At 48.3% G+C, this 70688-nt stretch overlaps 2 protein-coding genes across 8 annotated transcripts; one reads left to right on the plus strand and one right to left on the minus strand.

Moving 5' to 3' along the window:
- Positions 1-2341: 2341 nt before the first annotated feature.
- On the minus strand, positions 2342-41575 carry NOD2 (nucleotide binding oligomerization domain containing 2). 4 transcript variants are annotated; one of them, XM_017882972.1, is made up of 12 exons: positions 41496-41575; positions 34882-35348; positions 26818-26923; positions 22426-24241; positions 18722-18805; positions 18415-18498; positions 15385-15468; positions 12739-12822; positions 12019-12102; positions 9827-9910; positions 5508-5591; positions 2342-3675 (listed from the first exon to the last, which is right to left on the minus strand). In XM_017882972.1, exons 2-12 carry the CDS (start codon positions 35338-35340, stop codon positions 3603-3605), a joined length of 3042 nt encoding a protein of 1013 aa, XP_017738461.1. In that variant the 5' UTR covers positions 35341-35348; positions 41496-41575; the 3' UTR covers positions 2342-3602. The 4 variants fall into 4 exon arrangements, 2 of the variants coding, with proteins under 2 accessions (XP_017738461.1, XP_017738462.1); XM_017882973.1 differs by lacking the exon at positions 41496-41575 and adding an exon at positions 37515-37618; XR_001887485.1 differs by lacking the exon at positions 2342-3675 and adding an exon at positions 7093-7315 and having other exon boundaries at positions 5509-5591.
- A 12322-nt stretch (positions 41576-53897) lies between these two features.
- SNX20 (sorting nexin 20) lies at positions 53898-68896 on the plus strand. 4 transcript variants are annotated; one of them, XR_001887488.1, is made up of 5 exons: positions 53898-54061; positions 57736-57874; positions 59344-59495; positions 66050-67293; positions 68284-68630. XR_001887488.1 is itself a non-coding variant. In XM_017882976.1 (4 exons), the coding sequence occupies exons 2-4, from the start codon at positions 57745-57747 to the stop codon at positions 66155-66157; spliced, it is 390 nt and encodes a 129-aa protein (XP_017738465.1). In that variant the 5' UTR covers positions 53898-54061; positions 57736-57744; the 3' UTR covers positions 66158-68896. The 4 variants fall into 4 exon arrangements, 3 of the variants coding, with proteins under 3 accessions (XP_017738465.1, XP_017738466.1, XP_017738464.1); XM_017882976.1 differs by having other exon boundaries at positions 66050-68896; XM_017882977.1 differs by having other exon boundaries at positions 67155-68625.
- The last annotated feature ends 1792 nt before the right edge of the window (positions 68897-70688 follow it).

A 70688-nucleotide genomic window follows, 5' to 3' on the forward strand; every position in this document is an offset into this window, starting at 1 on the left:
ATGGCTGCTGCAGGAAATGACACAAATTATTCCCTTATAGTCCTGGAGGCCAGAAGTCCAAAATGGGCTGGAGCCAAGGCAGGCAGGGCTATGCTCCTTGCAGAGGTTCTAGGGGATAATCTATTTCCTGGTCTTCTTCAGCTTCTAGAGTTGCAATCCTTGGCTCATGGCACCTTCCTCCACCTTCAAAGCCAGGAGTGCAGCATCTTACTTGGTGATCACATTGCTTTCTTCTCTGCTTTACATTGTCCTTTAAATTTCTCTTATAAGGAAACTGCGATTGCATTTAAGGCCCATCCAGGTAACCCAGGATAATCTTCCCATCTCAAGACCCTTAACTGAATCCCACCTCCAAAGTCCCTTTTGCCATGTAAGGCAACATTCCCAGGGGCCCGGGAATTAGAATCTACGTATCTTCGGGAGTGACTATTAAGCCTACCATGCATACCAGGCTCCTTCACCCGCCAGGGTCTTTGTACTGCTTGTCCCCCCATGACTAGAATGCTCCCTTCTTCCCTCTCACTCTTTGCTTGGCCATATCTTTCTCATTCTTGGGGACACAGCTTACCTGGCACCTCCTCAGACAACCTGTCTCGGACCAGCCCCTCAACAGCCTGAAGACTTTTTTTTTTTTTTTGATACAGAGTCTTGCTCTGTTGCCCAGGCTAGAGTGCAGTAGTATGATCTCAGCTCACTGCAACCTCTGCCTCCCGGGGTCAAGCAGTTATCCTACTTCAGCCTCCCAAGTACCTGGATTACAGGCACCTGCTACCATGTCCGGCTAATTTTTGTATTTTTAGTAGAGATGGGTTTTCACCATGTTGGCCAGGCTGGTCTCGAACTTCCAACTTCAAGTGATCTGCCCGCCTCGGCTTCCCAAAGTGCTGAGATTACAGGCATGAGCCACAGTGCCTGGCTGAAGACTTTTTCATGTCTTTTTCAACTGACTTGTTTTCTGCCTGCCTCTCCCTCTACCCTCACCTAAGCACCTTGAGGACCATGTCTGTTTTGTCCATCCACTGGTCGTCCTTATATAACTGGTTAATAAATCATTGCTGAATTAATGAATTAATTAATTTATGACAGTCTCACTCTGTCGCCCAGGCTGGAGTGCAGTGGCATGATCTCAGCTCACTGCAACCTTCTCCTCCAAGATTCAAGTGATTCTCCTGCCTCAGATTCCCAAGTAGCTGGGATTACAGGCATGCGCTGCCACACCCAGCTAACTTATTTTTTTCTTCTTCTATTTTTAGTAGAGACAGGGTTTCGCCATGTTGGCCAGGCTGGTCTTGAACTCCTGACCTCAAGTGATCCACTTGCCTCAGCCTCCCAAAGTGCTGAGATTACAGGGTTGAGCCACCATGCCTGGCCTCATTGCTGAATGAATTTATAGATGACAAATTGACAACCCAATATAGTGCTATGCAAATGGGCTGCTGTGGGTTCACCTCAGTGAAAGGAGACTCATCGCTACCTTCCTCCTGATCTGCTATATTAGAAACAATGGTCTGGGCAGAACACGGCACCAATCACAAAGAAAACCCACCGACACGTTCCCACGCAGGGTCCAGGGTCCCACGCAGGGAGATGCCGCAACACCGAGCGAGCCAGACACGCACAAATGCAATCGCAGTTTCCTTATAAGAGAAATTTCAAGGAAGTAGCATTTCACCTTGCTGGGCGACCACCTGATCCCTTGCTCATTAAACGCAGCTAAGCATTATTTTAACACAAGGCCTGCTTGAGAGGCTGCTCACTGTGGAGAGCCAGCCGTAGGTAAACCTTCTCCATCTTTCTCCTGTTAAAGACTCCTGGTGCCACTTTGAGGGAATGCAGGGCAGCCAAGGGGCCTTTTCACATGTGTTGCAGCCTTTTAGGCTGGGTACGGGGAGGCTCCTGCACAGCTGAAAACTCCACGGGGTTAAATTTTTCTAAACTGAAGCCAAAAGTGTTTTGATTGCCTGGCTATTTTCTGAGAATTGCTTTTGCCTTAAGCTATACACGATTGGGTTGAAAATATCATTTTTCCCCCCCTCAAGTAGAAAATTGTGCTTGAAAATTTGATAAGCTTTAGGAATATTTTTATTTTGTATTTTATTTATTTATTCGAGACGGAGTTCCACTCTTGTTGCCTAGGCTGGAGGGCAGTGGTGTGATCTCGGCTCACTGCAACCTCTGCTATTTTTAGTAGAGACGGGGTTTCTCCATGTTGGTCAGGCTGGTCTCAAACCCCCGACCTCAGGTGATCCGCCCACCTCCGCCTCCCAAAGTGATAGGATTACAGTAGTGAGACCCTGTGCCTGGCCAGAATATTTTTAAATGTTTGGTCACAAGGAAGATGGCTGTTTTGACTCAATACTTTATTCCCCTCTGATTATTTACAGCATAAAGTTCACGGCCATGTTGTCTATAAAAGTATAAACTTAAGACAATAAAACAAAGTGATTTATAAATATTAACCAGTTTTCACACATCTTAATGTTTAAAATAATAACATTTGCACAGCATCTGACAATTTACAAAGGCTTCGACATGTATCATTTTGAATAATCCAGGAAGACCTTTGCTTAGAAGGAAGGGCCTAATTTTTTTCCTGTAAGCTTTCAATCCATAGCTGTACCTCCTAAAGCATTCTAGCACAAATGAAATGGAACTGCCTCTTGTGAGTCTATTTCAGAAGTCTGTTGTCAGAGTTCAGTTCACAGGCATCAACCAGAAACCTAGTGAGGCCGTTTGAAATTCTGGCCCAGATTAATTTTTTAAAGCTGCATTTGGAGCTTTTTAAAGTGGAGCTGTTTCCAAAGGCTTAACTGAAGAGTAATTGATTTCACTGGAAATAAAAGTCCACGTGTGATCCCAGCTGGAGTGTGGTCATATTTTTCTTGCAAACCTAGAATGTCTTGGGGGAACAAACGGCTGTCATGTGTCCCCTTCCAAAAATGTCTTAAACACCGGAAAGGAGGGCAGGCTAAGGTGTAGCCCTTCCCACCCTGGGTGCCAGGGTTGGGGGTGCTGTAGGTGAAATATCAACGCTGAGGTCACTAATATTCTCAATCTCAGCCTCAGAGGAAGAAGCGTGTGCAGGAGTCCAGGAGGAGGGAAGGAACCAGAGATGGGGAATGGCCTGGATGGATGAGTTGAGACATGGAGAAAGTTGCTTCCTGAACTGTGTTCTGTGTACTCCTCTTCATCAGAGCAGTGGCAAGGGGTCTTTTGTGATAGTCCAGGCCTCTCCACCAACAGGCACTCAGTTAACAAGCACATCCATGGGCCCCACTGACCCATGTGGAAGCCTGGGAGGATCAGTAGAGGCCAGCCCCATACCATGGAGGAGGGGCTGTCCCTCTTGTACATCCTGGGATTGAATCTTGGGAAGAAGTCGATGGCAAAAGTAGCCTTGGGAAAAGTCTATCCTGGGAGGCATTGATGCTCCCTCCTCTGCCAGAATAAAGGTGACCTATGGTGTTCCCAGAAAACAAGCTCAGCCTTAGGCAGGACAGGGCTCATTTTGAAGAGGCTGCCAACAGATGTCACCCAGCCTCTGGGGCCCAAACTCACAGCTTGCTCACAAACAAACTGAGATGAACATCCTCCCGGAGACTTCAAAGCAAGAGTCTGGTGTCCCTGCAGCCAAGCTTGTCAGCCTCCTCCAGAGAGAAAGTGTTCCCTCGGAGCCTAAAGGAGATCAAGTGAACAGAGGTTTGAGTGAGGACAAAATTAAAGCAGGGCTTTCAAACAAAAGCCTCCACTTTTTAAACCCATGCCTGGGATGGGCTGACCCTCTGGCCCAGCTGCAGTGCTTCTTGCAGGGAAGTCAGGGCCGTTTTTACCCTCGGTCAACCAGGGCAGCTCATGAAGCATTCTGAACAAGGCTCCATGACTCTGCAGAGAGAGAGAGAGTCCACAACACTGCACCCAGCCAGCCACAGACTCCCCAAGGCCAGTGATTCTTTTTAAGGCAACAAGGGAATCTGTCAAGAATGCAATGAGCAAACCCTGGTGCCCTCCCAAGTTCCATTAACAGGCAGCAAATAGCATCAGATCCCTTAAAATATCAACCTGATGTTGGCTGGTGCCCAGGACACAGAATGTAATGTTTCTTAGGACTGTGCAATGGTTTCAAAAACAAAGAAACAGAAAACCTACACTCTCCCCAGAACCTGATGATGTCATAGGCCACAGAAATGTCACAATCCTACAGCAGGAAAAATCTCTCCATCACAGCATAGATTTTTGAAGTCACTTTTAAATTTTTTATTATCTTAAGAGACGGGATCTAATTCTGTCGCCTGTGCGGTGACGCAATCATGGCCCACTGCAGCTTTGAACTCCTGGGTTCAAGGGATCCTTCCATCCCAACCTCCCGAGTAGCTACGAACTACACCGCACCCAGCTGAATTTTTTATTTTTTAAGAGAAGAGGTCTGATGTCGAACTTCTGGCCTCAAGTGATCCTCCTGCCTCTGCCACCCAAAGGGCTGGGATTACAGGTGTGAGCTGCCACGCCCAGCAAAGCTTTTGTTTTTAACTTCATCATTTGATATCTGCATTTGCTGCAGCCTTGTATGCTTTTTGAAAGAAGACAAGGCCTGCATATTTAAAGCAGGGGTGACACGCTTACGGGAATGAGTTGCCAAAGGGTCCTGGTCTAAGGCAATAGGCTTGGTGGATCTGTAGTCAGCCAGAGTGGGTTTGCCCATCTGAGAAGACTTAGCCCTTCTTGTACTCTGGTTAACTACTGGAATCATGAATGGGCATCCAGAGTTCCCAGCTCTTTTGAGAAAACCCTGAGATACAGATTTTTTATAGGAAATGTCCTGGCTTTTAAACATTAGTCTCTAGCCCAGTGCCTGGAACATACATAGTAACATTCACTGATAGCACATTAGGCCAGGGAAAACCTTTACTTATTGTCTGAGAAATAGATCCCTGGAAATAAGAACAAATCTTTGAAGCTGTGGCTCAGCAGAGAGAAAGTCCACAACACTGGACCCAGCTGCCCAGACTCCCAAGGCCATTCTTTTTAAGGCAACGAAAGAATCTGTCAAGAATGCAATTCTTGCTTTTTTCAAATACATGAAGGACTATGGCTTTCTTATAGAGAATTGGATACACTGTGCAACCTGCTCCTAACCTGTGTAACCTCCATTCAGAACCGCAGAAGGTCTGATCCAATATCTTTGACCTGTGAAGGCAGATGCAGTTCCCAGCAGGGCAGGAGCTGACTTTTCTTTTCATTCTTCAACCACATCCCCATTCCTACACTATCTCATAGAACAAAGAAGTTGCTGAATAAATAGTCAAGGTTTAAAAATGAAATCATTGCTTCCTACTTAAAGATGTAAAGACTTCTTAGACAGAGAACCAGATCCCTCACATGCAGAATCATTCTCCCTGAATGTGATAATCAGAAGGATCCTCGAAATTTTCCTCTCTCCCACCACCCCATTTTACAGATAGAAAAACTGAGGCTCGGAGAGCTAAAGCAGGCCTGCCCAGGGGCCTTACCAGACTTCCAGGATGGTGTCATTCCTTTCAAGGGCCCGCAGGAGGGCTTCTGCCCCTAGGTAGGTGATGCAGTTATTGGACAACCTGGAGAAGAAAATAGAATGGTGAGCTTCAAAGATTCTTGGTTTTCCTCTTGAAACTGTCCAGTTAAAGAGACTTCAGGAGTTAGCCAGCCCACTGAAGCCCATCTGTCCCCTAGACACCTCCCACTCATGTCTGAGATTCCCAATGAGCTCATCAGCGAAGGCTCAGTACCGTCAGTGAAATGTACCCATCTCTCTTCCATTCACTAGATGAGTTTATCAAATTAAGTAGCCACTCCCTTAGTATAGTAGTTAAGTACCTGAATTTTAGTGCTAGATGTCCTGGGTTTAAATCCCACCTATACCACTTCTTTTTTGATCTCGAGCAAATTAGTTCTAATTTCCTCATTGGCAAAATGGGCCTAAAAGAGTGCCTGTGTCATCAAGCATAAGAATCTAATGATGGGTGTAAGCAGGCTCCTGTTCACATCCACCATCCATCTCCTTGTGGCATGGGTCCCGGGCCATTAAGTCAGCCACCAGTCCCTGCATTACCTCCCCACACTCTGCTTGCTGGGAAGACCCACCACTCTCTGCAAACCTAAAACACTTGCACAGTACTCGATATGGTTTTGCTGTGTCCCCACCCAAATCTCATCTTGAATTCCCACATGTTGTGGGAGGGAGCCAGTGGAAGGTAATTGAATTCCATCCTGTTCTCATTATAGTAAATAAGTCTCATGAGATCTGATGGTTTTAAAAAGGGGAGTTTCCCTGAACAAGTCCTCTTCTCCTGTCTGCCGCCATGTAAGACGTGCCTTTCACCTTCTGCCATGATTGTGAGACCTCCCCAGCCACGTGGAACTGTGAGTCCAATAAAACTCTTTCTTTCAAAAATTGTCCAGTCTTGGGTATATCTTTATCATCAGCATGAACATGGACTAATACAGTACTTAATTGATAGAAAATAACCAATGAGCAGTAATATTTCCATTTTTAGGGGGGTCTTTGAGGGCACAGATGCAGAGATTAGAGAACATATGAGGTAGCTGACAACAGGGAGGGGAGACAGGATAGGGCCAGGGACAGTAACAGAGGAGTCATGTGTTTCCCATGTTGCTCTTTTGCTTATAGCTTTGCCTTCTGATAATGTCCACTCCAGGTCTTCCCCCTTTCCCACAATTTTAGGAATGTCTTACAAGTTGACCCTAAGGCAATGCTAATCGTAATTGCCAGTATTTGTTGAGCTTCTATTAGGTTGGTGTAAACATAATTGCAGTTTTTGCACTGTTGAAATTTGCCATTTGATATTGGCATACATTCTTAAATAAATGTGGTTATGTTATACATCATTTTAATGCACAATTCTCACTTTAAGAATTTTTGCTAATGACTTAATACTTTCTGTTTATTTTATATTTATTTTAGACTATGAAAATGATGTTAGACAAAAAGTAAATTCAAGCAATTTTCTTATTCCAATTCAAAATGAGTCGTAAAGCAGCAGAGACAACTCACAACATCAACAACGCATTTGGCCCAGGAACTGCTAACGAACGTACAGTGCAGTGGTGGTTCAAGAAGTTTTGCAAAGGAGACGAGAGCCTGGAAGATGAGGAGTGTGCTGGCAGGCCATCGGAAGTTGACAATAACCAATTGAGAGCAATCATCAAAGCTGATCTTCTTACAACCACTTGAGAACTCAACATCGACCATTCCATGGTCGTTCAGCATTTGAAGCAAATTGGAAAGGTGAAAAAGCTCGATAAGTGGGTGCCTCATGAGCTGAGTGAAAACCAAGAAAATCATCATTTTGAAGTGTCATCTTCTCTTTTTCTACACAACAACAGTGAACCATTTCTTGATCCGATTGTGACATGCAATGAAAAGTGGATTTTATACAACTGGCAAGGACTAGCTCAGTGGTTGGACCAAGAAGACGCTCCAAAGCACTTCCCAAAGCCAAACTTGTGCCAAAAAAATAAAAGGTCATGGTCACCGGTGGTCTGCTGCTGGTCTGATCCCCTACAGCTTTCTGAATCCCGGCGAAACCATTACATCTGAGAAGTATGCTCGTCAAGTCAATGAGATGCACTGAAAACTGCAATGCCTGCAGCAGGCATTGGTCAACAGAAAGGGTCCAATTCTCCACAATACCCGACTGCATGTCGCACAACCAAAGCTTCAAAGGTTGGATGAATTGGACTATGAAGTTTTGCCTCATCTGCCATATTTACCTGACCTCTAGCCAACTGACTACCATTTCTTCAAGAATCTCAACTTTTTGCAGGGAAAATGCTTCTACAACCAGCAGGATGCAGAAAATGCTTTCCAAGAGTTTGTCAAATCCCAAAGCATGAATTTTTATGCTACAGGAATAAACAAACTTATTTCTTATTGGCAAAAATGTGTTTATTGTAATGGTACCTATTTTGATTAATAAAGATGTATTTTAGCCTAGTTACAATAATTTAAAAATCATGGTCTGAAACCACAATTACTTTTGCTCCAACCTACAACTTACTTTTATTACCTACATTCTCTCAGTGAATGCTCATGGCCTGTAATGAAGGTCCAGCCATTATCTCCATTTACACTTGAGGCAACTGAGGCACTCATCCAAGAAGAACTGGCTGGTAATGGTGGAGCAGGGGTAAGACCCAGGCTGTCTGGTTCTAGAACCTGGACTCTTTTTTATTATTTTTTTTCTCTTTTTTTTTTTTTTTTTTTGTGATGGAGTTTCTCTCTTGTCCAGGCTGGGGTGCAATGGTGTGATCTCGGCTCATGGCAACCTCCACCTCCTGGGTTCAAGTGATTCTCCTGCCTCAGCTTCCCGAGTAGATGGGATTACAGATGTGTGCCACCACACCTGACTAATTTTGTATTTTTAGTGGAGACGGGGCTTCTCCATGTTGGTCAGGCTGGTCTCAAACTCCCCAACTCAGGTGATCCACCTGCCTCAGCCTCCCAAAGTGCTATGATTACAGGTGTGAGCCACTGCACCCGGCAAGCCTGGACTCTTATCCAACTCTTGGCAGAAACTGAGCCTGGAAAAGAAAGATGCAGGCATTTCTCTTTTTTAAAAAAGATATATCAGAAGTTCAATTTTTGTGGGGGATGATATATTTAGGATGCTGAATAAAAAGGCTGATGACAGGGTGGCATGGGACAAACCCCAGCCTCATTGCCCGGCATCCACTTGAGTCAAGTGGAGTAAGGCTGTGACAAGGAGGGAAGACAAAACTGCCATATCCACACCTGGTCAATAATCGGCCTGGTATTCCCAAAGGCCCACCCTTAGTGCAAAGCTGGCATCTGGCTCAACAACGGGGCTTCACCCCAACTTCCCAGCCCACTTCCACCCAAATGATTAGTGGAAGTGTTTTCACCAAATATTTGGAAATTTCCTAGCTTGTGAAAGCAACACAAACAAGTGTTGCCAGAGTGGATAGCAGCCTGGCAGCAAAGCTGGCACTCACAGAGGCAGCTGTCTGTCTGTCTGTCTGTTTCTAAAAGGCAAGCGTTTTCCTAGGACCACATTTGCCTAGGCAGATACCACTTTCCTCCAGCCAAAGGAGCCATCTGATGGGGTTCCTGAGGTCTCCTTGAAATAGGAATTTCGGCATCAGCCTCAGAGAGCACCCTGACAAGCCCGTGATGGTCACTAGGTGGGTTCATGTTCACCTCAGTTGTCCATCTCTTTGTGGCACAAGTCCCAAACCCCTGAGTCAGCCACTGGAGGAGGCCACAGTGCTCCCCATCACATCACCTCCCCAGCCACTGCTTGCAGAAAAGACCTGCCACTCTCTGCCTGAGGCCATTCTCCTGACCCCAGAAGCATGTTTAGCTGGGTGAGGGTGAGCTGGAAGTGCTAGAGAATCAGTGCCCCATGAGCGCACGTCAACACAGGAAGGACAGACGGTTGGTGGATAAATGCCATGGCTTTCTTGCCCATTGGTTGGGTAGGTGACCAGGTGTTTTCTGCACTGGCTCCAGGAGTGCCCCAGAGTACTGAGCTCCAATTTCCCTCATTGATAACTCTCTTGATAACTCTCATTTATTGGTTACCTTCGCTTTCCCATCTCACTTCACCACTCTCCTATCAGCATTTACTGGGACCACCTCCCAGATAAACAACTTGCACTGGAATCCTTGTCCACCTAGACCAGGGCAAGCTGTTCTACCAGGCCACCACACATGAGTTACCCCAGCGGGGAGCTGCCCAGATCTTATTCAGAAATGCCCCTTCCAAAGATCAGCAATTATTGTCCTGTTTCCTGCTTATGGGTTCCTTACTTCAGGATTTTCAAACTTGAATTTCTCTTCAGTCCTTCTGCGAGACAACATACACCTTCATCCTGGAGATGGTTCTCCTCCAGGCTGGTGAGAACAAGAGAGAAAATCCAGTTGATATAACATTGATTACGGAAGATGATGTCAATAAAGATGAACTCACATGCCCCCCATATAGGAAATCCAACATCTGAAAACCCAAACTCATGGATAAAGAAAGAACAGATAAAGTACATTGTGGAGATTCTCAATTCTGGGGACATATTTGCAAGAGAATTCACTCCAAGGGCCCTCTATGTAATAAGTTCCCTCATCCCGAGCTTCCCAAAATCCATCTTTCCTTTCTTCCTTATTAATGGAAATCTCATTTCATTTGGACAGCCATGCACTTGGTGAAAAAACTGTATTTCCTACTCTCCATTGCACCCAGGGCTGGTCAAACAACATACACGTGAGTTGGTCAAGTAACATACACATGGTTGATACATAAGGGGAAGTTGACAGGTTGGACTTCCAGGAATGCTTTTTAAAGGAGAGAAACGCAGATGGCTTTCCCTGGTATATAGACTGAATCCTGGAATACAGAAGTAGTGCTGCAAATGGAGCAGCCATCCTGTGATCATGAGGCAACCAACCATGTGAATGAAGTCACAGGCTAAGGATGATGGAACAGAAAGATAATGAGACAGAGCTGAGACCCCTCCTGGCCTCTTGTAGCCACTGTACAAACCCTACACTGCCTACTTCCAGCTGCCTATACAGGAAAAAATAAACCCTTTCTTTGTTTAAACCTCTATAGATGAAGATATTCTGTCACCTGCAGCTTAACATGTAATTAAACTAAATTTGGCCTAAGACTGCCTCCGTACTTTGAATTCCTATGTGGCAAACTGCAACCTAACAATATATCCTTGTAACAAACAGCTAAGTCTCAGTCAATCACAGCAGCCAGGCTTCAGTCAATCACAGCCTACCAGCTGATCAGACTATGTCCATATAAGGAAAATGCCTCATCACATCATGCCCAAATAAGGCAAGTGCCCAGCTGCAACCAATCAAGTTGTTTTGTACATCACTTCCTTTTCCTGTCTATAGATACTGCTTGCCCACCTTGCTAGGTGGAGCACTCCCAGTTCTGAATGCTGCCCAATTCATAAATTGCTGTATGCTCAAATCAGCTCTGCTAAATTTAATTTGCCTGAAGTTTTTCTTTTAACAGTAATCATAACTGATGCTCTCACAATAAGGTTCTCCTCTACTAAGAAATTCCAAGTGGCAAAATCCAGTCAGGATAGAATCAATCATACTTTAGTAGAGCTAGTAAGCCCTGCAACAGCCAAGGTCCATCCACAAAATCTGTTTATGTCAATGCCCATATGTTGCAGTACCTTTCTGCTTCCTGGGAAAATCAAACATTCAGCATTTTATCTCCCTGACATAATCTGAAACTGCCCAGAACATGTCAGAAAACTATACTAGTGGTATCTAAAGGATGAGAAACTTAGAATCTGCTTCAGGTCAACAGTATAAGCATGATTCATGGTTCCTCTTTCAACTATCAAAACTCCATTACACCTTCCAAAGTGACCTATGACTTGAATACCCAGTACTCCTAGGAACTCAAATTCACTTGAAAATAACAAAACTTTATTATTAGTAGTAGTCACAGTACTAGTAGTAGTTGTAGCAGCAGCAGCAGCAGCAATAGTAGTAGCAACCCTGCCACTATTCTAATTTAACATTTATGGAGCACTTACAAATATGCCAGGCACTATATTAAGGTCTTCACAGGCACTACCTTATCTAATTCTTACAAAAATCCTCTATGGTTGGAAGTATTCTTACCCTCATTTTACAGACATGAAACTTGAGATTCTGAAATTGTTATTTAACTTGCCTAAGATCATGGCCTGCTTGATTCCAGAGTTTGTGCTCTTAACACTTATGCCATGTGGAGGCAGTCATCAAACCAGCAAACCAATATATTTTATTAAATTAAAAAATTAGCATGTACATACCAGGCTCTATAAGCTTCATACCACTCAGTACATATTAAGACAAACACAACCAATCAATCAGTCACTCACTCAATCATTGACCTTTGTCTGTCCACACAACTGCTCCTATGGATGAGGCCAGGGGATCAACAGAGATTGTGATCCACCTCCCCAGAGCAGAAAATCTCCCAAACTCACCAGAGTTCTTCTAGCATGACGTTCTTTGCCAGCATCAGTGCTAAGGCTTGGGCACCCACACTGCCAATGTTGTTCCCCACCAGGCTGGAGGTAACCATGGAACAAAAGCATGTCAGAGCAGGGAAGGATCTCAGAGATGAACTAACCTATGGAGGACAATATTCATGGTGCTCTCCTGGTCTGCTCCATTTCAGACATCACTAATAGATAGTGGTGCTCTCTTTCTCTCTTTTTTTTTTTTTTACCCTTTTAGACATCACTAATGGATTGCAGTGCTCTTTCTTTAAACCTTTTTTTAGATATTACTAATTGATTGCAGTGCTCTTTTTGTTTTGTTTTTTTGCCTTTTTTAGACATCACTAATTGATTACAGTGCTCTTTAAGCCCAGGTGAAGCCTTAGAATTCTTCTTAATGTGGTGCACTGGGCAGCCACTACCAATGGATTGGAATTGGTCCTTAAGATAAAATGTACCTGATCCAGCCCAATATCTTCAATTTACAGATACTCTATCAAAACCCTGAGAGGACAAGGGACATTTCCAAAGTCACCCAGAAAGACTCAAGTGTCCTGTCTTGAAATCCAATGGTGTTTTTTCCTTACTCCATTGCCTAACATTGTGGGGTAGAAATAAAGTTCAAAGACCTTCAAAATTGGCCCAAGTTCCTCCCTCTTTACCTGATCTCTCCAAGAAAACTGCAGGATAGACTCTGAAGCTTACCTGAGCCACTTCAAGCTCTGGTGATCACCCAAGGCTTCAGCCAGGGCCTGGGCCCCCTCGTCACCCACTCTGTTGCCCCAGAATCTGAAAAGGCCAAAAGAGTCAACAGACAGTGTCAGTGAGTACCTGATATGTGTTCTAGACATGAACTAACAGTCCTCCTTCCTCTGCAGTCCCAGCCAGAGGGGCAGGACCACTCAATCCCAGAGTGGCCTCCCTGGGGCTCCTGGTTCCAGCAAAGTGGACCTGTCTCTATCTTCTGGGTGGGATGGCCGAACTTAACCCAAGAGTTTTCAGTGGTTTTACATTACAGACTTAGAGAATAGTAGAGGCCTACCCAGCCCCAAACCCTTAAGGACAGGAACTCACTGACAAGAGTAATTTACAGTTGTGACATTTTTTCTGACACTTAGTTCAGCTTCCTGGTAACTGCCACCCACAAATCCTTAGCTACCCTCCAGTACCTGCCCATAACAAAGTCTAACGCTTCTTCTGCAAAGCTCTTTATCTCTTGCTTCTTCCTAACACCCTGCCACACCATCAGCTTCAACACCCTCAGCTTCTGGGCCATCCTCTTCTGACTCATTGTAGTTTGAAAACATCCCTTTCCAGGTGTAGAAGGCCCAACTCACACCTTCTGACTTATCAACTGTATTCTAGGGACCTACCCTGGACAGTTATGTACACAAGTTAGCAAAGGATGGCTGAATTAGGATGTCCACTGCACTTTCATTCATTAGGTACATATTTATTGAGCTCTCGCTATGTGCCAGCACTGCTCTGTGCCCCAGGGATATGACACTGGAATAACAAAAAACCTGAAAACAACTTAATAGTCATCAAAAGTGACCAGTTAAATAGATTATGTAACACTCTGCGGCTCTTTGAAAAATGAAGTCAGGCTGAGCAAGGCAGCTCACATGTGCAATTCCAACACTTTGGGAGGCAAGGAAGGAGGATCACTTGAGCCCAGGAGTTTGAGACCAGCCTGGGCAACCTAGTGAGACCCCGCCTCTACAAAATATGAAAATATTGGCCAGCATGGTGGCGTGTGCCTATAGTCCCAGCTATTCAGGAGACTGAGGTAGGAAGATCACTTGAGCTCAGGAGTTCAAGGCTACAATGAGCTATGATTGCAACCACAGCACTCCAGCCTGGGTGACAGAGCGAGACCCTGTCTGTAAATATTAATAAAATAAATAAATAGGTAATTAAGTAAAGTGGTCATAATGACCTAAAAAAATTCCCATAATATATTGTGAAGAGAAAAAAAAAAGAGCAAGTTACAGAACACTTTGTATCATATGACAGCGTTTGGGGGTTTTAGCACAATGCCTGGCCCAGACAGGTACCCTAATAAATACGTGTTGAAAGAGGTAAATACCCCCGATGTGGCAGATGTGACCTCAAGCAGAAGAGAGTTCAGTGGGGCTGTGGCCTCCTTTGTTCTAGACTCTGTTGCTACTAAAGCAGTGTGGAAAAGATGTTGATTTCTAGAGCAACATAGTCCCATTTGTGGCTCAAACTGAGCTTGAGGGCTGGGTGCGGTGGCTCACACCTGTAATCCCAGCACTTTGGGAGGCCAAGGTGGGTGGATCACCTGAGGTCAGGAGTTCAGGACCAGCCCGGCCAACATGGCGAAACCCTGTCTGTACTAAAAATACAAAAATTAGCCGGGCGTGGTGGTGGGCGCCTGTAATCCCAGCTACTTGAGAAGTTGAGGCATGTGAATCGCTTGAATCAGGGAGGTGGAGGTTGCAGTGAGCCGAGATAGCACCACTGCACTCCAGCCTGGGCGACAGAGTGAGACTACGTCTCAAAAAACAAAACAAAACAAAACAAAAAACTGAGCTTGGGAGTAACTTGCCTCCCTGTGAAATGGGCTGGAACACTTAGGCCCTAAGGTTATTTTCTCTTCCTACAGTCCCAGGTTCTAAAACTCCCAGTTCTTGTCAAATGGACCCCACTTTACACTAGGGCATGACAGGATAGGAGAGCGGCTGCTGGGAACAGCACAGGTGCAAGCCTGGGTGCCTAGCAAACAGAGGAAGCCCACCCTGGGGCTGCAGTTTGGGGTACACCCCTCCCTGGCAGGCCCTAGCATGGTCCTACAGGGAGCAAGAGCTCCGAAGGACCTTGCACAGCCCCCTCTTATCCTGGGTGCCTTCCTGTCCTTCCCCATTTCCTTCTCTTTCTTAGGTCAGGGATCCTCACCCCTGGATGTCCGTCCCCTGGGAAGCTTTTTAAAACTCCTGATACCTAAGCCCTGCACCTAGATATTTGCATTTCATCAGTCTGGGGTGGGGGGCCTGGCAATAGTGTTTAGAAGCTCCCAAGTGGTTTTAATATGCAGCCAAAATACAGCCCTAGCGCCCCTAGAGGCCCAGAGGGCTTCCTGCCACCAGCTCATGGGCACTGCCCTCCCCTAGCGCCAACATCCCAAACTTCCTGTTTGTCAGGCCTAGACCAAGTGTAAAGGTAGCAGTCAAGGGCCGCCCACTCTTTCCCTGGCTTGCCCCGCCCCCCTCGCCACACTGGAGCTGGGCTGCCTCTGGGGCCTCCTGGCTGAAGAGTTTCATCTACCCCTAAATCCTCAAAAGTCCCAAGCCCCTCCATGCAGGTCTCTCTTTCTGGAATCCAACCTACCCCAGGAACTGCAAGGAGGCATTTCCTCGGAGGCCCTCGGCCAGCACTCGGGCTCCCGCAGCGGTGATGTGGTTATTCCCCAGCCTGGAAGGGAAGATAGAGGAGGCTGAGAGAACACAGCAGCAGCCAGAAGAGGCAGGCCATCTGTGCCCTGGCCAGGGAAACACAGGAAGAAAGCATTGAGGACCTGCCCAGGAGGCAGCAGCCACAGCAGGTGCCCTTGCCGCTAGGTCCAGTTTACTCAGCGGCTCCCACAACTTGGTTTTCCCCCAGCAAAGGGAAAGAGGCAGTGGGATGCTGTTTTGCACAGCAGTGTGACAAGTCCTGGCAGGAGCCACAGTAGGCAGCTGTCCTGGGAGGTGGTCTCCCTGGGACAGCAAGGATGACTCAGGGTCACACCTTTCCCTCCGGCCTCAGCCACCATCGATACAGATTCCATCGTGCCCTCTGCAGCCTTCCCAGATCTGCTGTTGCTACAGGTAGGCTTTACCTGTTGCACAAGAGCCCTGGGCAGGTCCAGGTGGGTGGGAGAGAGGGGTGGGGCCTGCTGAGCCTTCCAGGAAGGAAGGAGAGAGGAAGGGCCAAGGCTAGGGATGGGGGAAGATCCCAGCAAGGAAGAATCCTGCTGCAACCAAATCCAGACACCTCAGAGAGCTTCGGAGAAGCCCCAGAGCTCTCACCTGCAACTCCAGGCTTCCTGGGATAACTATACGTCTTCATTCTTTTAAGGAACTTCAAGCCACTCAGCTTACAGCAATCCTATAAGGCAGATATTACTGTAGCCTTGGAGAAGGGGTGTGGCAGCTAGGATAACTTGCCTTTCAGGTCTCCAGCCTCAGCTCCCTGGAGGTAGCCAAGGGCCCCAGCTACTGTGCTCCAAAATCTAACATCCAGGTGTCTGCACTTGCCAGCCCCTGCCTGAGACATCAGGCTCCCCTGCCGGGTGAATTTGGTTCAAGAACTCCTCATCAGCCTTGCCAAGATGTCTTAGGACTGCACTGAAGTCCGAGGTGCCCCGTCTCAACCTTCCTTCCTTTCCTCTCTCCTTCACTCAGGGACACATCCCCCAGCCTCCCCCAGCTCCCTTCCCCACTTCCCCTCTTAGGACTTTTCCCCAATAAATGTGTGGCACATCGAATCCCTGCTTGGAGGACCAGACTCACATAAGGAGAAGCAAGCTGAGTTCTTGTGTAATTTACCCATCATCTTTCAGCCACTCGCTTACTATATAAAGCCCCTGCCAGACGGTGTAGCCCTTCATGTGGATTAACTGGCTTGCTCATCACTACAACCTGTGAGGTAGCCATGGTTATTACCCCCATTCTACAGAAGGGGAAATAGAGGCACACAGATATTGGGCTGACCTGAGGTCATGCAGCTAATGAGGTTCAAACCTCGGGCAGTCTGGCTCCAGAGCCTGTGCTCTCAATTACAATGATATACGGTAGTCCCCGCCCCCTGCTTATCCGCAGCTTCGCCTTCTATGGTTTCAGTTATCTGAATTCAACTGCAGTCCAAAAATATTAAATGGAAAATTCTAGAGAAAAACAATTCATACATTTAAAATTGCATGCTATTCTGATCACACGCCATCCGGCTCCATCCCACCCAGGACGTGAATCAGTCCCCCGGCCGGGGCATCCACGCTCTATACGCTCCCATTTGGTAGTCATCAAGATCATCTGCTCCTGACATCCAGCCGCCGACCTCATCGTTGCTCAAAGATTCAGGATCTCTGGGAGCAGATGATTCTCCTCCTGACGTGTGGTCAGGTCAACAGCAGCCCAGCGCTACAGCACAGTGCTGCGTGCGTCATCCACTTCACTTCCTCCCATCACAGAGGCATTTTACCACCACACATCTTCCCAAGAAGAAGGGTGAGTACAGTACAAGAAGATATTTTGAGGGAGATGGAGAAAGTCCATATTCATATAGTTTTTATTATAGTATATTGTTATAATTGTTCCATTTTATTATGAGTTGCTATTACTCTCTTACTGTGTCTAATTTATAAACTACACTTTATCACAGGTGTGTAGGTACAGGAAAAAGCATGGTATGTGTAGGGCTTGGTATTCTCCATGGTTTCAGGCATCCACTGGGGTCTTAGAATGTCTCTCCTGCACATAACAGAGGACTATTGTGTTGGCCACAAACTCAGCCTCCGTTTCTGAAACTAGCACCCTTCTCAGGGATGGGCCAGCCAGGTCTGGCCACAGCCTATTCCAGGCTTGTGAGTCTGAGGGAGCAGGCAGTGGTAGCAGGACTGAGTCCTTTGTACAAATTGGCACCTGTGGTTCTGATCTCAGTAGCCCTCGCCGAGGCTGAGCTATGTGGCCAGCCATTTTAAGATGGCAGCTCCCATCCACAAACCCAGCCCAAGAGGTAAAAGAATAGATGGAGGCAATTCTTTACTTTGTCTTCTTTTACTGCCTCACAAATCACAGGAGGCAAGAATATCTGAGAGAGAGGGAAAGACAGAGAAGCCAGGCCAACCCAGCGGCCAGCTAAAGGGGCGATTTAATGGCATCAGGCAGGAAAGAGAGACTCCAGTTGAAACTGGGAAACACTGGAGCAGCAGAAATGCAGACCCAGATGGACTGCAAACCTTGCATGCTCTGAGTGGTGAAAGGACCTCCTGGGAGTGTTGCAGCAACTGGCTGCCACAGCTGGGGTGGCAACTAACTGTGTATGCCTCCTCCACCGGGACAAGCTCAACATGCATCGTGGAAGTCAGTAACCCCAGAAGACTGTGACACTCTTAGACACAGAAAAAGAAAGGGGCCTAGAAAAGCTTTTTTGCCCTAAGGGCCAAAGGTCAAAAGACAGGAAGTCCTCAGCAGGGCTAGTCCAGAGTTTACTGGGGAGATCACAGCATTAGATAACCCCTGCTTAAAATGAGACGCTGTCCCTGCATTCAATCAGGAGGTCAGGAGCCAGCGTGGGCAGCGCCAGGCCAAGACCAGATCAGACTGACTCAGGTATGGGGCAAAAAATAGTTTCCAGGGAATAAGGAAAACCTGGGCTCACCTCAATGCCAAGAAGTTCTGCCTGCATGCAAGGAGCTTAGCCATGGAGTGTGCACAGCCGTCAGTCAATTTGTTGTTGAATAGACTGTTCAGTTCCAGAAGAGAGGAGACACAGAAGCAAAGCACAATGGACAGTGAGCACCAAATCCCAGGGTTGCCCTTCCCCTCTGGGCAGGAATCACCGGCACCCCTCCGCATCATGCAAACAGCCCCTGCCCCAGCCCATCACTCACAGCTTCCCAGGCTGCATGACCTGGGGTGAGACTAGGGGACTTGGGGCCCATTGTCTACAGCCCAGGCTGACTTACGCTAACTTCTGCAATTGCTCGCAGTGAAGAGCACATTCAATGAGCTTGCAGATGCCTCGGTCTGAGATATTGTTATCGCGCAAACTAAAGAGACAAAATAAATACATTTGAAAATGGAGCCAGCAAGACAAGAAAAGAATCTACAAACCCCCCAAAGACTTTCATTCATCCCTGATGACATCCCCAGTGACACCACTCCAACAGGCTAGTCCCTGCTGAGCAAGCCCTATCTGCCACTTCTCTTGGGACACCACTCCCAAAACTCACCTGATCACAACATCATCTGAAAGCTTCCCTAAAATACAGATTCTCAGGCCCGTACCCTGGAGCTGGCAATCAACTATCTGCGGGGTGGGGCCCAGGAATCTGTATATTTTAACAACTGTGCACGTGATTCTTTATCTTCAGGCAAACTTGTGAGGCCTTGACTGAATGGTTAACAGCTCAGGCTCTGGAGTGCCTCAGCTGGATATTGGGATCGTGATCAGCCACTTACTAGTTATTTGCTGGTCTCTTCATCTATAAAAGAGGGAACAATAGTATTATCAGTCTCACCAGGCTGTGCACATAAAGCCTTGTGAGCACCTAGCACACGGTAAAAGTCACCTAGAACCATGATCGCTAGCACTGGTCACTATCCTTAGCACTTTCCAGTAATAACATTATTTCCTCCTCACAACAAGCCAGTGAAGTGGGTACCATTATTATGTGCATTCGTGAGAAAGAAACTGAGGCACAGACAAGCGAAGTGACTTTGCCAAGGTTGTATGGCATATAAAGGCTTTGAGCCTAGGCAGCTTGGCTCCAAACCCCGCTCTTAACCATGACATTGTGCAGCTTCTCCCTTAGGGTCTCTTATGGCCACTTCTCTAGTGCAGGGATTTTTCAGACTGCAGGGTGCAGGTCATGCAAACCATTTTGAAGGCCCTGAGCAGCATTTCTAAAATGGAAATAGAACAGAACAGAAGAGAGCAGAGTGCCTCAGAGTTCATAAAGCAAAGTCATTTCGTAAAGCTTTGGTTCCATGTTTACACGGTGGTTCTCTCTCTCTCTCTCTCTCTCTCTCTCTCTCTCTCTCTCTCTCTTTCTCTCTCTCTCAATCACTGTGGGTCACATTCAAAAAACTTTTAAAGTCATCACTCTAGAGTCTGAGAGAGCCAGAGTCTAAAGAAACCTATATAGGGGCACTGTGTATATAGGGTTTCCTAGAGGCTGAGGATTTCAGTTGGCATGGAAACACTTCAAGTGGGAGAGAGGCAGGTTGGCACTGTGGGAGAGGAGCCTGTGCCCTCCCCCTTCCTCCCTTCCTCTCTCTCTCTCTCTTTCTCTCTCAATCTCTCTGTCTTTCTCTCTCTCTCTCTCTCTCTCTCTCTCAATCTGTCTCTCTCTCTCTCTCCCTCTCTCTCTATCTCTCTCTCTCACACACACACACACACACACACACATACAATGCACTCACAGCAACCTCATGGTTGCTTCCCCTCCCCTACGGCCTTGGCAATTTTAGTGTGTGTAAGGTGAAGAGCAGTAAAACTCGCTCAAGGACAGTAATTGCTAATGGAAAACCAAGCTGGCTGCTGCAGACCGGTAGTTCTCTCAGAGTGAGACCACTTGTATCAGAATCCTCAGGGGTGTTTGTGAAAAATATAGATGCCCTGGGCCCCACCGCAAACCTACTGAATGGGAATCACTAGAGGCAGGCCCAGGAATCTGCATTTCCACAAACGCCTTTACACACCACAGTCTGAGCACCAGGAGCTAGAACCAGGCCACGCTCACCTTTCTCTGAACATACAGACAGACCTACAGGTTTCCCAGAGCCCTTCTGCACACCCTGGGAATCATGGGGACATCCTTCATCAAGGATGGAAGATCCATTCAAGAATTCCAGAGATGGACTGGCCTATGAGGATCATACAGACCAGTGATGCCTGGCCTCTTAGGGTAAAAACTATGAGTCTACTACCCAGGAAAATGCACATTCTTATTTCTATCAGGGAAATTGCTCCAACAGACAGGTTTCCAAATTCCCACTCAAAGTATCAGGATCCTCCCTCCTAGGGAAATACAGTTTGGTGCTGGCTGTCTTCCACTTGCCTGGCCAGATCCACTCTCCCCCTTCTCTACCCATCTCTGGCTCCTGGGAGGCTGATGCCTGGGGACGACTCCAGCAGGCAGCCCACTCGGTCTCCCTGATGGGTCCAGTCAGTGGAAGGCACTGGCCAGGGGCAAGAGTCGGGGTGGGGAGTTAGGGCCAAGTGGTATTCTTCCAGGTTGCAGAAGCTCAGGCAGCCCTCTCCATACCTTCCCCCCAGCTAATTAGTCTCCCTCCCCTTCCCCCTTCAAGTCTACCCTCCCCCAGCTGTTACTAACCCCAGGCCCCTGCACCAACCCTCTCGCTCTTCCTAACTCCTGCCCATGGCTTGTAAACAATCTCTTTATTAAACTCTCCTCAGATCACCCATTTTAAGTGTATCATCTGTTTCCTCCAAGACCATGATGGGTATAATCATATTTATATTCATTGCATCGCTATATATGTTATGTATTATGTTGTTATTATGCTTTAAGCTTATGACCATGGTCCTTATGTCAGGGTTAACAAAAGTCACTGCACAGTTTCTAGTGAATATCCATGTGTTCGGCCCATAGTGAAAAATAAATCTTGTTGCTTTGCCCCAGAGAAGATGTATACCATCCTAATACTCTCAAGAAGAGGTTTGTCCCATGCTTAGGGTCAATTAAGGTCATCCAGGTGTAGCCTAAAGACCCTGGAGGCTGGGAATCGATTTTAACTTTAATCTAGAACTTCTGCTTTCCCATAGGTTCTAAATAGAAGCAGGGCGTCCCCTTTCAAGCTGGAAGGATGTTGGGGAATCTGTGGCATGCTGATCCCCAGGCCTAGGCACACCCTCTGCCCTTACCTGCCCTCAAGATGTGGAAAGAGGCCACTGAGTTCAGAGGCACCGATTCTCCAAAGGGCAAAACCTCATATCTTTGGCTGGGGCTCTAAGCAATGCGGGTAGTGCTGAAATCCTGTTTGGACACTGTGCTACCTCAGGAATCCAAGAGTGGCTCCTCTTCCATTGTTGAAAGTGGCCAGGCAAATGGAAGACAGCCACTGTTGAAATCCTGCAGCCACCTTCTATTTCTTGGGCCCTGAAATTCCCATCTGATTGGGATGTTAAAGTCTCTGATGGGGCACTAGTCACCTCTGATTTGGTGACACATGGTACACAAAACTTTCTGCATGTGACCTCAAGGTTTTCAGGGAGCCTCTGAAGTGTATCCAGAGACTGGTGGGGGGCAGGAAACCTGCAATCAGGAATATGTGATTTGTGAACCTCAGCTCTGCCATTTCCTGTGTGACCCTGGACAAGTTACTTCACTTCTCTGAGCCTCAAGTCAAGGATATTGGAGATAATAACAGTCCTGCCTACAGCCCAGGGTAGTTGTAGAGATTAGATGAGGTCATTCCAGAAAGTGTAGCACCAGACCCAGCACATAGGCCAGTCAATAAAGTATGGTTGTCATCACCACATACTGAAATTAAGACCCAGAAGGGAAGGGATCTGGACAGGGTTGCAAAGAAGGGTGGCAAAGATGAAGCTGGGCCCAGATTTCTAGATCCCAGCTTGGTGCTCCCACACTTAGTCTTGATGATGCTTCCCCATGCCTGAATAGCAATGCCCAGTAACACTCACTACAGAGCCTTGCAGACACCAAGGCAAGGCAGCAGCTGCTCCACGCCAATGTCACCCACAGAGTTGTAGTCCAGCTGCAGGGCCACAGGCTGCCGGAGGTGCCGCAGCACAAAGGCCAGGGCAGCACACTCGGCGGGGCCCACACTGCAAAATGTCAACTTGAGGTGCCCGACGTTCAGGCCACGTGCAGCCTTCCGCGCCAGCCTCTCCTCCTGCATCTCGTACAGGCTCCGGATAAGCCAGATGAACCCGGGCATGGCGTGCATGCTCTTGGCCTCACCCGGCGCAGCTGGCGGGATGGAGTGGAAGTGCTTGCGGAGGCTGCGGGCCAGACACCAGCGGGCACAGGCCTGGCGCCGGAGCAGCGCCTTCTCGGATGCCTGGCACTCGGCCAGCAGGTCCCAGTGCTCCCGGGACAACAGCCCCGCCAGGAAGGCTGCCGTGATCTGAAGGTTGTGCGGCTCGATCTTCTGCAGCAAAGCTGCCACGCTGCCGTCCTTTCCCTCTGCGCCCTGGATGCACAGCGTGGGCAGGAGCCTGGCCATCGGTGAGTTGCCTGGCCTGCCACAATTGAAGAGGTGTCTGAGCAAAGCTGGTGACACATCAGCACTGAATGCCAGGTAGAATGCGGCAAAGAAGCACTGGAAAGTGATGTGCAGGAATTCCAGGGGCGCCATACTCCCTGGCATGATCCCTTTGGCACGTACCAGGAAGCCAAGAGAAATGTCATCAGGGCTGACCTGTGCCGCCTGGAGCTGCTGGGCTGAGAACACGTAGCAGCACATGCCCAGGCCCCACAGAGCTAGTCTGCCCAGGTGCAGAAGGGTAGGGAGACGGCCCCGAAGAAGACTGGGTCCCAGACCCTGGGAGGCTGAGTCTGGGGAGGTGGCATGCAGCAGAAAATGCTGCAGGATCAGCAGGTACATATCTGTAGTGGTCTTTGGGGACACCCCCTCCTGCAGCAACAGTTCCTGGTGGCATTTGGACACCATCCACGAGAAGACGGGAAGGTGGCACAAACCGTGCAGGGCTGAGGTCGCTTGGAGCAGGCGGATGAGGCGGTCCGCCACCCCTGGCTCACGATGGCGCTTCCTCAAGTACAGCTCGATGCCCTGTTCAGAGAAGCCCTTGAGGTTGAACTCGGTGCGGATGTACTTCCTGAGGAATGCCGACACAGCGGCCGGACGGCTGGTCACCACCTTGCGGGCATTCTTCAGCAGGTTGCCCTGCAGAAGGTTGAAGAGCAGGGTCTGGACAGAGGTGGGGTCGGTGGGGGAGCAGTGACGTTCACGATCCGTGAACCTGAACTTGAACTCGTCAAAGCCATCAAAGGTTAACAGGACACGGTCAGGGTGGTCAAGGAGGAACTGGAAGATGTCCTCTTGATCGACATCAGGCCAACAGCAGTGCTCAAAGAGTAGCGTCCGCACGGAGAGTGGTTTTGCCACGCACTGCAGCTGCCGGCAGCTGAATGGGAAGACAAAGAGAAATTCCTGGAAGTCTCGCCCTGCAGCCCACAGCAAGTGGAGCCGCTGCAGGAGCGTGCTCTTGCCGCTGCCTGCCTCACCCACCACCAGCACAGTGTCTGCATCATCGTTGAGGTGGCTGGGGGTGCTGAAGAGCTCCTCCAGGCCCAGGGTGGCCGGGCTTTTCTGCGGGGGTCCAGGCATGCCCACATCTGCCCAGACCTCCAGGCCATTCTCTGTGTATATGTCCTCCAGACAGAGCGTCTCTGCCCCATCATAGGTACTGAGGAAGCGAGCCTGAGCAGACACCGTGGTCCTCAGCTTGGCCATGTACTTCCTGCATGTGGCAGCTGGAAGGCAGAAGAAGGGGCAGATTAAGGTGGCACCATGGTGAAGAGGGGACCTAATCAGACAGTGGGCTGCTGTGGGGGAAGCTGACATAACTGAAGGGATAGGACTGCCAGCAAGCGCCTATCCTGGCTCCTCCATTCACAAGCTGTGGACTTTGAGGACAATCAAGGAAACTTCCTAACCGTCAGTTTCCACCTCTGTAAGGTGGGAGAAATGTTGATCTCTACCTTACAGACTTTTTACACGGATCAACTAAGATGATGTATGTCAAGTGCTCAGCACAGTGCTCAACACAAAGTAAGTCCAAAGACATCAGTGACTGCCATTATCATTACTCACCAGGAGGAGTTGTAGATGATGGGAAGGGGCTCTAGGCTGGGATCAGAAGACCCGTATTCTGATATCTGTCCTGCCATAATAGCCGGGTGGCTTTGGATAAATCCCTTCACCATTCACTCTCAGTTAACTTTTTCTAAGGGGAACAAAGGGCTTAAGGGCTCAGGAGCCCAATCTCTGAAGTCAGACACACCTGAGTTTGAAAACCTGCATCCACCACACACTTGGGCAAGCCATTTAGCCTTTCTGGGCCTCAGTTCTCTCATCTGTAAAAATGGGGACAATATACACCTGGAAGGATTGTTTCAGGAGGCAGTGAGATAAATTAGAGTTTAAAAGAATATCTGACATGGCAAACTCTCAAAAAATGGTGCTTATTATCATTATTATTCATGGTTATAGTAGGCACAACAATAGACCCTCGAAGATGTCCATGTCCCGATCTTCAGAACCTGTGAATATGTTACCTTATGTGGCAAAAGGAACTCTGCAGATGTGATAAAGTTAAACTTCGAGATGGGGAGATGATCCTGATTGATCTGGGTGGGCCTAGCAATAGAAGGCCTCGGGGTCACCAGGGTGCCCCAGCTGAGCACTAGAATGAGAGTCTGTGATCCTGCCTCCACTTCCTCATCCTCCCCATGCACCCCATGCACGGAGAGTTTTCATGCACAGGGTGTGTTTGGAAGGCTACTGGTCCTTCCTTTCTTATCCTGAAAGCAATGAGAGCGAGCCATTTCCTGTGTCAGGGTTTAGTTCCCCTTTCAGGAAACGGGGAAGTGCTGGTTTAGAGTCCCTGGCTGGTAGGAACTCAGCACGGTCCCCCGCCATCACAGCCTCACTGCCTCCAACCAAACACTGGCCCACTTATTTGCAACCCAAAAACTAACAAGTAATTTTCAGAGAGCTCTGAGCTCACTGATGACTATCTGCAGTCACACAAAGGGGACGCCCTGTGTTTATGTCACCTTTGTTGTTCCCAGAGTTGATGATTATTGCTGAGCTTTCTGCCCTCTGAATATACCAGGATCCCTGAACTTAGACCGTAAGATAAATATCTTCCTCTCCAATACATATCAGATATATATCTTCCTCTTCCGACCTGATTTCCAATGCAGGCTTTCCAGCCATCACCAATGATACTAAAAAAAGAAAATGTCATTTTATAGAGAAATAAACACATCTTTAGAAGTGTGGGGAATCCTGCACCCTGGCCTGGTCTTACAGTGACCAGCTGTGCTTGATGATATCAACAGCAAACCTTAACCAAGGGCCAAACCAGGCCCCGCGCTCCATGCTGCTCACCCCGCTGTGGTGCACTGATGTTTAGATCCCGTTCTTTGATGAGACGGTGCACTCGCGGGTGCCAGGCACAGACTTACAGCCACCCCTCCCACAGGTTTGCTTGCTGCCCAGAGGGCAGGGCCCAGGGTGATAGACCCATCTGCCAGCACCACGCACGGCTCAGGGAGCTTCAGTGCCAATGAGCTTTGCCTACAGCGGTATAGGAACAAGCCCTAAAGAGTGCCAGACTTTTGCACCCTCCCTTTACAACTGACATTTCTTCTCCCAAGAAAAGAGAAAGTGTAGGTGGGGACAATTTACAATCAGACCCATCTCCCCCTCCCTTGTCACTTAACCTCCCTGCCCAGTTTCCACATCTATAAGAGGAAAAAACCACCACCTACTTCTCAGGGTTGTTGCAAAGGGTAGACATTGTCCATAAAGCACCTGGCAGGATGCCTGGCATGTTCAAGAGGTGCTGTCCAAGCCCCTCCTGTTCCTGAGTTTGGGTGGTGACCCTGGGCACTGAGGGATACCAGAGTCTCTAGATCCACTTGGTTCTTGAGTTTCCGATTGTGAGCTGCTAAATTTCAGAGATCAAGAGGTACAAGCCCTAACTCAAAACATGTGTCCATATCTTTTTGGTACAGATAATGAGAGTTTGGATGGTAAGTAACACCTTTAGTTAGCCTTCAGCATATGGTAGCTCCAATTGTCAGTATATTGTGTGGGAGATAATGAAAGCTAATAGCTAACATCACACACTTTTGTCCTTTTAATCCTCCTAAAATCGCAATGAGATAGGGGGTGGTGGTAGCCTTTAAACAAGGAAACTGAGTCACATGGAGGCTACACTGCCAGCATACGGGATGCTAACCGAGGTGTGGTCTACTCTTAACCACGGATCTGCACTGACTGCCCTTCCCTTTCTGATTAACTGAGAACATATACCTACCTTCCAAAGGCAGGGCCAACGGGACTGGCAATTCCTGAACATGTTGTAGAAGGAAGGCAGCCAATCCATTCGCTTTCACTGTGGCAAGATCGAGCAGCCTTCTTGCCTACAAGAAAGACAGAAGACATTGTTCTTCCAGGAAGGCTGATGGAGCAATGTGGGAAGGCTTACTGATTACTACAACTTCATAAGCATCTCTCTTCTGTCCAGAATAAAAGGTCAGAAAAACAACCGAACAACCACATAAGTTTCAAGTAGTTAATAGTGTTGGATGGTGAACTGAACACACGCATCCAATCTGGCTCCTACCCAAAACTCACTAAAACAGTGAATAACTGAAAAATAAATGAAACAAAATGAAGACAAAACCCTACAAAGATAGGGAAAATGATTCTGCAGGCTGTAAATCATTTGGAAGAGAAGTGATATCATCAAGTCTCATGGATTGAATATTTGAATACAATCTCTGCTCAGACTCCCACATCTTCATCTCCAGCCTGAACTGTCCCCCTGAACCCTGGACTTACACATCCAACTGCCTATTTTCCATTTCCACTTAAAAGTTTCATAAACACCTCCAACGTATGCAAAACCAAACTCCTAACCTGCCCACGCACCTGCCAAACCAACAGCCTTCCTCATCTTGGCTAATATTAACCCCATTCTTCCAGGTGCTCAGCCCCAAAGTCATGGAATCACCCTCGAAGTCTCTCCTCTGTAATCTGTCAAATCCTGTTGACTCCACCTTCAAAGCATGTCCCAAAGAGCACTGTCCAATAGAAATAAAATGCAGGGCACAAATACAAGCCGCATGTGGAATTTCAAATCCTCTAACAGACATATTTTTTAAAGTTAAAAGAAACAGATGAATTAACTTTAATCATATATTCTATTTAACCCACAGTAGTCCAAACATTACCATTTCAACATGTAATCCATGTAGAAAATAGCAAAATATGGCCGAGCATGGTGGCTCACGCCTGTAATTCCAGCACTTTGGGAGGCCAAGGCAGGCGGATCCCCTGAGGTCAGGAATTCCAGAGTAGCCTGGACAACGTGGTGAAACTCCATCACCACTAAAAATACAAAAAATTAGCCAAGCGTGGTGGCATGTGCCTGTAGTCCCAGGTACTCAGGAGACTGAGGCAGGAGAATCACTTGAACCTGGGAGGCGGAGACTGCAGTGAGCCCAGATCACACCACTGCACTCCAGCCTGGGTGACACAGCGAGCCTGGGTCTCAAAAAAAAAAAAAGAAAAGAAAAGAAATAGTAAGATATTTTTCATTCTTTCTTTCATATTAAGTCTTTGAAATCTGGTGTGTATTATGTGCTTATGGAAATTCCATGTGGACCAGTCAGGTCTCTAGTGCTCAAATGCCATCTGTGGCCAGTGTCTACATACCAGACACACAGCTAGAGAGCCCTGCCACTTCCTGTCACCTCCTCTATACCATCCTCCTCCGACCCACAATCCCTGCTCACCTGGAAAGCTGCACAGGCCGCAAAATTGGTCCCCCTGCTTCTGTTCCTGCCCCCACAGCCTAGCCTTAATGCCACAGCCAGAGTCTAATCCTTTACAAACAAAACTCAGGTCACATCGCTCCTGTACGAACATCCCAATACCATCCCTATTTCCTCAGAATAAGAGTCCAAGTCCAACAGTAAACTTCAGGGCCCAAAACAGACAAAAATACCTGTCTAGAACCACGTGGACCCAAGTTTCTCCTTTCATGCCCCCTATTACTCCACTCAGCATCCTGGCCTCCTGTTTCCTAAAACTACCAGGCATGCTCCTGCCTCTGGGCCTTGGCTCTGGCTGTCCCCTCAGCTTGGAAGCCTTCCTGCAGCCATCCATGTGGCTAATCCACTGTCCTCCTTCAAGTCTTTACTCGAATTTCACCTTCTAAGTGAGAACTCTGACTACTCTATTTAAAATTGCCATCATTTATCCCCTTCCCAAACTCTCAACTCCCAAACCCATTTTACTTACTTTCTACAGCACTTATCACCTTCTAGCACGCTCTGTAATTTCCTTCCCTTGGCTTATTGTCCCTCTCCCCTTACTGGAGTGTGCGTATTTCCAGGACAAAGATATTTGTCTATTTTGTTCACTGAGGTATCCCCAACACCTAGAAGAGTGTCTGGCACAAATCGGGTGCTCAAGGACTTGCTGAATGAATAAATGGTAATGGACTGAGGAGACTCCTGAAAGTCAAATCTTAATGTCAAAATGAGAAAGTTGAAAACCATGCAGTGTGTATCCTAGACTTTGTAAAGGGCTCTGGAATGATCAGCATGAGGGACCTCCGGAACTGAAGGAAATGACTAAAACAAGGAGGACTGAATCAAAGTGGTTTCTGAAACACATTGCTGGTTTATCAGGCAAAAGTCTGTGGTCTACTCAGACAACTTGATTAACCCAGGAGGCAAGATCTAAAGATATAAACACTGTCATTTCCCAAAATGTCTACAGTGAAATTCATTGTAGACAAGTTTCACCCACGTGCTCAACAAGTTTTAAAGTCCTACCTGTCAGTCTTGAGAAAGAAAACCAAGGAGTATCATGAGCTCAGAGAAAGCATCTAATGTGGGAGATAGAAGCCAAACAAGGGAGGAAGGGGAAAGCTACTTGTAGAAAAAGTTTACATAGGGTGAAAAACAGTCAAACAAACAAACAAAGAACCCACCTATCTTATGATCCTTAAGTCAAAGAAGATGTTGCATCCATAAAACAAGAGTAAGATACTACAAAAAAGAAACAGTCAAACCTACCTCTTACAAACTAAAATCATGACATCAAAAATGAAAATTCAAGAGTTTAAAGATAGAGTTGTGACTATCATAGAAAAGTAGAGCAAAAAGACACAGAGATGGAAAACAGAAGAAAATTAAATGATCGGTCAAGGAGTTCTAACATTGAAGTAATAGTAGTTTCATAAAAAGAGAAGAGATAAAATGGAGAGGAAGAAATCACCTATAAACTAATCAAGAACATTTCCCAAAACATAAAGACAGAAGTTTCCAGATTCAAAGTGCCTCTTGGGTGACCAACACAACGGAAGAACACATCACTGAAATTTTAAAATGCTGGGGACTAAAAGAAAATTTTACAAGCTTCCAGAAAGAGTTTTAAAATGGTTTTGGAGGCTGGGTGTGGTGGCTCACGCCTTTAATCCCAGCACTTTGGGAGGCCGAACTGGGCAGATCACCTGAGGTTAGGAGTTCAAGACCAGTCTGGTCAATATAGCAAAACCCCATCTCTACTAACAATATAAAAATTAGCTGGGTGTGGTGATGAGTGCCTGTAATCCCTGCTACTCAGGAGGCTGAGGAAGAAGAATCACTTAACCCCAGGAGGTGGAGATTGCAATGAGCCAAGATCACACTACTGCACTCCAGCCTACGTGACAGAGTGAGACCCTGTCTGCAAAAGAAAAAAAAAAAATGGTTTTGGAATTCTTAGAAGCAATATTGAAAAGAGATGATAATGGAATAATGCAATCAAAATTCTGAAGGAAAATGATGGCCAGCCCAGAATTTTATACCCAGCTAAACTATCAATCCAGTATGAGGGAACTTTTAGACATGTAAGAGCTCAGAAATTTTAACTTTCATACTTTCATTATAAGGAATTGACTGGAGGATATGGTCTAGCAAAATGGAGTAAACCAGGAAAGAAGAGGCCACAGGATTCAGGATACAGGAGACCAACTCAGGAAGACCATGTAGGGAAATCTCAGGTTGACGGCTGTATACTATAAGTAGATGGCCACCAGTTCAGACAGAATGGAGTAGTGACTCAAGACTCAGACTTGTTGAGGGCAATTATCTCCTAGATGTCCAGGCAAGGCTGACCCTAACCTTTATCTATGTTTGACTTTTCTTCACCATGAACTAATATCATTTCTTTTCAACTCCTGCTGCCTCAGTCAACTGAGGACATTCATTTCACTCCACAGAAGTGTTTAGCCTTGGCCTATTCCTAGACTAGAATAGCCTTTGGCAAGTTTACCACTGACTGTACAAAGTAGCCTGCTTCCTCTGGACATTTTCCTCTGGACAGCACCTAATTCACATCAGCCGTACCAGACCCTCCAGTTGCAATGAGCCCAGTATTTCCCCAGACTCATTCATGACATTGCCTACTGACTTCCCAGAAGAGATCCTTATAAATTCCCAGGGAAGGCAAAGCCAGACCAAGCCCCTGGGACTCCACTTAGCTTTCCCTGCCTTGGGAACCTTCATCTAAGAAAAGATAATAGTGACCTTTCTTTTTTTGAGACAGAGTCTTGCTCTGTCACCCAGGCTAGAGTGCAGTGGTGTGATCTCGGTTCACTGCAACCTCTGCCTCCCGGGTTCAAGTGATTCTCCTGCCTCAGCCTCCTGAGTAGCTGGGACTTCAGGTACATGCCACCATGCCTGGCTAATTTTTTGTATTTTTAGTAGATGTGGGGTTTCTCCATGTTGGTCAGGATGGTCTTGATCTCCTGACCTCGTGATCTGCCTCCCTCGACCTCCCAAAGTACTGGGATTAAAGGCATGAGCCACCACACCCAGCCTAACTTAAGTGACCTTTCTTTCCACAGTTATTTTTGGCTTGCTACTCAGTTTTTCAAAATAGAACAATACATTGTTTGGGGATTTATTTTAAAAGATGCTAAAACATGAAAGAAAGCGAAGAAATGATTTACACAAAAGATTTTTTTTACCAGTGTTTACCTCTAGTAGTTGCATTTTTACCACTGTTTACCTCTAGTAGTTGCAATTAAAGAAGGCCCCAGGTACTGACAACGTCCTGTTTTTTAACGTGGGTGATGGGAGCAGTTTACACCATATGTATGAAATATACACACTTTTCTGTATGCATGGTGCATTTTCCAATTTAAAAATGTTTAAGTTAATATTGTTATAAGAATCAGGCAATTCAGAGCTCAGTCTGACACCTCAGCCCTATCAACTTTAACAGTTGCATGAGTCAGACGGACAGCTGGTATTACAGCTGGTGTTACCAGCCTCAGGTTTCCTAACAACTGCTATGCCCAACTGAGCAAGTTTACCACACAAAGCCCCCACATTTTATGACAGACAGAGAATAGCACAAGCTCTGGAGGAAAACAGGCCTGGATTCAAATTCTAGCTGGGCCACTTCCCAGATGGGCGATTTGGGCAGTTTCTTCATTGTTAAAAAGCAGGGTAGTCACACTACACCCTTGTGGGGCTTAAATAAAACAATACAGGGAATGGACTGGGTACAGTGCCTGGCACACAGTAGGCATTCACTCAGTCAGTAGTAGCAATGGGTATTTTTGGAATTTAGTTCTTTAACTTGCATTTTGTTTCATTCCACAGCATTTTCTGTCCCTAACCTGCAATCAATGACAGCTACTTCTTCATAGGAAATTGAAAGGCCACTTGGGAAGACATGTTGGTTGGATATACCACAAGCACCGTCCAGATAAAATCAGAAAGGCCACTAAGGGAAGGCTACCACATCAGAGTCACAGAATGTCAGAGCTCAAAGGGGGCTCAGAGAGAGCTGGATTCTAAAGGCTTAAACCACAGACAATGCAATCCCTTCAAAATCTCCTAGTATCCTCAGATCTGTTGCCCCCTATCCCCGCTACCCACTCAGCTCAGTCCCAACCTTCAATGTTTGCTTTTGCTGTCTATTTAGCCCTTTCTTAAGATGAATTCTTAGCTTATTAAAATCCAGCCTTAGATGGGCACAGTGGCTCATGCCTGTAATCCCAGCACTTTGAGAAGCCGAGGGAGGAGGATTACTTGAGCCCAGGAGTTTGAGACCAGTCTGGGCAACATAGCAAGACCCCGTATCTAAAAAAAAAAAAAAAAAAAAATTAGCCTGGTATGGTGGTGCCAGCCTGTGTCCCACCTGCTTGGAAGGCTGCGGCAAGAGGATCACTTCAGCCCAGAAGTTCGAGACTTCAGTGATTTACGATCATGCCACTGCACTCCAGCAGCCTGGATGACACAGTGAGATCCCCATCTCAAATAAATAAATAAATGCCTTTCTTCTTTCCTAATCTAGGCATCTAAGGTTGTAAATTTCCCCCTATGTTCTGCTTTAGTTGTATCTGATAGATTTTGATAAATAATATTCTCATTATTATTTGGTTCTGAATATTTTCTGATTTCCATCATGAGTTCTTCTTTGACCCATGAGTTATCCCATTTCTTTTCTTCACCAATCCAGAGGTACTTCCTCTGTTCATGTCCTGTCTTCTCTGGGCCCTAGGGATCTAGGCTACCTTCTCCAAGCCCCTCAGACCATCTGTACCAGATCACATTGCTGAACTTTCAAAGATGACAAGACACAATCTTGTAACTTCTCAGATGGGCTGATTCAATTTCCCTAATAAATTATAAGAGAAACTAAGGTCAGTCCAATAATGAATATATTTTCTGTACCTGTAACTAATCAGAGAGGACTGCACCACGTCTGCTCTGTAAATACCTAGCCATGTGAGCCAGCTTTAGTGTAGCCTTGAAGACAAATTCGTTTATTTCATCAGTCTCAACCTAGGGTTACCCAGACTCATATGAACACCACATACATTTTTGGAAAACAGACAAAAATAAAAACTAAAATTTTTCTCAACCCAGCCCATTTTAACACTCCAGTGTCACTCTAATTCAATCATTCATTCAATAACTCATTTATTTCATCCACAAATATTTATGGAGTACCTACTATGTGCAAAGCTCTGTGAAGACAACAAACTTTAAGCAAATATGTATGAAGCACCTAGTAGATTCTGGCTGAATAAATGAATGATGGATGAATAAGCCAATGACCAATGTTGGCCAGCTGGTCCAGCATTGGCCCGCTCATTAACTACTGTGAGCTTATTCCAACTACTTTACTTGGTCTCAGTTTCCTGATTTATAAAGTGGAATATTAGTGAGTGTTCCGTCTGCCTCTCAGGAGCCCTAAGAATCACTGTTTGGAAGAAAACAAAAGAGTTTCAAAAATATTCAGTGGTCACTTCTCTGACCTTCTAGTCTCTGTTGAGTCATTATCTTCTCAGGGGCAGTTATATCCCAACTCTGAACATCTATGATCTAATGCAATTTCATATCAGAAATCCTACATAAACATTTAGGCTATATTAGTATATAATATGCCATGTTAATTATAAAATAGAAATTCAATATACTGCAGTGTTATGATCTGTTGTGCTGTTAATTTAAAACAGACAGAAATAAAAGTGTACAAGTACAGAGTATCACTCATAACAGAAATAATCAATAGCAGCCAGTGGTAATAGACACTATCCTAAGCATTACTCAATTTAACTCACTGAATCCTCCCAAGAGCCTTATAGGATAGGCACCATTTGACTATTACCATTGTTTTATAGATGAGGAAACTGAAACAAGAGAGACTGAGGCTGGAGAAGCTCCACATAGGGAAGCCTGAGATCACACAGGGTTGACCTTGAGCCTGCACCATTCTGGCTTCAGATTCTGAGCCCCTGGCCACTACACACTTCCTCTTGGCAGAAGTGGTATGTTGGCCAGGCAAAGTGGCTCATGCCTGCAATCCCAACAGTTTGGGAGGCCAAGGCGGGAGGATTGCTTAAAACCAGGAGCTGGAGACCAGCCTGGGCAACATAGCAACACCCTATCTCTAAAAGAAAAAAAAAAAAAAGCTGTGCATGGTGGTACAGCATCCATAGTCCCAGCTACTCAGAGGCCAGAAGATCATGAGTGCAGGAATTCAAGGCTACAGTGAGCTATGATTGTGCCACTGCATTCTAGCCTGGGTAACAGAGTGAAACTTCAAAAAGGAAAAGAAGGGAAGGGAAGGTAAGAGGAGGGGAGGGGAGGGGAGGGAAGGGAAGGGAAGGGAAAAAGAAAGAAGGAAAGAAAGTTGTATGTTGCCTGCCAAGAGTCAAGAGCAAATTTTACCTGCCTGGCTACCTTTTTAGGGGAAATCCCACAGACCAAGTTACCCCACAGGCTGACTTCATGAGGACAAATCAGTCTTGGTGACTAAGCACCCCTTTCCTGGGAACTCTGTGATGCATGCAGGAGTGCCTCACCCTCTGGGACGGTGTGAAGATTGGCAACTTGATTTCGTCACATTCGTACTGGCTGACGAAACCCCGCTCCCATGCCAGGTCCAGCATGCCCTCCACATGGCTGTGGAGCCTCCTGACAATGGCTGGCCGGTGACTCTGCAGGTCTCGGGCTGGGTGGAGTGAGTGGGGGTCCCAGCAGCCATGCAGCTTGGGGGATTGGCTGTCGGCCTGGGCTTCCTGGACAGCAGCGACGAGTTTCTGACAGGCCCAAGTACCCTTATTCCAGACGGTGTCCAGGAGGCGCCTGGCCAAGTGGGAGAGAGGCTGGCCCAGGAGGTGGATGCCCTCGTAGTCCTCCCAGGAGAGGACCTCCCAGGACAGCAGCCAGTCCAGGACACTCTCGAAGCCCTCCAGGGACCCTGAGACCAGCAGCTCCACCAGCTGACTCCTCTGTGCCTGAAAAGCCTCCTGCGAGCACATTTCACAACCTGGGGAGGAGAACAAGGTCAGTGCAGGACTTCTCCAGAAGCCAGACGCGGGGTGGCTGGGGAAGGCCAGGGCAAGTCAGCCCCAGCAGAACCCGAGTTGGCCATGGTTCTAGCCTCAGACATTACCCAATCCAAGCTCCCCACCATACAGATGTGAAAATTGAGACCCAGAGAAGGCAAGAAACACCTCAAGGTCCCACAGAGAGTTTGAAGCAACCAAGAATTAAATCAAGACCCCTAACTCCCACATCCATGCTTGGTCTCCAGCTTAAAACGTTTAAAAAGGCTTGAGGTAACATGAGGAGCAAGAGATCTCCCAAGGTCACTTGAGATCAGGAGTTCTAGACCAGCCTGGCCAACACGGTGAAACCCTTTCTCTACTAAAAATACAAAAATTAGCCAGGCGTGGTGTGGGCACCTGTAATCCCAGCTACTCAGGAGGCTGAGGTAGGAGAATCACTTGAATCCGGGAGGCAGAGGTTGCAGGCTGCACTCCAGAGGTTGCTCCTGGGCAACAGAGCAAGACCCTGTCTCAAAAAAATAATAATAAAAATTTAAAAAGTAGAGAGAGAGAAAGAGAGATCTTCCAAGCAGTCAGGGACTTCATTCTCTTCAAAGCAGGGTGAGAGGGCCTCTTTCACACTGGCCGGATTCACACTACAGCAGTTTCAGTAATGGCTAATATTAATTAAGCATAAACGACACACCAGGCGCCATTCTAAGTGCTCTCCTGCGTGAATTCACTGAACCCTCCCAGCCACTCTGAAGCAGTGCTTATGATCTGCCCATTCTACAGAGGAAGACACTGAGGCACCAAGAGGCTCAGTGATTTGTATGACATGTCACAGCTAGACAGGCAGAGTCAGGATTTCAACACAAGCCGTGTGCAACTCCAGAATGCATGTCTCTAACTCTTACATTTGGGTTCCCCACGGGGGCCCCAAGCCCGTGCTGTGTGTTTTGCACACTGCTACTCCAAGGGGTACACTCAGTATTGTTCTAAAGGTCCTATCCTAGGCTAAGTGAAAAATGACAGTGCAAACTGTTTCCAAGCATTCTAGTGCCTTGTCCCCCATCAACACTTCCCCCACACACTTGCCCTAGGGCCCTCACCTCCCTCCCACGCCCTCAAAACCACCGTGCACAGACTGCTGCTGCTGCTATCGTTAGCTACCTGTTGTGGGTTCTGGGAATTTGAGGGCAAGTGACCCTCCAGGAGCTTCAAGCCCTGGGAGGATCTCTGAGCAGCTGAGAAAATCTCTCAGCAGGGTCAGTTCTGCGATTGTCGTGGGGTCCGTGGACAAGGGCTGGTGCAGTGCCTCAAAGAAACGAAAGTGAAAGGGTGTAGGCATGGACAACAAAGAGAGCCGTCGGCTTCTTTTTATAAATCAGGGACATTCCCAGCCACTCGAGGGAGCAGATGCCAAGTGGCCTGGGGATTTTGCCTCTTTGCTGATGGTTGTTTATGTGTCTCTCTCCCTGCCTGGGTCACGTGGAAGCCTGGGTCTTACTCGTCCTAGCATCCCTGAGCCCGGCACAGCACTGTCCCCCACAGAGACACTGTGGAAATGATCATGAATCAAATATCCCCGGGCTGGGGGTGGGAGGAACACTGTAACCATCCTCATACGGCAGCCAAGGTAAGCAAAAGGGAAAACCTCCAATCTCTCAGAATGCTGCTGGGGCACAGGAGGCCCTGTGCTGGTCAGATGGGGAAACTGAGGCAATGAGGTTATTTGTGTGTCTGGCTGCTTGGGAGAGAGGGTGTCCCCCCCTGCACAGGCCACTGGAATCCAGGAACTAAGGTAGTTCTCTCGGGCCAAGGAGGTCTCCTCCCTGTGCTCACCTCTAAGCAGAGGAGCCAAGAGGGTGGGGTGGCGGGGGATGGGGGAAGAGAGGACCAAAAGAGGGTAGAATAAGCTCTGGGCTTGGCCCTGGAGTGGTTCTCAGCTGTGGAAACATCAGCCAAGGACGTGACAGCAGCTCCCACCATCACCCCTGCCAGGGTCCTGCAGAAAATAACCACCCACCCACTCTCCCCAGAAAACAGCCCAGAGACAGAGTCAGCACTCCCCATCTGACCCCAGGCCTGGGAGCATGTGCACAGCCAGGGATGAAAGAAGGCTGAGAGTCAAGCTGAGACAGGACAATGCCTGCTCCTCTTACCCGGAAAATGTCCGAGGAGGACACTTGCTTTTTCCTCCTCATCGGGAGAGACTGGACCACCCTCTTCCCCCATCAAAACCCATTAGGCTGGGGGAGCAGGCATGGCATCTGTGGGTGGGCCTTGTGCAGAACACCAAAAGCCTAGTGACACAGGACTGGTGAGCCTGGATCTGTCTACCAACCCCACCTTCAAGGGAAATTCCCAAAGGAAAAGCCAGAGGCCAAAGTTGGCCAACCAGCCTTCCAGAACTAGGTAATTCCAGGCAATTCTGGCACAAAGCCTTGTGCATCCTGGAGACCATGACCCTCCCTGAAAAACCCCACTGGGGACATGAGACACATTCACGAGGGTACAGGCCACAAGTAAGTAGGGGCCCCTCCCTAGCACACCAAGCCTAGGGCAGCCTGGCCTACGTGTGAGCCATACACACCCCGGCTAGTGACGTCAGGCTTCTGTGGGCACCAGGAAGGGGAGGGCCGCCCAAGTCACGTGACTCGGAGCTCTGTCCTCCCAGCAGCTGCATCACCGCACCTCTGCCCTGGCCTTCTTCCAGAAACCTCAGAGCAAAGAGAATCCTGAGGGCCAATTCAGCCAGCCCCCTGTCTCTGAGCAGGCATTGTCCTGTCTCATCTTAAACATCCGGAGAGGAGGGCCTGCCCTTAGTGCTGTCCTCACTAACCAGCTCAGGAAGCTCACTAGCTTGGGAATTTCTTCATTATGTCTAGCTTCAGTTTCTCCTGCTTCAGTTTAAATTGGGAAAGAGAGGCCGGGCGCAGTGGCTCACGCTTGTAATCCCAGCACTTTGGGAGGCCAAGGTGGGTGGATCACCTGAGGTCGGGAGTTCGAGACCAGCCTGACCAACATGGATAAACCCCGTCTCTACTAAAATACAAAATTAGCTGGGCCTGGTGGCACATGCCTATAATCCCAGCTACTAGTGAGGCTGAGGCAGAAGAATTGCTTGAACCTGGGAGGCGGAGGTTGCAGTGAGCCGAGATCATGCCATTGCACTCCAGCCTGGGCAACAAGAGTGAAACTCTGCCTCAAAAAAAAATAAAATAAAATAAATTGGGAAAGAGACAGAAAAAATATTCACTCATTATCTGTTTCCTAAAAATTGTCCTTAACATCCTTCCCCTTACCCCTTTATTACCTGATCGGGCTTCCCCTCTTCAGGCAAAATCTATTAGTCTATCTGCATTGCCTTTTGATCTCTACTTCAGTTACTACAACTTCACAGACACCATTGTCCTCCCCAAGGTGAGGCCCATGTAGAGAAAGGAGCACTTCCTTGCTGAAAGAGAGGGTCAAGGAGTGACCCACATGGGCCCTCCCTGAAACCCAGGCCCAGGCCTGAGCCTGGACAACTCCTGAGACCACAGCCAGCCTGGTTTCTCTGGGGCCAAGAGCAAATGCTTTGCTTAAGTGCTGAAATCTCAGCCCATTGACCCCTTGCAGACAGGAGAGGAAGGGAAGCCCAGGGAAGCTCAACTTCCCAAGTATCCTGGGTCTCTGCTGTGGCCAAGCGCCCCCACCCTCCCCAAGCCATCCTGCATTCTCCCTCCCCGGCACTGAACTTCTCTTCCTAAGAGACCAATTCCCCCCACCAGTGCACAATGCACTATAATTCTCCATTGTAAAAGTAAAGCCCTCTCTTGACACCCACCTTCTTCATTTGGCTCCAATCCCATTTATCTGCCCCCCTTTACAGCAGACCCCCTTGTCTGTTGCCTGTACTGGTCCCCAAGTCCTCCCATCCCCTCCCTTACCCTCAAGTTCCCCATCCAGCTCCAGTGAAACTGTCACCAGTGACCTCTCGTTGCTCAATCCTCAGCTCTCAGCCTGCTTGCTCTGCGGGGGCATTGGTCATATTTGTTCCCTCCTTCCTCTTTGGGGCATTTTCCTCATTTCCTCCAGGACACCCCAACTCTCTGATTTTCACTCTTTCTATCTTCTTGTCTGGTTCCTAACACTGGGGGCCTCAGCGTTCAATGGTTGGACCCCTTCTCTTCTCCATATCACTCCCTCCCTAGATGAGCCCACCTGCTTTTGTGGCTTTAAATACCAGCTATATGGTGATAATGCCCAAAGTTTTATTTCCAACTCCAACCTCTGCCCTTAATTTTTCCCAGCTGCTTACTCATCATTGATGCCTAATGGACAGCTCAAACTCCACAAGCACAAAACCAAACTCTTAATCTCCCCGCTAAGCAACTCCCATTTCAGTTCATGGCAGCTTCAAACCTCCAGAAGCTCGAGCCAAAACCTCAGAATCATATTTGACTCGACCTTTCTCTTACACCCCAAATCCTATCGACACAGCCTTTGAAATATATCCCAAATCTGAATGTCTGGGTTTTTTTTTTTAATTATTATTTTAACCACCGCTGCGCCATGGTGCAAGCCACCATGGTCTCTCCCCAGAATGACAGCAATGATCCTCTCACCAGGCTCTCCTTCTGCCCTTACCTCACTCCCCACGATCCATTCTCCACCCCACAGCTAGGTGGGCCTGCCAGACCCCAAGTCAGAGCAGGTGACTCCTCTGTTCCAAACCAGTGCTTCCATCATGCTCAGAGTGAAAACCAAAGCCTCCCAGCCCCCCAGATACTCCCGTGGCTCACCCCTCAACTCCGTATGACTTTGCCCAGCTCTCCTGGTCTTAGGGAAGCCTTCTCTGTTTTGTTTCCCAGTTTTGTTTTACTCATAGCACTTCCCACCACCTGTCATGCCATATATTTACTTATTTCATTGCTGTCCATTCCTTTCTAGAATGTGCACTCCATGAGGGCAGCGAGTTTTGTCTGATTTTCCTATTGCTCTGTCTTGCGTCTCATCCAGTGCATGAATGATGATCGCTGGAATGAATGAAAGAATGGACGTGCTCTGCATGGCTCCAGGAGACAGAGGTGGAACCAAGGTGTAGAATCTGTAAGCCATAGATTTTAGCTAAAGAAAACAAGAGCTGCAAGGCACTGAAAAGCCACCTCATCAGTAACAAGCTCCCCACCACTGGGCATGTGTCACAGAGGGGTTCTGCGATGGGTAGGAGGGAGGTGGGCTAGATGAGGATGCTTCCAGCCTCAGATCCCAGGGTGCAGAGAGGTAAAGGAGCCTTGAGTGGCCAACAAACTCAGGGGCCCCAGCAGCCCCATGGCTGAGTGATCAGGACAGGCAAGTACAGGTGGTAGGGATGTCACTCTGGTCTTCTTCTCTAAAGGGTTAGAGGAGGGTGACAGGGCAGGTGTTTCCCCTCTGTAGAACAAGGACCCTGGAGGAGGCCAGGTCACAGCCCATGGGGAAACCAAGGCCATGGCAGGAAGGGCTCAGAAAGAGCGAACTCAGAAGCAGGGGTCCAGCCCCCCGCCCTCATGCAGCTTCAGGAGGCCCTCCCCAGGGGGATTGAGGTGGAGGGCTTTTCAGTTTGTTGGAATGAAAGCAGGACCAGAGGGCTGCTCCATCAACTTGAGAAGCAGAGGAGAGCAAACAGATAGGAGATGTGGCCTTGCAGGTCCTGTTGTGGGCTGTCTGGGAAGGGATGGATTTGAACTTAGATCTCACACCCAAGAAGGGAGAAGCAGGAGGCAGGAGATTCTCCTAAGAGGTGCAGAGAGCAGCAGTAGGATCCTCCAGGCAGACTCGCTCATTTACACCCACCCACTCACTGGCATGGTGAAGATGGGAAACTGAGTCCCACAGAGAGGAAGGAAACCAAAAGAGTTGCCCCCTCCGAGACCTGAAGCCCAGGCTCCTCAGCACTTCTCACTCCTGCCGGGGACCTCCCCTACCTGGAGATGCCCGCTTTCCGTCTCACTTCCCATCTACACCCCGGGACTCCCCCAGGAGAAACCGAGGCAACCCTTGCCCAAGCCCTGCGGCCTGGACGGCTGGGAAGCCAAGTGTTCAAGTCACGGGGGCGGGACCCTCGGCGCCCACAGTCTCCCCTTAGTCCACTCCCAGGCGCTGGGCACATCACTCACCGCGAGCCACCTGGGCGCCGACTCCAAGGCCCGCTCCGGGCCACAACTCCCGGCCCCGCTCCAGCTCCGGCTCCGGCTCAGGCTCGGGCTGCGGCTCCGGTTGCGCTGGCTCTCGGCTCCGCCCCCGCCCGGACCCCGCCCCTGCTCTGCCCGGACCGCAGCACCGGCTCCTGTCCCGTGGCCCCGCAGCACCGGCTCCTGTCCCGTGGCCCCGCAGCCCCGCAGCCCCGCAAGCCCCGCAGCGCCGGCTCCAGGACTGGCCACGCTCACCTGGGACAGGGCAGGACCAGGGCTGCCTGCGGGGCTGGACGGCCCTGGCTGTGTGCCCTGGCCAGTGTGCCTCTCTTTCTGGGCCACGTTTCAACCAGGAGGGAACCGGGGAGTCCTCGGAACAACCCGCTTCCCAACACATACACACACACACACACCACACCGCTTCCCAACACACACACACACGCCCTGCTTCCCCCAACACACACACCCTGCTTCCCAACACTCACATACACACACACACACGCCCTGCTTCCCCCCACACACAAACGTGCTTCCCAATACACACACACCCCTCGCTTCCCCCAACACACACACCCTGTTTCCCAGCACTCTCGTACACACACACACACTTCCCAACACATGCACCCTGCTTTCCCAACACACACACCCCACACACACCGCTTCTCAACACACACGTGCACACACACACACACCCCACTTCCCAACACACACACACCCCACACACACCACTTCCCAACAGACACACACCACTTCCCAACACACACACCGCTTCCCAACACAAAAACATGCTCCCCAATATACACACACCCCACTTCCCAACACACACACACACCTCATTTCCCAACACACACACACATCACTTACCTACACACACACCTCGTTTCCCAACACACACACCACTTCCCAACACACACACACAGCCAAAACTAGGAAAGCTTTTCCAGAGTGTTACACATTAGGTAAGAGTGGACTGGTCATTTAAGGTTCTTTTTTTCATTTTCCTTTTAACTTTTCCGTTTTCATTGAAAGGAGTTTATTTCTCAGTTTCGTACTAATAGGGCTTGAGTACCTCTCTAGCACTGCCTAGGCTACTTGGCTCTGAAACTATCTAACTTTAATAGCATTGTTTTTGTTTCCATTAAACAATTTTATTTTACATTCTTCTGTTCTCCGGAGCCAATGACACCGGTTTTCCATTTAACGTGTTAATATAAATGCCCCTTTTAAAACTCTTATATTTGTTTTTTCAAAAAATGTGAAGTCAATTTTTTAAAATAATGAAAATAACTGGCATCTAGAAAGTGCTTACCAGGTGCTAGTCTTTCCATACAGTAACTCAGTTACTTCCACCTCTAGGGTATTGACTTTTATTGCCTCTAACTTATAGATGCAGAAACTGAGGTGCAAATTTGAACTTGGATCTCACATCCACCAAGGGAGAAGGAGGAGGCAGGAGATACCCCTAAGAGGTGCAGAGAGCAGCAGTAGGATCCTCCAGGCAGACTTGCTCACTTACACCCACCCACTCACTGGCACAGTGAAGATGGGGAAACTGAGTCCCACAGAGAGGAAGGAACTTAAAAAAGAGTGACCCCTCTGAGACCTGAAGCCCGGGCTCCTCAGGACTTCTCACTCCTGCGAGGGGCCTCCCCAGACTCAAGATGCCCCCTTTACTCTGGCACCAGAGATGGGGATTTGCCCCAAAGATGGGATTTGCCCCAGGCCTCTGACACAAATTAATGCTGTAACCACTACCCCCCACCGCTTTCAGGTAAATACCTGTACAGGTGGTGCACAGTCAGCCGACATTGGAAAATGCTGCATTAGGACTGAATCTACCCTAGAAAACTCATTCTGGGCAGTGCACAGATCCATCTACGAGGATATTCACCACCATTTTGCCTACAGCAGTGAGAAGCTGGAAATCTCCCTAATGCCAAGTAACAGAAAAGTAATTAAGAAAACTGACGGAACATCTGAACCTAGAACACTCAACCCGACCCATCTTCCCTCAACCCCACTATCCAATTTGGGAGCAAATTTTTCAACTTGGCCTTCAAATATTTCCAAGATGCAGCCCATCTTTTCCATATGCACCATTACCACCTGGGTCCACATCTCCATCATCTCTCACCTGGGTGATAGCAGGAGGTCCTGGCCACTCTCCGCGCCTCCAACTACAGCCCTTCTTCAATCCAGCAGCCAGAGTGAGTTTTTGTTTGTTTTTTGTTTTAAGTCAAATTATATCACTCCTCTGCTGAAACTCCTGTTGATGACTCCCATCCCAAAGTAAAAGCCAAAGTCCTTACAATTGCTGTTTGGCCCCTGGCACCCTCTCTGCCCCGCTCCTTACACTCTCCTCTTACTCTGCTCCAGCCACACTGATTTCCTGGCTGTTCCTCAAATATGCCAAGCCTGCAGTTACACTCAGGGCTTTGCCTTTGCTGTGCCTGGAATGCTCTTTCTTTAGAAATTTACATGGCTCCCTCCTTCCTCTCCTTTGGGTCTTTGCTTCCATATGACTTTCTTAGCAAGGCCTTCCCTAACTATTCTGTGTGCAGCTGCAACACCCCCCAGTACCTTCTCCTGCTTTACTTTGTATTTTTCTCCATAGTACCTATCTGCACACAACACATTATATATTCCACGTTATTTATTGCCTTTGTTGTCAGTCTCTCACCCAAGAGAGCATGAGCTCCAAGGGAACAGGGACTTTTTGCCTTGTTCCTTGCCTTCTTCCAAGGCCTAGAACAGGATCTGGCATGCAATAAAATCTTTGTTAAGTGAATATACTAAAAATAATGCTGTGATTCTAATAACCAATGAAAATAAATGAACCACTGTACCCCCACGAGAACTGCAGCCTTACAGACATAATGTTGGGTGAAAGAGGCTGAGTGCAAAAACATACATACAGAATAGTATCGTTTCTATAAAGTTCAAAAGCAGGCAAAACTGCGTTACAGTGGTAGGAGCCAAGATAGAGGCTATCACTGGGGAGAAAGTTGGAGGTAGTGACTAGGGGAGGGGTGAAGGGGACTTCTAGATGCCAGTAATCTCCTATTTTTACTCTGAATTGTGGTTGCATTGATGCAAATACATTGTGAAACTGACCAAGTTAAACACATGATATTTACATTTCCCTTTATGCTTGTCGTATTTCTACAGATATTTATTTTTTAAAGATGCTATAAGTATGTTTATCAGATAGAAAAATGCCTAGAATATATAAGGCTAAATTTAAAAAGCAGACTTTCTTTTTAACAAGGATGCCAAGATAATTCAAGGGGAAAAAATGGTCTTTTTAACAAATAGTGCTGGGAAAACTAGATATCCACATGCAAAAGAACTGAATTTGGACTCCTCCCTCAGGCCTTATACAAAAATTAACCCAAAATGGATCAAAGTCCCAAAAGCAAGATTTAAAATATAAAAATCTTAGAAGGAAACAAAGGTGAAAATCTTTGTGACCTTGGATGAAGTAATGATTTCTCAGATTTGACATCTAAAGCACAAACGACCAAAGAAAAAAGTAGATAAATTAGACTTTATCAAAATTCCAAGCTTTTGTGCTTTGAAAGGCACAATCAAGAAAGTAAAAACACAACTAATGGAATGGGAGAAAATAGTAGCAACTCATATCCTGAATATATAAAGGACTTCTGAAACTCAGTAATAAAAAGACTGACACAACTTTTTAAATGAGCAAAGCATTTGAAAATGTTCACAGAACATATGTAAGTAGCCAACAAGCACAAGAAAAGATGCTCAACATCATTAATTGTTAGGGAAATGTGAATCAAAGCCACCATGAGATACCACTTCACACTCACAAAGGTGCCCTTAGTCCAAAGGACAGAAAACAAGTGCTGGAAAGAATGTGAAGAAATTGGAAGCCTCATACATTGGTGGTCAGAGTGTAAAATGGCGAAGCCACTGTGGAAAATAATTTGCTGATTCTTCATAAAGGTAAACATGGAGTTACCATACGATCCAGCAATTCTACTCCTAGGTATACTCAACAGAATTGAAGCATATATATGCTATACACAAATGTTCATAGCAGCATTATTCATAAGAGGAAAAAGTGGAAGCAACCTAAATGTCCCTTGGCTGATGAATGGATGAAGAAAATGTGATCTATCTGTGCAATGGAATATTATTCAGTTGTGAAAAAAAAACAAAGCACTGATAAATGCTACAACATAAATGAACCTTGAAAACATGCTAAGTGAGGCCGGGCGCGGTGGCTCAAGCCTGTAATCCCAGCACTTTGGGAGGCCGAGGCGGGCAGATCACAAGGTCAGGAGATCGAGACCATCCTGGCTAACACGGTGAAACCCCGTCTATACTAAAAAATACAAAAAACTAGCCGGGCGAGGTGGCGGGCGCCTGTAGTCCCAGCTACTTGGGAGGCTGAGGCAGGAGAATGGCATGAACCCAGGAGGCGGAGCTTGCGGTGAGCTGAGATCTGGCCAGTGCACTCCAGCTTGGGTGACAGAGCGAGACTCCGTCTCAAAAAAAAAAAAAAAAAAAAGAAAACATGCCAAGTGAAAGAAGCAAGTTACAAAATGACATATATTGTATAAGTCCATTTACATGCAATGTCCAGAATAGGCAAACCCGTGAAGACAGAAAGTAGATTTGTGGTTGCCAGGAACTGGTAGGAGGGAGGAATGAGGAGTGACTGCTAGTGGGTGTGAGGTTTGCTTTTTGTTTTGTTTGGTTTCGGTTTTTTGGCATGATGAAAATATTCCAGAATTAGATCATGGTGATGGTTATACAACCCTGTGAATGGACTAAAAACCAGTGAATTACACACCTTAAAAGGGTGCATTTTATGGTATGTGAATTACATCTCAATGAAAAACAGTTGGGCTGCCAAATGCTTTGTGTAGAAAGAATACAAGGCTAAATTTTAAAAGTAGGTTGTTTTTTAACAAGGATGCCAAGATAGTTTAAGGGGAAAATGATCTCTTTAACAAATGGTGCTGGAAAACTAGATATCCATGTGCAAAAGAAATGAATTTGGACTACTACCTCACACTTTATACAAAAATTCTGTAAAAGATATGTGTGAATATATGCATTGAAACATCTAAAAGACAAGTTAGGATCAGATTGTAAATGGACTTTTAAAACTCTTCTGTGCTAACCTGTATTTCCTAATAAGCATGATTGACTTGTTTAATAATAATTTTTTAAAACTTCCCAATGAGTTAAGGGACATTGATTAAAAACTCCCTGTGTGCAGGACCCTCTGCCAAGACAGGCAATTGGGATGCCCTGGGAACATTTTGGTCCTTGAGTGCTCTGACCTGGGCACCAGCCAAGAAGTACTCAGAAGGGGCGGAGGGAAAATGCCTCCAGGATACCCTGGGCCTCGGAGGAGAGAAATCCTTGGGTTGTGTTATTTAAAATTCTCCGAGGCAGGGAAGCTGCCTGTGCCTGAGCACTTCCACCAGGAGTGAGGACTGCCCCCATCAGCAGACCTGGATGGTAGGAGCTGAGCCCAGGACCGGCTGCTGCTGCTGCTGCTGCTGCTGGCAGTGGTGGTTACCCAGCCTCACACTGGGCTGCAGTCTCTATGCTGGTGGTCCTCTGCTCCAAGCAGCCTGCGCACTCACCGAAGTCCAAACCCTTCCACAAGCTGGCCCAAATGGATGAAGACAGGAATGGCTTTCCCTCCCCCATCTCTGCACCCCCAGCTCCACCAACTTCCCACAGCTCTTAGTACTCCCACTTCTGAGCTTCTGCTCACCCTGTGCCCCAGGCAGAGGCAACAGGTGGCAACTGCAAGGACTCTGGCCCCAGTGAACCTGGATTTGAATCCCAGCCCTGCCCCTTAGCAGCTGTATGCTCTTGGCCAGTCATTTCACTTCTCTTGACCTCAGTCTCCCTCACAGTTAAGTGGGGATGACAGTCCACTTAGATCTTGTCATGAGGGATGCATACACTAGGACTTGATGCCTGGTAAACAGTGAGTACTCCACAGTGTAAATATGTTATTGAACACTTGCCATATGCCACGCCCTATACCCTCACAACACCTCTATGGAATAGGTTCCATTCCTCATCCCCATCTTTGAGATGAAGAAACAGAGGTTTCAAGAGGTTCATGAATTTCCTAAGATGACCCAGATATGGAATGGTGGGACTGTGAGTCAAGTCCACGTTCTTCTCTACCCACTTTTATCTGGACCTTCCATGCCCACCTCCTGCAAGGAAGCTCTCCAGACCCCACAGTCCCTATGGGCTCTCCCAGTCCTCTCAGTTGCAAAGATCAGCCTGCCTGTCCTCCTGCTGGCTATCAGCCAAGACGGTCCTCCACTGTTGGCCCAAGTTCCATGTGTCCGTCCTGTGTTTCACCAGACCACGAGTCTCTGAGGGTTCAGGGTATCCCTTCCTTGCCACTTCCTTGTTGCTGGACCTCAGCCTCTGGCCCAGTGCTCGGCCCAAGTCTGTTTGCAGATTGACTTTTTTTTTTTTTTTTTTTTGAGGCGGAGTCTCATTCTGTCCCCCAGGCTGAAGTGCAGTGGCGCCATCTCAGCTCACTGCAACCTCCGCCCCCTGGGCTCAAACGATTCCTGTCTCAGCCTCCCAAGTAGCTGGGACTACAGGCATGTGCCACCACGCCCGGCTAATTTTTGTATTTTTAGTAGAGACAAGGTTTCAGCATGTTGGCCGGACTGGTCTCAAACCTTTGACCTCAGGTGATCTGCCTGCCTTAGCCTCCCAAAGTGCTAGGATTACAGGCATGAGCCACTGCGCCCTATCCATGGGTGACTTATTGACAGAGGGACAATGCTTGAGAGAAGGACACATTGGAGCAGGCAGCTCTCCACAGAGCAGCCTCCAGCCTGGGAACCCGACATGCCTGCATCTCTTGGGCAGCCTCTGAGGTTGCCCCATTCCCACCTCAAGAACAGAGCCAGCATTTTGTCACTTCCCCACCTCAGGTCCTAACCCAATTCCAGGCTCATCAGTACATGGGGCAGGAAGGTCAGACACCCACAAAACACAATCCAGCTCCCCTGCCTGAGCCTCTTCCTGAGACCCCTTGCTGTGCTTCCTCTCTCTCCTTCCCTTCCGCCATATTGCTTCTAGAATCACCCCTCTGTTCTCAAGCCCTGCCATTCTAGCCCCAAGCTTACAAACCCCACTTCAGCAACATAAAATGTTCCGTTGGCTGAGGGTGTTGTCTTTGAAAATCAGTTTCTCCCTCCTTCATTAATTAACTCACAGAAGACCATATTATTCTTCTTTTCCAATGTGTGGACACAAGTGCCAGCTTCATCTGCGTGGTCACAAGTGCCGTCTTGGAACAGAAGAGACAGGGCTGGATTTTAGCATCTCTGCTCCCCTTTTTTTTTTTTTTTTTTGAGGTGGAATCTGGCTCTGCTGCCCAGACTGGAGTGCAGTGATGTGATCTTGGCTCACTGCAACCTCTACCTCCTGGATTCGAGCGATTCTCCTGTCTCAGCCTCCTGAGCAGCTGGGACTACAGGCATGCGCCACCATACCCAGCTAATTTTTGCATTTTTAGTAGAGACAGGGTTTCACTATGTTGGCCAGAATGGTCTCGATCACCTGACCTGGTGATCCGCCACCGTGCCCGGCCCACTGCTGCCCTTTTTAGGTCCTCTGTGCAAGGCACATACCTTAAAATGATTTACAATGGCCCTGACGGCCCTTAACCCCACCCAAACTGCTCATCAGCACCTTTGCCCAAACAGATGTCCCAAGAATGGGAGGTGTATGTTCTCCTGATCAGAAAAGTTGGACTTTCTCCTAATCTTACCCATGAATCTTTACACAATCAGCAGTTCTGACAGTCCTGAGGTTGACAAAGACCAGGAAGTTAAGTAATGGTGACTGAAGCTCCCGCAGCCTGCAGTGTAGAAATAAATGCGCCTGTACCCAGCCCCACCCTGCCATGTCTCAATACAACCAGAGTGGTGCCCTGCGTGCATTCTGTCTGCAGCCCCAGTTTTTAAATCCTGCAATATTGAGAACCTTTCAAATTTAATAAAAGGCTAAACGGGCACATCCAGCTGCAAAAAACAAGATTGACAAGATCAAATTTTGTGTCACCTGTGAAAAACACCTGGCCAGTTGTGGTTTGCTGTACCAGCGCTGGGAGGCACACTTGGTACTAATACACTCTTGCTGAATTTCTCAAAGAAGGTGTATCAGGGTTGCAGTTCCAAGCATGTCAGGCATCCAGAGCGGTAGTGAGGGGTAGCTTCTAGCACTCAATTGTTTGCTCAATGTAGAATGCTTTGGTGGTAAAAGGACGTCATTTAATTTCATGTTGTAGTTAGGAAAGCCAAAAATCAGGGTGGTGGCCTGCCCAGAATCACACAATGAGTCAGGGCTGAGCTGAAGCCACAGCCTGGGTGACCACTTCTCTGCATTCACCCCGTCATTCATTCATGCACACAATGGCTTACTGAGCACCCACTATGCCGCAGGCACTGTGCTAGGTGCTGGGGACACAGATGATGATACAGACAAAGTCCCTGCCATCGTGGCATTTGAGACAGGAAATGCGCAAGTATACAAATAAGCAAAACAAGGACAGATCCCGACAGAGGGGTCAGGTGAAGGCCGCAGGGAGGAGCGACAATGAAGCTGCCGCTTCATGAGATGAGATGAAATGAGATGAGATGAGATGAGAAGAGAAAGCCAGAGATGGAAAAACCAAGCGGAGGGTATTTCCAGCTGAAGGAACTGTGAAGACAAAGGCACGTCTGAGCAGCAGTGAGCAGTCTGGGTCGGCTGGTGTGTGGTGACACTAGGAGTGGACTGAATGACAAGCAGGAAGGCAGACAAGAGGCGGATCATGGAAGCCTCAGCAGAGAGTTCGAATTTACTCTGAATGCGGTGGGAGGCCACTGAAGGGTCCAAGTGAGATGGAGAGGTGCTCTGATTTTGAATTCTAGGAGAGGCATCAGGTTCTAAGACACTACTAGCATTTCCCCTTTCTCACTGCTGGTGTCTTGTGGTGACCCTCCTTGCCATCTGGCTTCAGCACTGCAACAGAGGATGCCCACTCCTGTGTCCCCCGCATGACGATGGGACCTTGCCTGCCTGTTATGAACTGAATATGTGCCCTCCAAGTTCATATAGTTCATATATTGAAATCCTAATGAAAAAGGTGAGGCCTTTAAGAGATAATTAGGCCATGAGGGTAGAGATCCCTGAGCACTCTCTAGCCCTCGTTCTGCCATGTGAGAATAGAACAAGAAGGCAGCCATCTGCAAACCAGGAATCAAGCCCTCCCCAGACACTGAATCTGTTAACATGTTGATCTTGGCCTTCCTAGCCTCCAAAACTGTGAGAAAGAGATGTCTGTTGTTTAGGTCACCCAGTCTGCAGTGTGTTGCTACAGCAGCCCAAGCTAAGACACTACCCATGTCTTCTGCCTCCACCACAGAGAACTCTGGCTGCAGAGAAAAAGCAACATCCAACAGGTGGCCATGCGTGGCATCTTCCAGTCACTCTGGTTCAGCTGGGTCCCACCTATGTGGGCCAGGCCCCTCTCCATCAGGGGGTTTCCAAGAAACGTCTCCTTTCCCCATAAGAGGAAGCAGCGGCAACCACACATTTTCCCCCTGTGGTTGCCTTTTGCAGCATGAGAGGCTCACAGGGCTGCAGAGAAGGACTTAGATTCCACCCTGGTGTCTCGCAGATTCCAGGCCTGGGCAGCGAGTAGGCAAGAAAACTGGAAAGTTACGGGGCACAACCCAGGGAGGAGAGGGTGCAGGGCATTCCAGCCTCACTGTACACAGGGAGCCACACCACCAGGCCCTCTGCTGGGCAGGGGGAGGCGGAGATGACTGAGGTACGGCCCCTGCACTTACGCAGTGCCCCAGCTAGCAGGCCAGAGGCACACCATTCATGGTGCTCCTCATGAGCTCTGCCCAGAGACAGACTTTTGCAGATGTGGAGGTTCTTAATGACAGTGATGGCACTGCAGAGAGGTGGGATTGCAGGGCATGTCAATAAGCAAGGTCAATAGGTAAACAGGGACATTATAGAGCCTCCAATGAAAAAGACAAGTGATAACGGTTTTAGAATAATAAGAACTGCCAGCACTTGTACAGCACAGAACAGTGTTGTTCTAAGTGTCTGGCTCATCTGAACTCCTCTTGAGGTTCACAAGCCTATGAGATTGTTGCAGAAGCAAATACAGGAGAAATCTCCATGCCCTCCAAGGATGACACTGGCTCAAGGCAGAATGCTTTGGTACTAGGAGGGCTTCATTAAATTTCATGTTGCAATTAGGAAAGTCGAAATTCAACCATATCAAAGGACTAATATGGTTCTTTAAAGTTGGCAACTTCTATTCATCACAAAACTCCATTAAGAGAGTACAAAATACAAACTGCTGGATGGAAAAAGATATTGAGAAGCACATAAACCCAAATGAATACATAAAGAACACCTAACAAACCATTAAAAATAATCCAGTCAATAATGAGCAATGATCTTGAATAGATACTTCACTGGAGAAGGTATAAGGATGGCAAATAACCCTGTGAAAAGATGCTCAACATCATTAGTCCTTAGGGAAATGCAACTTAAAACCATGATGAGAGACCACTGCACATTAATGCGGTGGTACACTAAAAAACACTGACCAGGCCAGGCACAGTGGCTCACATTGGTAATCTCAATACTTTGGGAGCGCAAGGCAGAAGGATCGCTTGAGGTCAAGAGTTCAAGACCAGCCTGGGCAACATAGTGGCCATCACGGTCTATCTCTACAAAAAAAAAAAAAAAAAATTATTAGCCAAGCATGGTGACATACCTATGGTCTTAGCTACTCAGGAGGCTGAGGTGGGAGGATCATTTGAGCCCAGGAGTTCTAGGTTGCAGTCAGCTATGATGGTACCACTGCACTCCAGCCTGGGTGATAGAGTAAGACCCCGTCTCTAAGATAATAAGAATAATGACCATATCAAGTGTAGGTGAGAAGGTGGAGCACCCGGAATTCTCATACACTGTTGATGGGAATACAAAATGGCACAGTCACTCTGGAAAATACTTGGCGTAATCTAGCACAGTTGAAGCTATCCATACTCTGAGACCCAGCAATTTCACCTCAGATAAGTACATGGACTTGGAGAAATGTGTAAGAATATCATCAGGGGCATTGATCATGATGGCCGTCCTAGGAACACCCCAAGTGTGCATCAAAAGACAACAACAACAAAAAAAGATAAATGGCAATATATTTAAATAATGTAGCAACAGAAAACCAAACACCGCATGTTCTCACTCAGAAGTGGGAGTTGAACAATGAGAACACATGGACACAGGGAGGGGAACATCACACACTGGGGCCTGTCGGGGGGTGGGGACCAAGGGGAAGGAGAGCATTAGGACAAATACCTAATGCATGCAGGGCTTAAAACCTAGATGACGGGTTGATGGGTGCAGCAAACCACCATGGCACATATATACCTATGTTACAAACCTGCACATTCTACACTCATATCCCAGAACTTAAACTAAAATAAATAATAATAATAATAATGTAGCAACACAACAATGGAAATGAAAAAACTAACTACCCAGAAATGCATCAGTGAATCTTAAACACATAAATGTTGCATGAAAGAAGCAAGGCACTGGAGAATACACACAGTATGCTTGGCTCAATTTATATAAGATTCACAAATAAGTAAAATGAAACTGAATTGTTTGAGGATCTCATAAGTGGTAAGTTTCTAAGGAAAAGCAAAGTATTAACCCCCATCTGAATCAGGACTGTGACTACCTCTCATGGAGGGGAAGGGAATCGTGGCTCAGAAAAAAACACGTGGTAAACTTCTGGGACAGCCAGCAAAGTTCCTTTTTTTTTTTTTTTTTTTTTTTGTCGTCTGATTTCCTCTCTTGCCCTCAAGGCCACAAAGATAGGTGGCCATGAATCACACCACTGCCCTGGGGTTTCGCTTCCCTGGTACTTTCTGTTGGTGGTGATGGATACAGCTTTGCTCAGAGAAGAGGTGCCAGATGGAACTGTAATTCCACCCCACTGCTCTACTATGTCAGTCACTGGCTCTGTGTCCCACCAGCTCTGTGACCCAAGCCTCAGTTTTCCCATCTGTTCAAGGGGCATGACGGTCCCCATCATGCTAGCTCATAGAGTAGAATAATGAATGTTAAAGGGCTCTAAGAGCTAATGCCTGAGTGCCAGAGATCAACGGGGATTTGAAGGACAGCCAGACCACTGCAAGGCTGCAGGGAGAGTGAGGCTGAGTTAGATCCCCCAGGGCTGGCCCTGCACTGCCTTGCCGTTCCCTGCACTACCCGGAATAAGAGGTGGCAGGCTGTCAGTTGAGTTCAATATACCATGTTTCACCAGCCAATGGGCTGGGGCGATCAGGAGCAGGTCACACAGCCTATTTCCTGTTTTCAAACGGGGAACTTAGAAAGTGTCAGTCCCTCGCCTGGTCGCTGGAGCTGAGAACCAAGAGCTCGAAGGGGCCATGTGACACTCCTCCCGGACCCCTGGACACGCACAGCCCCAGAGACTGGAGGTCAGTATTTGATCCCAAACTCAGCTGTCCTCTGCCTGCTGTGGCCTGAGTCCCCTCCTCCTGGGACCCTGCCTGGCACCTGTTGGGGGCAGGGTGGGAGGGGGAAGGGTTAGTGACAGCCACTGTGTCTGGAGCTCTCCTTAGCGCACTGAGGCAGAGGAAGGGACAGCTCCTGGACCCTCCATCACCTCCATTCCTTTTGAAATGCTAGGCGCTTGTACAACCCATCTTGGGCCTGGAGAATAAGTCATCACACCTGTGTTTCTCAAAAATAAAACGGTGTCAGGGAATCCCTGCGTCAGCATAGCTTTAGGGGACTTGTAGAAAATACAGAATCTAGGTCTGTTCAATGACACTTTCCTATGTTAGGAGCCAGGAAACCTGCTTTTGAACAAGCCCCTGGGATCCCACCCCCACACCACCAGGCTATTCTTACGCGCACTGGGTTGGGAGCCCCTGGCTTTGGCAAGGCTTCTCAGGTGAGCGTCCAGTTGTTGGAGGGTACCCACCCTTTCCCCAACAGAGGCAGCCACACATCCAACATCCGGGGATCTCCTGTCTCCCAGAGTGGGCCAGGAGCTTTATTTCACCCCCTAGAGGCTCATCCCCCATGAAAAGTCCTCAGCAGGCCTTCAGAAAAATGGTGTGGCCTCTGTGTGCCCAGCAGAAGAAGGACTAGACTTGGCAGTCAGCTTTTGGAGAGGGGGGTGGTCAGGACACCTGGGGACAGGAGGAGGAGAATGACTGTCTATGCACACAGGGTGGGAAGGTAGAGGGGACTGGGAAGCTGCTGTGTTCCCTGGGCCAACTACAGGCCTCCAGGCCAACAGCACCAACATTTATAGTATTTTGTTATAAAGTCAAGAAATCTTTGCTACAGAGAGTGAGGAGAGGGGAGGAAAGGGCCATGGAACCATCTATGTGGCTGTCCCCAGAGAGCTTTTAGAGTGATAGGATTCTTTCCCATTTCACAGATGAGGACACTGAGACCTGAAGAGGGATAGGAAGCTACCCAAGACCCCATGGATACACCAGTGCACAACTCTTTCCTTCCCCTTCCTCTTTAAATGGGTGACTCCCAGTGAAACCTGTAAGAGACAACTATAAGGGAGCTGACTGTGGCTGCTGAATTTGATTTTTATTCTAAGGACTGGTTTCATAATCAGCTTTCTCAGTCTTTACTGGAGTGTCAAGCTGAGGCATCATTTCTAGGGTCTTACAGGGTCTCTGAGCCAATAGTGTCCTGCTTCTGATCTGGAGCCAGCTGCCTGGTCATGCAAGCAGGTCTGCAAAGGCTGGGGCCCCTGAGGCCAAGGTCACTCACCATCACCCACTTTACAGAAGTGCTGAGCACAGGAGTGCCCTGGGCCCCCAAGAATCCCAGCCACCAAGAATCACATAGACCACCTGCTGTCTCACTTAGGCACCTACCAGAATGTAGGAAACCCATCCCTAGTCATCCGTCATCTTATCAACACGATGGGGCTTGTAGCCACACTTTTCAGGTGGGGAAACAAAAGCCTAGAGATATTAAAGCACTTGCTTAAGGACACAGAGTTGGTCAGGATGGAAGGCAATGTCCCCTGACTCCCTGACAGGGACAAGAGACAAGCAAGAGGTGCCCGTGACGGCATGCTCAAGAACGTGCAGCCCTGGGCCAGCCAGGCCCCTGTTCCGTGTCTCTGTTTGCCCATCTGTAAAAGGTGAGGTTGGATCAAGGGTCCCTAAGGGCTTCCCACTGGACGGCTATGCAGAGCCACATGGAGAAGGCCCCAGGGTTCCTTTCACCGGACACAGCAAGCACTTCCCCATGAAGTGCAGACTCTGGGCCCCAGCTGACCTCCCCTCTCCCAGGCCAGGAGCTCTCACCCCTGGAGCAAGAGACAGGCGCTGGCTGTGCTCAGGGACATGCATGACCTCCGCCCCCGTCTGTGCTCAGGGGGTGCCAGGGAGGCATTGGCTCTATCTTTCTCTAGGCTGTAGTCAGCCCAGGGATTCAGACCAAGGGCCCAGAATCCAACAGACCAGTGTTCAAGTCCCAGCTCTACCTCTATGTTCCACTGGCAGCTTCCTCAGGTCCTAGTAGAAAAAAGTGAGGTCACTTGCACCTTCCTTGTCTTGAATTTCCATGCCTAACCGGTATACCAGCTCCTCGCTCCAGCCGAGCTAACGTTTTAATTGTCCCTTTTTCTAAGTTGTCTCAAAGATTTGTAATTCTATTCCAATCCACCTTAATTTAGTCATTTAATTTGCAAATATTTCTGGAAACATCTAGCACTTACCAGACACTAAGAGCGGGGGTACTACACAGTCTGCGGAATGGACAAGGGCCCTGAGCTGAGGCTTCAGAGTCTGCCTGACTGAATCCTCACCCCAGCCTTGCGAACGTGGGTTCTGTTATTATCCCCAATTTATAGGAAACAGAAGCACAGAGAAGTTGAGTCACTTGCCAGCTACCAGGTCATCCCATGCACTTATCCAGGTCACAGACAGAGTTATTATGTAAACCAGATCCCAGCTGCCTGTTCTGCCTCCCTGAGTAACGTGGAGAGAATTCTGAAGTCAGCCCAGCCTGGGTCTGTATCCTGCCCACCACTCACCAGCTCTTTATCTTCGGCAACTCTAAGTCTCAGTTCCCTTATCATAAAAGGGAGCTGCAAACAGTCCTGAGTGCAGACAGTGGTCAGGTTAGTGTGAGAGTGTGTGTTGGGTGTCAAGCGCACAGCCAGCACATCACAAGCATTGGAGACAAACTCAGCTTTGCTTGTTGTGCACACTCACCAGCTGCGTGACTTTGGGCTAGACCTCAGTTTTCTCATCTGTTATGTGGTGGTAATGATAGACTTTTGTGAGCATTAAACTAGATTAGGGGCTGTGAAGAACCTAGGTGGGTATGAAGTGGGTATAATAAGCTATCAGTTAATTTTGCTGATAGATGATTGATTGATTGATAGAAGATTCATACCAGTATCTACCTGCTCTGAACACTGAGCTTTCTTTTTTCTTTTTGAGATGGTCTTGTTCTGTCATCCAGACTGGAGTACAGTGGCATCATCATAGCTCACTGCAGCCTCAGTCTCTTGAGTTTAAGGGATCCTCCTGTCTCAGCCTCCCAAGTAGCTGAGGCCACAGGCGTGCATCCTGGATAATTTTCTTTTAATTTTTTCTAGAGACGGGGTCTCACTACATTGCCCAGGCTGGTCTCAAATTCCTAGGCTCAAGTGATCCTCCTAACTCAGCTTCCCAAAGTCCTGGGATTACAGGCATGAGCCACCGTGTTCAGCTTGAACACTGAGACTTCATTCACATGTGTAACATAAAAGTGAGTGTCTGCACAAGCCAGCATCTTTTGCTCAAGTAATCACTAAAGCCAATACTTTTGCTTGAAATCATCTCATTTAAAACTCTGAGCAATACGTAAGGATCACCTCAATAACACATGGATTATCGCAATAGGTGAAGGGTCTTCTCTGCCTTGGAGTAACCTGCCCAGCAAAGGCGCAGACCCAGGTCTGGGATCTGGCAGCTGGGAGAGTGGGGAAGGTTGAGCCGTGGGGCCATTGTCATTCCCTCTGCCTGCCAGGAGGGGGCATGACACAGCTCCTAGGCACCCCAGGAGCCACCGGGGACCCCAACTGGAGTGGGTACTCACTGTTCTCTTATTCCTCTGGCAGGCTTGGAGCATGGCAAGTCCAGAGCACCCTGGGAGCCCTGGCTGGAAGGGACCCGTAACACAGTGCACAGCAAGGACCCAGCAGGAAGCACCAGCCACTGGCCCTGACCTCCTGCACCCAGGACCTGAGAGGCATTTAGGTGGGCTTGAGGCTTGAGACTTGGTCTGGGGGAGAGGTCTGAAGACACTCAAAGTACAAATGTGGGTCATTTGGGCAGATGCAACAAGAGGCCTGGGCAGCTCTTATAACTTGGGTTATCCCAAAGCAGACACTGAGACACAGATTTGGTACAAGCTGTTTATCCAGGAGACGGTCCTAGGAGTCACAGCAGGGGAGTGGGAATGGAAGGAAAGGGCAAGAGGCCAGGGCAGGACATCAGTGAACAGATAGGCACAGTAGGTGGCTGAGGCTCAACCCTAGCGGGGGTCTTCTGGGAGACCTTGGAACATATCTCTGGGTTGTGCTATCCTGGGGTGAGGAAGCTGGGCTGTTATCTACCAGTCCTGCCCTGCAGAGGAGAAGGGATGCTCCTGGGCCTGCTGCTACGGCCCTAGAAAGCCCTCAGGGAAGCCAGTGGCATGTTCTGGAAAAGTGGGTGCCAAGAGGGCATGGTCCAGCCTGGGGCATGGACAGCATCTGCTGTAGTGCCATCTCCTGGAACAAATCTTTTCTTACAATCCTTCAAGATGCCCCTACTCAATACCTGCTCTGTTCCCGGCCCTATGCAGGGCACTGGGGAAACAGAAACAGGAACAAATCAAACACTGCACTAGTCCTGAGGTTTGGTAGAGAAACAGATCAGTAAAAAATAGATGTGCCATGAAAAATAAATAAATAAAATAAAAAACTATAGGAACAAGGTGGGAGGCTCTTACTCTAATGCCAAGGGGCATGTGCAGTGATGTGGGGGCTTGGTCTTGAAGGGTAGACTGGAAAATAGCTGGGAACCATGCCCTTTGCAATAAAATGCACAATTATTTGCGCTTCTCAAGAAGCTCAGAGGGGCGCAGGGCTCAAGTGGGGTTTAAGAAACACTGTGTTCATTTTCCAGGCATGGAAATAGAGGGTTGGATGCCAGGCAGAGGAGTGCACGTCCGAGAAGAGCCTAGCATGTAAGCAGTTAGATGAGAAGGTTAGGAAGGGCCAGCCCGCTGACGCTGGAACATAACATCCTCATCGCTGCCTCCCCTGCCCACTGATGTGTGTTCAAGGAGTCCTGGCGACAGTCACAAAGTCAGGGCTGCAGGGAGCACAGAAACACACAAGTCACAGTCTCTGCTTGTCCAGAGCGGGGATTTCACCATGGCCAATCTGCAGACCAGAAGTGGACGATGCAAAATGCCCACACCACATTCCACAGCTAAGAAACCATTTGGGGGTGATGGGTTATTTGAGATTGTCAGTGGTAGGGTGGATTCTGCCAGGCTGGGCACAGAGGTCTGTCTGATACCCCAATTGGGCCTATAAATGGCGGGGTGGGAGAGAGGGATATTCAGTACTCTTTAGGAGTTCTGATATCCCATCTCAGATAGACCCAGCCATCTCCCCAAGCCATGCCTCGAAAGTGCACTGAGAGGGTGCAGATCCTTAAGGGTGTTGTCCTTCCAGACATGCATAGTGGCCTGAGCTCCAACTCCAGCATGACCACGCGGGAGCTTCAGCAGTACTGGCAGAACGAGAAATGCCGCTGGAAGCACGTCAAACTGCTCTTTGAGATCGCTTCAGCTCGCATCGAGGAGAGAAAAGTCTCTAAGTTTGTGGTAAGCAGAGATCGGGAAATGGTGGAGCCTCTTTCACTCTGCTTCCTTCCTGGCCCTGAATAAGTCTTGTGGGGCCTCAGGTTTCCCAACTATGAAATGGGTCAGCACACTTCAGGCTCAGCACCTGCGAGAGTCTGTGAGGATTCGAACCATGGAAGTCATGCTTCTTGGTCCCAAGAAGGAAATAGCCCAGTTTAATCCCATCTTATTGGGTGTCGGTCACCTCTGTCCTTTCTTCACCAATTTTGCCTTATCCCTGTATCCATTATAATTATTACTACTTATTTTTTCTTTAAATTGGATCACTTTTTAAAAACACAAAGTACATTTATTTCAAAGAGAAATGCCTTAAATGGAAAACCAATATCACATGGCACAAAGAAAAAGTAACATACTAGAAAAGTCGAAACAAGGAAAGTCAATACAAGGAAAGCTATGCACTATTATTAAATTCTAGCTGAGTACTGTGGCTTCAGGAAAGCCCTGCACCTGGGGGCTGCTCTCCCTGTTAGACTGGAATTTTAGCTTGTGTTAGGGAGATGTTAAAGACTGCCTAAGAGCCACACTTCATCCTTCTCCTTCACCTACCTGGGACCAGGATAAATAACAAAGCTGCCACTGAATGCCAATGGCATGATGGGCACAGCTGCATGTGGTTTCAGTGCATTAACTCATTTAATCCTCACCGGGTGAGGTAGGCACTATGCCTATCCTTGTTTTATGAATGAGAAAAGTGAGACTCGGAGAGGTTAAATTACTCATCTAAAACAACACAGCTAGACCATGGTGGCACTGTAATTATAACCCATGCAATCTGGCTCTGGAGTCAGATGCATGGGTTATAATTGCCCTTAATATATAATTGCCTGTAATCAGGATTCTCTTGAAAGATAATTGAAAAGGGATGATTTTCTTACCATATAACGGCATCACCAGTGTACCTAAATGATGTTATATTGTACCTAAAACTAACTCCCAAATGTGAAACATTTGTAAAACACAGCACCTCAGTTCAGAAAAAGGAGGCCCAGTTTTAGCAAGTAAAGCCAAGAGGGACCCCAGCAGCCTGCAGGGCAGGACCCTCTGCCCTTTCTCCTCCCAGATGTCCCCACCTTGCTGTGTTGTTGTTCCAGGGTTGACTCAGCTGATGTCAATAGTAATTTAAAACACAGTGGCTCAGGCCTGTAATCCCAGCACTTTGGGAAGCCCAGGTAGGAGGATCGCTTGAGCCCAGGAGTTCGAGACCAGCCTGGGCAACACAGCCAGACCCTATCTCTAAAAAATAAAAATAAAAAAATCAGCTGGGTAGTGGGTGTGCCTGTAGTCCCAGCTACTCAGGAGGCTGAGGTGGGCGGGTCACTTGAGCCCAGAAGCTCAAGGTTGCAGTGAGGTATGATCGCATCACTGTACTCCAGCCTGGGTAACAGTGCGAGACCCTGTCTCTAAAAATTAATTAATTAGTTAATAAACAGAATTGCATATAAGGATCGCCCGTTTTCAGGGCATACTTTACACCGGCCTGGTTAACTTTACTCTCGGGGTGCTGCGTCCACCGCAGCCCCCGCCAGGAGGTGGCCATGGCTCTCTCTGGTTGCGCCCTAGGTGTACCAAATCATCGTCATCCAGACTGGGAGCTTTGACAACAACAAGGCCGTCCTGGAACGGCGCTATTCCGACTTCGCAAAGCTCCAGAAAGCGCTGCTAAAGACGTTCAGGGAGGAGATCGAAGACGTGGAATTCCCCAGGAAGCACCTGACCGGGAACTTCGCGGAGGAGATGATCTGCGAGCGTCGGCGCGCCCTGCAGGAGTACCTGGGCCTGCTCTACGCCATCCGCTGCGTGCGCCGCTCCCGGGAATTCCTGGACTTCCTCACGCGGCCGGAGCTGCGCGAGGCGTTCGGCTGCCTGCGGGCCGGCCAGTACCCGCGCGCCCTGGAGCTGCTGCTGCGCGTGCTGCCGCTGCAGGAGAAGCTCACCGCCCACTGCCCCGCGGCCGCCGTCCCGGCCCTATGCGCTGTGCTGCTGTGCCACCGCGACCTCGACCGCCCGGCGGAGGCCTTCGCGGCGGGAGAGAGGGCCCTGCAGCGCCTGCAGGCCAGGGAGGGCCATCGCTACTACGCGCCTCTGCTGGACGCCATGGTCCGCCTGGCCTACACGCTGGGCAAGGACTTCGTGTCTCTGCAGGAAAGGCTGGAGGAGAGCCAGCTCCGGAGGCCCACGCCCCGCGGCATCACCCTGAAGGAGCTCACCGTGCGAGAATACCTGCACTGAGCCGGCCTAAGACCCCGCAGGGACGCTGGAGATTTGGGGTCACCATAGCTCATGGTGGGCTGTTTGGGGTTCTTCTTCTTTTTTCCTTTTTCCTTTTCTTTTTTGTTATTTGAGACAGTCTTGCTCTGTCACCCAGGCTGAAGTACAGTGGCTCAATTATGTCTAACTGCAGCCTCAAACTCCTGGGCACAAGCAATCCTCCCACCTCAGCCTCCCAAGTAGCTGGGAAACAGGTGCACGCCACCACACCAGGCTAATTGTTATTTTTATTTTTTTTGTAGAGACAGGGTCTCTCTGTTGCCCAGGCTGCTCTCAAACTTCTGACCTTAAATGATCTTCCTGCCTCAGCTTCCCAAAACACTGGGGTTACGAGTGTGAGCCACCATCCCTGGCCTGGAGTTCATTGTTAATGGGAAAAGCCATTGGGGGCTCTAACTCGCTGGGTGACTTTGAACAAGCCCCTCCTCTGGTCCTCAATTTCCCCATCTGTATCAGACAGAGGTGCTCCTGGGACCCCTTGGACACCTCTGCTTGTGTGCCATGTCCCTTTGATGCCAGGGCCACTTCATCTCCAAAACACAAACCCAACTGCCAAAAACATCCAGACCAGTGTCCACCCCACCAGTGTCTTCGTGGGAAGCTGGAGAAGAAGTTTACCTTGCACATTCTAGACAAAGCTTAGTCCATTTCCTTGAAGACAGTTCTCTCCAGCTGCTCCAAGGCTTTTCTCTCTGTTCCTTCCACCTCAGAATTGCTTTAAAACATTCCCATCCATTATCCTAATACTATCCTAGTATTCTAGCCCTTCCCCCTTACAATGTAGACCTGATGAAGCAAAACAAATCTCACCTACTGCCCTCAAGAACAGCCTCTACACACACACACACACACACACACACACACGGTGGGAGTTGTATGCCATCCTTTTGAAGGGTGGGAGGATCCTGGGCCAGAAAGCAATAATGGCATAAGATTCTGTGATACAAGGCATTTTTGGCAAGGGAAGTTGCCAACAATTTTTCTGGCTGGAATGGCATAGCACATTGTCTAGGGGTGGATCTTCATTCATAAGGCAGCTGTTCCCTGAATGGCTTCCCTGGGTTATGTAGAAACAGCCCTGGGAGGAGTTGATACAACATACTTAATGGGGCTTCTGTGTAGAAGAGACTGAATCCTCAACACTGCCCCTTTTGAGGGTCTGTGATCCTGGAACCTCTCTGATGAACTGGGATGCCCTTGACTGAGGTCGGCTGTCTGGAAAGGACACCACAGGCCCAGAAGGAAGGGGCATCTGGACCAATGACCTAGATTCAACACAGGGCTTGGAGCTGGTGGTACAGGCTGGTTTTGGCCCAATGTGTGTTGGAGGCTGGAAGCCCCTGAAGACCTAAACTGCCTGGATGAGCTCATTTGGGTGCATTAAAGAGTCTGTAATTTGGGAACCTTAATGTGAGGCACTGCTTAAGGGGAGGGACTTGGCCCAGCAAGTGATCACTCTAGAGTTGGACAAGTATACACTAGACTGCACCAGAATCTGTTCAACAGCGACACCTTGTGGTAACAACTGTAGACGCCCCATCAGGCTTGATGGGAGACTAGAAACAGACTTTCTCGTGTTTGGACAGATATCCCTCAAATCTCCCAATCTACTCCAGGGAAAAGACACTTCAAGTGAGAGATATTGGACTTCTTGAAAAATCTAGGCCTATGGAAAATTAAAGTGTTAAATGGAAAAATTAAAGAGCTATGAGTCTATTTGTAATGACAGAACAGATTATATTGATTTTGTCAGTTATTTCTTCAAATCTAAAATGCTGTCAACTCTAAGATGCACCAAATGTTTACTAAGAAAGAAAAAATACCCAACATGGACAGTTTAATGGGGTATTCCAGCAAAAAAAAAAAAAACCTGGAAAACCAAAGCGTTAGACCCCTGATATAAGGATTAATACCAAATAAACCTGTTGTACAGGAGGGGACATTAAGAAAATTCACACAAATCAAACTTGGCACTGGGTGGAGTACAGGGAACTTCCTCTAAGAATTTGAACTGCAAGCTGGCACTCACCCATGTTTTAGGGTTGAATACACACAGCGTGGTCCAAAATCCCTCAAGCACAGAAATCATGTTAAAGTGGTCTCAGATGGAGGTGTTGCAGGTGCCTCAAGACCTGGAGATCTTCAGGTCTTCCCTTGGACTGAAGGATGTCAGCATCAAGCCAGGCCTATAAGGAGTGTAGGATCCCATTGAGTTCAGAGGTGCTGAAACGTGAAAAAAAAAAAGTGCATCTCAAAATCACAGATAGATGATATGTGTGTGTGGGGTGTGTGTGTGTGGTGTGCACAGAAAGAGAAAATACTTATATGGGAGTAAAGGAGCCTATAGAATCACATGGGGGGCTCCCCATCAGTACCTCTGAAAAGGGGTTGGCTTCCCACACAGTGCACAGGAAATGGATTTATTCAGGCTTCCCAAAAAGGGACTGGCCACATGGGGCAGCTTCAGGACCATCACCTTGCCTCTTCCTGATGACACTCAATGCTGCCCCCTCCTCATGCTTCTGGCAGCCTTGGCCTGAGGATCCATGGGAGTTTCTTCTGGCCATGGACATTGCATCTTCATCCACTACAAGTTGTCTGATGGCCTGGGATGGCCTGCCACAGTCAGCTTCTCCTGGCATCTCCCATATGCTGCAGCAATTAGAGCCCACTCATTCCTTGGGTTCCTGGAACAAGTCCTTGAATTCCTCAGGCCCCCTCCTCCAGCAAGCTTTCCGCAGGGCCCACTGCCGCCCCACCAGGGTACCCCACCTCCCCTGTTTGCCTGGGCCCTCTCCCACGCCACCTGTATTAGTCCTTGTTTATAGAAGACTTTAGAGTGGTGGCAGCTGGGACTGGACCTTCTTCTCCTGACCCCCCAAAAGCTGGGTCCACAGGAGAGGTGAGGAGTACCTGACCTCCATACCCAGGAGGGAACCTTGTTAGGAACACAGAATTTCAGGCCCAACCCTAGTCTGAAATCTGAGTCTGCACTTTAACAAGAGCTGAATCCGAGTCTGCACTTTAACAAGAGCATCCCCTACTGCCACAGGTGACTCTTACCTGCATACCTCAAAGGTTGAGAAGCCCAGTGTTGAACTGACTTGAAGACACCTCGATGAAAATCATCCACGGAACTGGGCCGTCTGTGGTCCTGGGTTCATCCCCATCCTTGTCTTCTCTCCACCCGGGCCCTCTACCGTACAGGTGTCCCATCCCAGGGGACTGCAGATAGGCCCACCATCCCAGCCTCACAACCATACCTGCAAACCCACTCTGGGCATTTGGCCTGGAGCTTAAAGGTGTTCATTCCAAAGAAGCCCTGCTCCAGCAGCCACTCCCTGCCACTGGCTGTGACGGAGTCCTGGGGTCTCCTCTTTGAGCTGGGATTAGGCATCCTCATGAGACCCTGTCCCCTGGGATGCCAACAGGTCCATGCCAAGCCCACAATTGAAAACAAGCTCTGCACACAGCTCCCTGTGTGGTAAAAGTCAGGGCTCCCCAGGCCTACTGTGTGACCAGGCACTGTCGGGCCATTGATAGCACCGTCAGTCCAGCTCTGCTCGGGACATGTTCCTATCCCATGTCTCAGTTGAGGAAAATGGGATCATTTGTAACATTGTAATCTGGGGGGGTTAAATGACTTGCCCAGGGTTACACAGCTAATAGCTGGAGCATGAAATTAAGCCCAGGCTTTAATTTGACCCAAGCCCTATTTTCCTTGCTGAGCCCCACATTAAAGGATGTGGAGGAGAAGGGAAGGGATATATCCCTGGTCCCCTCACTGAAATGGGTCCTTGATGTGGTTTGGATGTATGGTTGTCACCTCCAAATCTCATGCTGAATGTGACTCCCAGTGTTGAAGGTGTGACCTGATGGGAGATGTTTGGGTCATGGCGGCAGGTCCCTCATGGATGGCTTGGTGCCCTCCCCGTGGTAATGAGTGAGTTCTTGCTCTGTTAGTTTATGTGAGAGCTGGTTGTTTAGAAGAGCCTGACATCGCTCTTGCTCCCTTTCTTGCCATGCAAGTCATGAGCTCCCCCTTCCCCTTCCACCATAAGTGGAAGCTTCCTGAAGCTTCACCAGAAGCAATGTCAGTGCCATGCTTCTTGTACAACCTGCACAATCGTGAGCCAAATAACCCTCTTTTCTTTATAAGCTACTCAGCCTCAGGTATTCCTTTATAGCAATGCAAAATGGACTGACAAGCCCTTAAAGGTCATTTTACTCATCTCTGTTTACAGATGGGAAAATCAAGGGCTGGAGAGGTGACTCACCCAGGGTCACATGGCGAGACAGGGACAGCACTAGGACCAGACCCGAGATATCCACGTCAAAGTGACATGCTCTGAGAGGCAGCACACACAAAATAACCCTGCATTCAAATTCCAGGAAGCCTTTAGGGGTCACCCAGCTGCGCCTGGGGGTGCAGGGTCAGTGCTGAGTCCTGGGCAGGGCCACTAGCCTCTCTGAGCTTCCTGGCTGCAGGCTGGGAGGCACAGTTCAGGGTGGACTGTGACCCCTCGGCCTAGCATGCCCTTAGCTGTGCTCTCTAGTGGCTGTCCCCATAGCTGGAACTCTGTTTTGGAGCAGCAAAACCAGTTCCACCTGCTGGTAGGGGTAGGTTGGCTCCCAGCATGTCCCCAGTGGGCCTCTCTTGGGCTCAAAAGCCAAGCTGTGCCCAGTCACGCCTCCAAATGCTTCCTGGCCCCCATGCAGAAACTGCATTTAGCTGCCTTCCCAGAAATTCCTGCATGCTTGTACAGCCCTTCCCTCTGGGGCCCAACAATGCCACAGCCTGTTCTATCAACCACCAGCCGTTTTCCTTTGAGCAGTCTCTTTTTACTTATGCACATTTACTTGAAAAAGAAACTTCCTATTACTATCCTAAATGGAAACTCAGAATCACTTGCCATAATTAGAAAGTAGCTACAAAAATAAACACAATGAAACCGATCACTGTTATTATACCCTAACCGGCTTTTACCTGAGACAGGCCCTAAGCCTGAGGCTGCTGGTAGACTTTTGTTAAGAGAGACAGACAGAGACAGAGAAATAAGCATTAAAGACCTACAATCATCAAGCTGAGATTTCTCTTTGATTTACTCAGAAGGACTGGAAAATGTTGTCCCACAAAAGGAGGTACATTTCTCACCACTCAGCGCTGATCCTCCCGTGTTGCCTGTGCATTGCTGCAGACCATCTGGGGTCTTGCCCAAGTGCCCTGAAGACTTTGCTCCCTGGCTTCCTGGTCCCCAAGTCGTGTGTTCAGCCCTGTGTGCTCTCCAGCTCCTAAGTCGTGGGCCTGGTTTCAGCTTTGATTGCCCACTCTTGGCTTTCAACCCATAGGCTCCGGCTCCTGATGCCACACCCTGATATCAAGACCCTCAGATGGAGTAAGTGTTCTGGGCTGGTTGAAGTCTGAAGCCGCAGTATGTCCTTGAGTGGGTTCCCCCGTCCTGCCACCCATCTAGCTGTTGCCCCCATGGTAAGAGCAAGAAAATGCCCTCTTCTCCAAAAGTCCCTGCACCAAGCCCCCATCCCAGTCAGCTCCCAGGTTCAGCCCCCTCACTAGCTCCAGGCTGGGAAGGACAGTTCAGGGTGGACTGTGGCCCCTCAGCCTAGCATGGCCTTAGCTCTGCTCTATAGTGGCTGTCCCCATAGCTGGTACTGTTTTGGAGCAGCAAAACCAGTTCCACCTGCTGGTAGGGCTAAGTTGACTCCCAACACATCCCCATTGTGTTGGTGTTGGGAGCCGTGATCTAACTGCTCGTTTTCTCAATAACCAACCGTCTGTGGCATTCCTATGTCCCAGGCCTTATCTAGAGCTGGGGATACAGCAGTGACCAGGACAGAACTGGTCCCTGCCTCATGGAAGTGAAGTGTCAGGAGGCCTCTCCCAGAGCAAATGGAAGCTAACACAGAATGGTGTCCTCAGCCAGGTGGTCAGGGAAGGCTTCTCAGAGGAGGCGCTGTTCAAACAATTACAGAGCATACAAAGAAGTTGGTCCTGGGAGCACAAAGAGGGGAGAATTTTAGGCAGAGGGATAGCAGGAGCACAGCCCTGAGGCAGGAAACCACCCCCCACCACTACCCTTGGGATCCTCAGTTCTAGTTTGCACCTAGAAACAGCACAAGTCCAGGACACACCCGGCCTGATGTGTCACCCTGGCGGTGTCAGCTGAGAGAGTGGGCTCCAGGCACTAACAGAGAAGCCTTGCAAGGCAGATCCATGCACCGCCCGCCTCCAGTTATTGCTAATTACAAAGGAAATGAGCTGGGGAGCTTGTGTGTGGGCCGTGCAGACCCTTTTGGTTACAAGCCACAAAAACCCAGGTTAACCTGATGAGGAAGGAATTTATTATCTGTAAAGTCCAGGAGCAGGCTAACTTTACACCAAGCAGGATCCAAGGACCCACACTTTGTCATCTCATGTCTCTCTCCGTTTCCCACTTTCGCTTTCTCTGTCTCTTCTTAGTTCTGCTTTCCTCTGCTGTGCCTTTGCTCTCCAGAGCTCTCTACTGGCAGTGACAAGATGGCTGCAGCAGCTCCAGCAACCTCAGAGGACTCCCCCATCCAGGGTCCTTGTGAGCTCCTCATCTGTAGGATGTGCAGTAAACACTCACATGTCCTTTCCTGAGGAAAGGGGTGGGGGCCGAGGGGCAACCTCTACACCCTCACAGTGCAGCAACCTTAGTTAGCTCACCCATCAGGGCAGACTGGGGCAGAAATCATGTCTTGGCATATTGTTTTGTAATCTGCTTTTTAAATTGTCACTATATATTATGAGCATTTCCCTATAATACATAATATTCTTCCACATTATGTTTAATGGTTTCATTGTATTCTAATGCATATTCTATAGTTATTTTACCCCCCCCCCCCACAATGTTGCAAGATTTCCTTATTTGGGGCAACAGTGCTGCAAACACTTAGACCCATATGTCCTTTTTGTGTGCACTCTGATGGTAACTTCTAACGGTGGCATTTCTGAATCATAGACACTTTTTTGACCTTTACATATTTTATTTTTTTAGTTGACAAAAATTGTATGTATTTATGAATCATAAACACTTAATGATTTTGCTGTTACTTAATTTTTCTCTCTTCAGAAAGGCTGTATTCATTCACTCCTCCACCAGCTAAGTGTGAGAGAGGCCCTTGAACTTTGCATAACAGTGGCTGTCAACATTTTAAACCTTTTTTTTTTTTTTTTTTTTGAGATGGAGTCTTGTGCTGTGGCCAGGCTGGAGTGCAGTGACACGATCGGCTCACTGCAACTTCTGCCCCATCGTTCAAGTGATTCTCCTGCCTCAGCTTCCCAAGTAGCTGGGATTACAGGCGCCCGCCACCACGCCCGGCTAATTTTTGTATTTGTAGTAGAGACCGGGGTTTCACCATGTTGGACAGGCTGGTCTCGCACTGCTGACCTCAGGTGATCTAAACTATTTTTAATAGTTTAATCTTTTTCCCTTTCCACAGGGCACGTCTGGAGAGACCGAGAGGATCTGATCCTGCAATTTAAAAAGTAGCCAGCAGATGGCGCTGTCGCCTCGGCGGCTCCGAACACATCACCGCGGTGCAGGCGGAAAGAGCTGAAACAGCTGGGCAACCGAACCTTTCTCTAGGCTTCTGAAAGCCCTTAGACGGGATTTGAAATCATGCTGCAAAGAAAGAGCTTTGCTGCCTCTATAACCTCTCCCCAGCAAGTGTTGGTGGGGGGTCCCCGGACGACCTCCACTTGGGGTTCGGGACCTCAATCCTTTTCTGCCCCTCCATCTTCTTCCCTCAGCCCAGAGGCCCCAAAAGGCGGAGGCCGCCGCCCTCCACCTCCCACAAGCGGAATCCGCAGGGTTTCACAAGAGAGGGCGCTGCAAATAACCAGTATCGGCGCCCGCAGCAGCAGGGTCGGCCACGGCTCCTGGGAAAGGGCTTAACTGGGCTTCTCAGTCTGGGGAAAGTGGCCCTTCCCCAGTAAGACCCTCGCCACGTCGCTTTCCAGGGGTAGAGATTGAATGCCCTGCTCCTCCCAGATCCCATCTCCCACGTTTTCAGGACCCAGATGGCGTGGGGGGCTCCCCATCCATCTGCCTACTAAACTGAGGGAGTGAAGAGGACTCCCAGGGGACGCCACTAGTGACCTTTTAATTCACCAGTAGATACATAAAGCTCAGTATAGAGACTGTGGGTAATGTGGGTTGGATAAATAAGTAAAAGAAAGGAAAATGGAAGGAGGCTGGGAGGAAAAGAAAAGAGAAATGACATTCCCTGCTTGTTAGAGTATAAATGGTACAACCACTTAAGAAAACCATTTGGCACCATCCCTCAAAGCTGACCGTAAACTGCCCTATAAGTACCCAGCAATGCTGCCCTTAAGAATATACCCTATAGACAGGTAAGTATGCTCAACAAAAGACATGTACCAGAATTGCACAGCGGGAACCATTCCTGATACTGTCCCCTAGCTGGAAACAACCCAAATGTCTGCAAACCATAAAACAGAGAAGGGAATTGTGGTATTCTTATGTGGAACATGAGGCAGTTACGAAACAAGCTATGCTTGGACACAAGGAAGTGGATGAACCTCACAAGAGACTGCGTGAAACAAGCCAGACACAGACTGATGCAGCCTGTGTGGTTCCATTTCCTGAAGGTCAAGAAGGTCAAGGACAGGTCAGACTCAACCAGAGGGCTGAAGGATGATTGCTTAGATGGCAAAACTCCTGTACTAGGTTCTCCAGAGAAAAAGCGCCAAGAGCAGAGCTAGATATGGATATGGACATATAGTATATGTCTATACATTTGCATATAAAGAGATTTAGTGTAAGTGATGAGCTCTGAGCTCCTACAATTATGGAGGGTGAGAAGTCCCAGCCTCTCCCA

The sequence above is a fragment of the Rhinopithecus bieti genome, unplaced genomic scaffold, assembly GCF_001698545.2.
Source record: "Rhinopithecus bieti isolate Rb0 unplaced genomic scaffold, ASM169854v2 scaffold_13375, whole genome shotgun sequence".
NCBI classification, from domain to species: domain Eukaryota; kingdom Metazoa; phylum Chordata; class Mammalia; order Primates; family Cercopithecidae; genus Rhinopithecus; species Rhinopithecus bieti.

What these genes read in the sequence shown, in the direction of transcription:
- NOD2 (XM_017882973.1), bottom strand. Translation starts at nt 37,587, where the DNA reads ATGGGGGAAGAGGGTGGTCCAGTCTCTCCCGATGAGGAGGAAAAAGCA. An exon ending in TCTTCACACCGTCCCAGAGG is followed by an intron (nt 26,924 to 34,881) that starts GTGAGGCACTCC and finishes TCTTTCTTGTAG; the next exon opens with GCAAGAAGGCTGCTCGATCT. An exon ending in GCCTCCTTGCAGTTCCTGGG is followed by an intron (nt 12,823 to 15,384) that starts GTAGGTTGGATT and finishes TGGCCTTTTCAG; the next exon opens with ATTCTGGGGCAACAGAGTGG.
- SNX20 (XM_017882975.1), top strand. Translation starts at nt 57,745, where the DNA reads ATGGCAAGTCCAGAGCACCCTGGGAGCCCTGGCTGGAAGGGACCCGTA. An exon ending in AGGACCTGAGAGGCATTTAG is followed by an intron (nt 57,875 to 59,343) that starts GTGGGCTTGAGG and finishes TTGTCCTTCCAG; the next exon opens with ACATGCATAGTGGCCTGAGC. An exon ending in GAAAAGTCTCTAAGTTTGTG is followed by an intron (nt 59,496 to 61,097) that starts GTAAGCAGAGAT and finishes GTTGCGCCCTAG; the next exon opens with GTGTACCAAATCATCGTCAT.